Source organism: Pinus tabuliformis, chromosome 7 (assembly GCF_031772625.1).
Source record: "Pinus tabuliformis cultivar Carrire ecotype Pingquan chromosome 7, CPIR1, whole genome shotgun sequence".
Classification (NCBI taxonomy): Eukaryota; Viridiplantae; Streptophyta; class Pinopsida; order Pinales; family Pinaceae; genus Pinus; species Pinus tabuliformis.
Genome location: NC_142293.1, coordinates 547,481,786 through 547,553,874, shown reverse-complemented (window position 1 = coordinate 547,553,874; position 72,089 = coordinate 547,481,786). Strand labels below are relative to the sequence as shown.

At 37.3% G+C, this 72,089-nt stretch overlaps 3 protein-coding genes and 1 pseudogene across 3 annotated transcripts; 1 reads left to right on the top strand and 3 right to left on the bottom strand.

Moving 5' to 3' along the window:
• The first annotated feature begins 26,575 nt into the window (after nt 1-26,575).
• On the top strand, nt 26,576-28,714 carry LOC149248516 (peroxidase 12-like; annotated as a pseudogene).
• A 182-nt stretch (nt 28,715-28,896) lies between these two features.
• LOC149248515 (uncharacterized) lies at nt 28,897-65,401 on the bottom strand. Its single transcript, XM_089450309.1, has 7 exons — nt 65,304-65,401; nt 62,311-62,552; nt 33,142-33,379; nt 32,771-33,011; nt 31,010-31,130; nt 30,385-30,887; nt 28,897-28,971 (listed from the first exon to the last, which is right to left on the bottom strand). The coding sequence occupies exons 1-7, from the start codon at nt 65,399-65,401 to the stop codon at nt 28,897-28,899; spliced, it is 1,518 nt and encodes a 505-aa protein (XP_089306435.1).
• A 980-nt stretch (nt 65,402-66,381) lies between these two features.
• LOC149248514 (uncharacterized) lies at nt 66,382-69,099 on the bottom strand. The gene is made up of 3 exons (XM_089450308.1): nt 68,139-69,099; nt 67,723-67,799; nt 66,382-67,431 (listed from the first exon to the last, which is right to left on the bottom strand). The coding sequence occupies exons 1-3, from the start codon at nt 69,097-69,099 to the stop codon at nt 66,382-66,384; spliced, it is 2,088 nt and encodes a 695-aa protein (XP_089306434.1).
• Nucleotides 69,100-70,381: 1,282 nt separating this feature from the next.
• LOC149248513 (uncharacterized) lies at nt 70,382-71,188 on the bottom strand. Its single transcript, XM_089450306.1, has one exon. It carries the CDS (start codon nt 71,186-71,188, stop codon nt 70,382-70,384), a length of 807 nt encoding a protein of 268 aa, XP_089306432.1.
• Nucleotides 71,189-72,089: the final 901 nt, after the last annotated feature.

The window sequence follows — 72,089 nt, the reverse complement described above, 5'->3', positions numbered from 1 at the left end:
TAATGCATGTTAAAGATGAAATATCCATAATACAGAGGTGTGCACTATTGTAGTTGGGGAAAATGGGTGTCTAAAATTAGGGAATAAAAAAAGAAAACCAATGCGGAGATTAGAAATACAAATGAACCTACAAACTTTGCATTGCATAAACAAAATTCTTGAAGATAAGGTTTGTTCTCCAAGAAGGCACATGATTTTCTCCCAATCAATGTGCCTTTATTCTCGTTGGCTACCTAATCCGTATTAATACTACTATTGTTAACTTTGAGTGCCATGCTCACAATGTCATTAGTGTCCTTGATTTTGTTGCTTCTAAACTCATTGAATCCATTTCTTAAATTATCTTTTGTGTTTATAATATTGATGATAATAATCTCAATTGTATCCTTGATATCGTTCTTGTTAAATCAACAAGATCGCTAATAAAATTATTGTTTGTTTCTCTGAGTTCATTTTTTAGAAATATGGTAGTCTGTGATTACAATATCATTACTATTATTAAATTCAAAGCTTGTATTATCGCCTGATTTATTGTTTCAATGTTTTTTTTTCTTTTTGTTTTTTATCCCGTTGCTTGAAAAATTGATGGGACCATTTCTTAAATCAATGAGATCGGTGCTTATATTATGGTTTTTAATGCTAGGTTCATTGCTAGTAATATTGTAGACTTTGTTGCTTATGAAATCATTTGTATCCCAGCGATTAGAACTTGTGTTATTTCTTCCTTTCATGCTTTCAATGCCTCCCTTGTGGGGCCCACTGACCCAATGGGTTGTTGCGTGTTCTCTCCAACACCTTCTCACTCCGCATTGCATAAAAAAAATCTTGGAGATAAGGTTTATTATTTGAGAAGGTGCATCATTTCTCCCAACCAATGTGTTTTTGCTTGCCTTAGCTACCCAATTCGTTAAAAAAATAATAATCTAATTTCAGTGTTTAAAATGCTAAATCATTCTTGTTATGAAAAACCATAGATACTCATAGTCATAATTACACAAACGTTAACAACATCCTTATGCACTTTTCAAGCCAAACACACAATATCCTTACCATTTAAAAATAGACATATCTATATGTTAACATAGATCTCAATGGGGATGTTCATGGTTTCCACTGGAATCTTCATATCCCAAGCTACTAAGGTTAATAAAGAACTACAAATTTAGATTTAAACTTGAATCACTATTACACATAGTACTAGTATCCATATTTACATTGACTATCGCATGTAACAATAAACGCTTTGTATTACTAATCACACTTCTCCACACCTTCACACTCTGTAGTGATGCTTATAATATCAATTGTATCCCTAAAATGATTGTTTATTAACATATATAAATAAATAAATAAACAGATTTCAAACCTGACTAAAAATGCACACTATATAAGCAATAGTAGCATAATAAAATCTAGCTCTAATATAATTCTTTTCACCATGAAATTATCACTAGCCATAATACATTGATATTGATCAGCAAAATATTACTTATTATATTCTAAATGAGGCCATTGCTAAAATTATTGTTTGTATCTTTGAGTTCGTTGCTATTAATATGATATATTATTTTTGCTGACATTGTCATGTTTCACAGCAACCCATTGGGTCAGTGTGCCTCACAATGGAAGTAATAATACAAGCTTTGATCTCAGGGATATCAAATGGTTTCATAAGAAATTGGCAATTGGCTCAATAATGTTACTAGTAGCGAACCTAGAATTACAAACCATGACATAAGAAATGATCTAATTCATTTAAGAAATGTCCATCAATTTGACAAGTGACTAGATACAAAGATACATGAAACATTGAAACCATAAAGGAAGGGATAACACGAACTTTGAATTCAACAATACCAATGACATTGTAAGAAACAAGCTACCATATTACTAACAACGAACTCAGAGATACAATCAATAATTTTAGCAGCAGTCTCATTTATTTGACCAGCAATGATCTGAAGGATACAATTGATATTATAAGCATCAAACTTAGAGATAAAAACAATAATTTAAGAAATGGATTCAACGTGTTTACTAGCAGCAAACGTAATGATAATAATGATATTATGAACATTGAACTCAAAGTTAAAAACAATGGTATTAATATGAATTGGGTAGCTAATGCAAATAAAGACACATTCATTGGGAGAAATGATGTGCTTGCTTTGTTGGAAACAATAATCCCAACCACTGCAATAAACACCCTCACATCAGCGATTCTTGTCAAAAATATTTTTGTAGGTTGCGTCTCTGTTTCAAAATGGAAGGACTGAAGCCAGAACAGAAGTACCACGGGAACAATTCCACAACACAGCAAATAATTTAAGGCATTTAATCCCAACCACCGTAATAAACACCCTCATATCAGCCATGCTTGTCAAAATTATTTTTGCAGGTTGCGTCTCTATTTGAAAATGGAAGGACTGAAGCCAGAACATAAGTACCACGGGAACAATTCCACAACACAACAAATAATTTAAGTCATTTAATGTATTTTGGTAAATAGATATGGGTAAGCATTCATTCTGCGATTATTGCCCACATTCCACAAACACCTGTGCGATTACTATCCACACTCAACAACAACAATGTATTAATTATTTGTTCTGTCATGTATTAATGTAAAATTGTATGTTGAGATAAATATGTATGTAAAAGTCATTTTGCAAGTAAGAGAGAAAAAGAGAAAGAGTCTCTGAGGAGAAAATCGTGGAGCAAATTTTGGTGGGCGCGTGAAAACAAGTTACTGTGTTTTACTATGTGTCATTTCGCGTGAAGTGTAAATCAATGTAAACCTTTGTTTTTACCTGGTGAATGGGCCACAGTCTCATATGAATGTATTTTCATGAATTAGAAATTAATCCTAATTTTTTATTGTTGCTCCAAGCTTACTCTGTTTTACTCTGAGTTTTCTTTCTATTGCCGTGAGTGAATACTGTGTTTTTTAAGTATCTGTATAGTTGCGCGAAAGCTAGTTGCGCACGCGAAATCGAGCTGGGAAATCAACTTCACTAAACTCTCCCCTCTGACTCTCCATGTAAAAAAATTTCAACATGGTATCAAAGCCGGTTAAACTCTGTTAGTGTAAAAACAAGTGTTTTTACTACGAGTTAAAATTGTTTTGAGTTAACATATTTACCAGCAAGTAGAAAGTATTTTTTCTTATGGTCAGAAATTGCAACATCAAGCACAAGCTTGAATAATCCTCAAATACCTTAGTTTAATGGCAAAAATTATGATTATTGGGTTATTGCAATGAAGGCCCTATTTTCTTCTCAAGACATTTGGGATTTGGTGGAGAATGGTTTTTAAGAACCAGCAGATGCAGCAGCACACAATGCCTTATCTCCAACAGAAAGAGATTTGTGAAGGGAAAACAAGGAGAAGGATTCAAAAGCCCTGTTCTATATTTTCCAAGAAGTTCATGAAATAATTTTACCAAACATTGCAACAACAATGAAGTCCAAGCAAGCATGGGACACCCTCGAGACAACTTACCAAGGTATGGCAAAAGTCAAGACAGCAAAGCCACAAATGTTGAGAAGAGACTTTGAAGCACTTTGTATGAAAGAGTCTGAGAATGTAGACTCTTTTTTAACACATGTAAGTGGGTTGGTTACTCAAACCAGGTCTCATGGTGAGACACTTGAGGAAAGAAGAATAGTTGAAAAAGTTTTGAGAATTTTGTTGGCAAGGTTTGATGCCATTTTTGTGGCCATAGAAGAGGAAAAGTATCTCTCACAGTTCTCAATGGATGAGCTTAATGCATCATTGATTTCTCATGAACATAGACTGAATAGAGCAACAAGCTCCTCATTGGAGCATGCCTTCAAGACACAAGTATCATTTGGTCAAGGTCGAGGCAGAGGAAGATCATATGCTAGAGGAAGAGGAAGAATCCCATAGAGAGGTGGAAGAAGTAGCCCTTCAAGCTCAAATGGAAGAGGCAGAAATCAAAATCCAAGTCAATGCCCAAACCAAAATAAACCACAAGGTCAGAGGTATTATAAATCTCAAGTTGTATGTCATTACTATAAGAAGTATGGTCATTATGCAAATGAATGTAGAAAGAAGCAATATGACATTAGTAACAAACCAAGTGTAAATTTCACAAAAGAAAATCAGGACCATGAGAACATGTTTTTAGCTTGTAATGTAGCACAAGAAAAACAAAGTGATATATGGTATCTAGATTCAGGGTGTAGCAACCACATGTCAGGAAACATACAAATGTTTTTTAATATAGATGAAAGTGTGAAATCTGAAGTGATATTAGGGACTGATAGCAAAGTCTCTGTCCTAGGCAAAGGAAGAGTTAATATCCTAACAAAGAAGGCAAAAAAGAAGTACATCTTAGATGTTTACTTTGTCCCTAGTCTAAAGCATAACCTCATGAGCATTGGACAGCTTGTTGAAAATAGCAACAAGAAATGATAAAAATAGAATCCAGAATATTCCAATTTTAATTTGTCCTTGAATTAAAATTGTGAATTAAAATTCGAATTTAGACTCACTAGTTGCTTGGAATTAATTAATTAATTCATGATGGAGAAATTAGTTGGAGAAATTCAAGCTAGAAGTCTTTCTGAAGTCATGCAACAATTATCCCTTAAATTAAGGAGATTATACCTTAATTAAGGAAATAAGATTGAGTTATATTTGATATTTAATTAGTTAACTCAGTTTGCTGAGTTAAGTCCAGTTAAATTAGTTCCAAACTATTTGAAGAACTAATTGTGAGTTATTAGTTAGTTGATGCATGCATGCACTCAACCAGTGTACTCCAGATAACTAAAGATTCCCTCATTAGAAACTCATGCATGTCTATTCAGAGAAAGACCCAGTTGAGATTAAAGTCAAGGAGAGGTTACTATCAGTTGCATGTGTTTTCCTATAAAGGAAACTCATCCATGTAGTCAAGGTAAGGTTGCTTGAGGATTGCGCAGCTCTGACAGGGTGTAGGATCAGTGTGAGTGATCAGTCTTCCACTTGGTAATAGGAGGATCACCCAGGAGAAACTGTGCAAGGAAAGAGGAGCTTGGAGGGCAAAGGAGAAGGCTTGTGAGAAGCTTTGTTTGCCTGTGAGCATCCAGGAGGATTGTACTGAGAGTCGGCTAGCTGTGAGAGCTAAGGCTTTGTATAATTCTGATGTATTTCCACCTTGTATGATAATAGAGATAGTGGGGTTTTTAGCTGAGGCATTCCCCTGAGTATTTTCTATGTTTCATGTGCATTGATTCTTCTTCATATGGTTATATGTGTTCAGATCTGATTCAACTCAATCTTTAAGCTTCTGCAAGTTTGATAGTAGAAATAGATTATAGTATTTTGCTTTGGTATATTGCGTTATTGAGTTAATCTACAGTCAGATTTTCTACATAGATCTCAGAGGTAGATTTGTAGAGAACTTGCAAGGAATTCTACATGGTATCGGATCTTAGTTTATCGTAGCTGTGAACAGTATACAGAGAAGAGAATTTAAAGTTTGATGTTTGGGGTTGCAGGTGCAACTCGAATTCTTATCATACTTCAAGGTTGGCCAATGATGTTCTATGGCTTGAGACTCGAGTATGCCTTGGAAGGCAGCTCGAATTACATAGCATGGAAAGATCTCATGGAGGCTATATTAGAAGACAACGACTTGAAGGATTTCATTGATCAATAAATCCCTAAGCGTGGTTCAATTAACGCACAAGAGTTGGCTGCGTGGAACAAGTGTGTGGCGAGGGCAAGACGAATCATCCTTGAGGGAGTTTGAGACCATATTGTCTCAAGTCTCCATGGGAAGGATACTCCATATTCAATGTGGAAGATATTGAAGGACCTCTACTAGATCATTAGAGACTAGAGGAAATTGGCGCTCAAGGATAAGCTTCGAAGAATCAAGATGGAGAACGACGATACTATTTCCACATATTTGAACAGGCTCACCGCTTGTAGAGATGAGCTTGGAAGTGTGGGAATAACTACTGCCAATGATGATATGGTGAGCCTCGCTCTCCTTGGCCTTCCAAAGAGCTGGAATAACTACTAGGACTCTGTGAACGGAAGGGAGAAACTGCTAGATTGGGAACTATTGTGGTAGGATCTCATGCGAGAGGAGCTCAGGAGGAGCACACGAGATGGTTCTTCATCCAAGGATGATGATGAAGAAAATATAGCCTTAGTAAGTAAGGCAAGGAAAGGGAAGGGGAAGGCATCCCATTCCAAATCGAATTCTTCTCATGGAGGGAAGAAGGGTGACAAGTCTAAAGTGAGATGTTTTAATTGTCACGAGATGGGTCATTATGCGACTAATTGCCCATTGAAAAAGTCCAAGAAGGGATCCTCGGATCGATTGGAAGGTGAGGCATTAGCCTCTCAGTTCAAAATGGACTTTACCCTCATCACATGCATGGTGTCATCAATGATGGGTTGTGGTTGGTATCTTGATAGTGGAGCCTCATTCCACATGACTGGTGATAAAAGTTTATTCAGTACCTTGGAGGAGAAAGACCTCAAGATGCGCATAGAGATGGGTGACGACGAAAGGTATAATGTTTCAGGAGTGGGTATGGTTGCTGTTCAAAGGGCACATGGAGCTCTTATCACCTTGACAGATGTGAAATATGTGTCTTGACTAAAGAATAACTTGGTATCAGTCGCGATGTTCGAGGACAAAGGCTACAATGTTGTCTTCAGTAAGGGAAAGCTTTTCCTTAGACACATCAACAAGAGATAGGTAAAGCAGATCAGTTCATGAGTTAAGAAGTTGTATTCTCTTGAGGTTCAAGATGCATGCAAAGTCTTGAGGAGCAAGGCAAATGTTAGAGACTTGGTGGTTGAGAGGGAGAGTAAATTACCTCTCAACTTGCAGTCCTAGAAGAAGTCTCAGACAATTGTGGAGGAGCCACAATTGGAGAAGTGAGCAGAGGGATCACATGTAGCCATACCTCCAGGTGTGAGGTGGGGCGATGTGAAGTGATAGTCCCACGAAGGCTGAAATTGGGCAGCGTCCATTGAGAGGTTTTATCTCATGGATTGTACCTTTATACCGGAGCCCAAAATACATAGAAGTGGGAGGAATTAGTGGGATTGATGCAGTCAGAGATCAAAGTGACAGAGGCTAGAGCAGTCAGATACTAAAGAGTACAGAGAATGATTGACAACAGTGCAGAAAGGCTGAGTCAACAGAAGCGCAAAGTTTTCACTTGACACAGGCAATAACAGTCAAAGACTTTGATGACAGATGCATCATACTGATTTAGGTTGGATGTTTTTTTCTGGAGTTGTTGGAGAAATAACACTTGAGAGAAGTGTTGCATGAAGAACATTCCAAAGGTTCAAGATTGGGATCGAGTTGAATTCCTTTCTTGTTGAGAGGGAGTGTTGAAAATAGCAAGAAGAAATGATAAAAATAGAATCCAGAATATTCCAATTTTAATTTGTCCTTGAATTAAAATTCAAATTTAGTCTCACCAGCTGCTTGGAATTCATTAATTAATTCATTATGGATTAATTAGTTGGAGAAATTCAAGTCAGAAGTCTTTCTGAAGTCATGCAACATTTATACTTTAAATTAAGGAGATTATCCTTTAATTAAGGAGATAAGATTGAGTTATATTTGAGTTGTAATTAGTTAATTCTGTTTACTGAATTAAGTATAGTTAAATTAGTTTCAAACTGTTTGAGGAACTAATTGTGAGTTATCAGTGAGTTAATGCATGCATGCACTCAACCAGTGTACTCCATATAACTGAAGATTCCCTCATCATAAACTCAGGCATGTCTATTCAAAGAAAGACCCAGTTGAGATTAAAGTCAAAGATAGGTTACTATCAGTTGCATGTGTTTTCCTATAAAAGTAACTCATCCATGCAGTCAAGGTAAGGTTCCTAGAGGAATGTGAAGTTCTGATAAGGTGTAGGATCAGTGTGAGTGATCAGTCTTCCACTTGCTAACAAGAGGATCACCCAGGAGAAACTGCGCAAGGAAATAGGAGCTTGGAGGGCAGAGGAGAAGGCTTGTGAGAAGCTTTGTTTTCCTGTGAGCATCTAGGAGGATTGTACTGAGAGCTGGCTAGCTGTGAGAGCATAATTCTGATGTATTTCCACCTTGTATGATAATACAGATAGTGGGGTTTTTAGCTGAGGCTTTCCCTTGAGTATCTTTTGTGTTTCATGTGCACTGATTCTTCTTCTTATGGTTATATGTGTTCAGCTCTGATTCAACTCGATCTTTAAGCTTCTGCAAGTTTGATACTAGAAGTAGATTATAGTATTTTGCTTTGGTATATTGCATTATCGAGTTAATCTACAATTAGATTTTTTACATAGATCTCAGAGGTAGATTTGTAGAGAATTTCCAGGAAATTCTACACAACTCAAACAAAAGGGATACAATGTGTTTTTCAAAAATGATGCGTGCACAATTTTGGATAGACCTCCAAGCACACAGTTGATTGCAAAGGTTTAGATGAAAAACAATAGAATTTTTCACCTAAAAATAAGATCACATTTGCAGAGAGAAGGTGCACAACCACAACTCTCTATGAACTCACAAGAGGAAGAAAGAAAATATGCATCTATCATACAAGTAAACTTTCAAGCAGAGGTCAAAGATGAAAATTGGTGATGGCATTTGAGATTTGGACATCTCAACTTTGGAGGTTTGAATTTTCTGCATAGGAAAGGCATGGTGAAGGGACTACCACTCATAGAAAAATCGGATAGCCTATGTGAAGGATGTATCTTGGGCAAGCAACATAGAGAGACATTTCCAGCAGGAAAGTCAGTAAGGGAAAAGGCACCTTTGGAGATTGTCCACTCAGATTTATGTGGACCAATGCAGACACCATCAATTGGTGGAAGCCACTATTTATTGACCTTCATAGATGACTACACAAGGAAGACATGGGTCTATTTCTTAAAACAAAAAATTGAAGTGTTTGAGCACTTTCACCAATACAAAGCTCTTGTTGAGAAGCAAAGTGGACACTACATCAAAGTCCTCAGGACTGACAGAGGTGGAGAATACATCTCAAATGATTTCCTTCGTTTTTGTAGGAAGCATGGAATTCACAAGAAATTTACAACAAGGTATACACCGGAGAAAAATGGTGTGGCGGAAAAGAAGAATAGGACCATTATGGAAATGCCAAGGAGTATGATGAAGGCAAACCATTTGCCAAATTATTATTGGGCTGAAGCTATCGCTTGTGCAACATATATCTTGAATAGATGTCCAACCAAAAGCATCTAGAACATAGTTCCTAAAAAGGCATGGAGTGGAAGAAAGCATAGTGTCCCCCACATGAGAGTTTTTGCATGTGTGGCATATGCACGTCCCAGATGAGTTGAGGAAGAAGTTAGACAGCAAGGGGGAGAAATGTATATTTGTTGGATACAGTGATGAATCCAAGGCATATAAACTCTACAATCCATTAACCAAGAAGGTCATAATCAGCAAAGATGTGCAACTCATAGAAGAGGAAGCAGGGAATGGAAGTTTAGAAAAGAAAGTCAATGTCAAAGCATGTATACCACATGAGGAAAAAGAGGAATTAACAACAACAAGTAATTCCTCAACAGTGACTCCCTCTCCTCCTATTCAAGTGCAACAAAGAAGGTAGCAAGTAACACCATCAACAAATAATATGACAATTTCGCGCAGCCAAGTGCTTCTCCAAGCACACCGCAAAGCGCAACACCAAGTGACATGTCAAGCCCATCTTCAGTAAGCAAAAGAAGACCAAAGTTCAGAAATTTAAATGAAATTTATGAGAAAGATGAATTTGATAGTAGCGTTGGTCTAAATTCCTTATTTGCCTTGTTTTGTCATGTAGATGACCCAATCCATTTTGAGGATGCAGTCAAAGAAGAAAAATGGGCTACGGCAATGGAGGAAGAAATAGAAGCAATAGAAAGGAATGACACATGGGAGTTAGTAAAACTTCCAAAAGGAAAAAATGTCATTTGAGTGAAGTGGGTCTATAAGACCAAAAGAAACATTGAGGGAAAGATTCAAAGACACAAAACAAGGCTAGTTGTCAAAGGATACAAGAAGCAGCATGGAAGGGATTAGGCGGAGACATTCTTGCTAGTTGCGGGGATGGAGAAAATGTGTGGAGTTGTGGCGATTATCGTGCAGCATAAATGGAGAGTGTATCAAATGGACGTAAAATCAACGTTCTTAAATGGGGTGTTGAAAGAAGAAGTATATGTTGTGCAACTGCCTGGTTATGAGGTTGAAGGCCAAGAAGACAAACTGTATCAATTGAGGAAAGCTCTTTATGGGTTGAAGCAAGCATTGTGCACATGGTATAGAAGGATAGATGCCTACTTCTTAGACAATGGTTTCGACAAATGTGATGGTGAGCCTACTTGCTACATTAAAGAGAGCGATGGTAAGATACTTATTTTCGTCTTATATGTAGATGATTTGATTTTTATAGGAAGTGATGATTTCGTCATCGCTGATTTCAAACAAGCCATGAAGAGTGAATTTGAAATGACTGACTTGGGATTGTTAAGATATTTTTTGGGCATAGAAATGAAGCAAATAGAAAATGGCATTTTTATCTCTCAAGCAAAGTATGTGGCAGACATTTTGGAGAGGTTTAAAATGCAGAATAGCAAATTTGCACCAACTCCAACTGTCATGGGGTTGAAGTTTAGCAAAGAAGATTGCAACAGCAATGTCAATCTAACATTATACAAAAGCATGATAGGCATCTTGATGTATTTGACCGCCACTAGGCCGGATATAATGTATGCAATGAGTTTGGTGCCGAGGTTCATGGAGACACCCAAGGGGACACATTGGCAAGCATCGAAAATGATTCTAAGGTATGTCAATGGGACAAAACAATATGGTGTTTTGTACATAACAACAAGTGATTTCAGGCTGGTTGGTTACACTAATAGTGATTGGGCAGGAAGTGTTGAAGACAGAAAGAGCTCGTCAGGATATGTTTTTTATTTGGGTTCAGGAGCCATTTCATGGGCCTCCAAGAAGCAGCCAATAGTGTCATTGCCAATAGAAGAAGCTGAATATGTCGCAGCAACAGTAGAAACGTGTCAGGCAGTTTGGATAAGAAGGATGTTGAGGAATATTCATCATGACCAAGAGGGAATGGAAACTATTTTCTGCGACAACACCTCAGCAATTGCATTGTCAAAAAATTATGTCTTTCACAAGAGAACCAAGCATATTGATGTTAAATATCATTTCATCAGAGAGTTGATTAACAATGATGAAATTGTGTTGCAACACTGCAGGTCATAGGAACAATTCGCTGATATCTTCACAAAACCATTGGAACGTGAAAGTTTTGTTTATCTCAGAAACTATTTGGGAATTGTCAATGGTGACAATTGTGATTAAGGGGGAGTGTTGGAAATAATAATCCTAACCACCACAATAAACACCCTGATAGCAGCCATACTTGTCAGAAGTATTTTTGCAGGTTGCATCTCTATTTGAAGATGGAAGGACTGAAGCCAGAACAGAAATACCACGTGAACCATTCCGCAACAAAACAAAGAATTTAAGGCATTTAATGTATTTTGGTAAATAGATATGGGAAAGTATTCATTCCGCGATTGTTGCCTACACTCCACAAACACCCAAAGGCATTTAATGTACTTTGGTAAATAGATATGGGCAAGTATTCATTCCGTGATTGTTGCCCACACTCCATTTGTTGCTCACACTCCACAAACACCTGCAGAGGCCAACCGCAACACAACAAAGAATTTAAAGAATTTAATGTATTTTGGTAAATAGATATGGGCAAGTATTCATTCTGCAATTATTGCCCACACTTCACAAACACCTGCATGATTATTGTACACACACTCAACAACAACGACGTATTAATTATTTGCTCTTTCATGTATTAATGTAAAATTGTATGTTGAGATAAATATGTATGTAAAAGTCATTTGGGAAGTAAGACAAAAAGAGAGCCAGGAGAAAATGTGGAGAAAATTAAAACAATAATTACTATGTTTATGAATATATTTTCATGAATTAGAAATTAATCCTAAGTTTTTATTGTTATTCCAAGCTTACTCTGTTTTACTCTGAATTTCTTTTTTTTGTTACTGTGAATGAACACTGTGTTTTTTAAACCTCTAAAAAAGAGCTTCCCAAAACTCTCCCCTCTACCTCTCTGCATAAAAAAATTTCAACATGCTTAGATAACAAACCTTGCATGTCGGCATTTAAACAAGTGCAGACATCTAAGTAATGTGGAGTGCCGAGGTGCGTGCGTTTGTATTGCTAATCACACTTCTCCACACTCCACAGTGTTTACCTCTGTACTCCGAATTGGTTTATGTCAGGAACCTTAATATCTATTCTTCGGGATGCAATGTATAACTTTGGTTCTTATACCTGATTCTGCATTATTATTAGTCCCTACCATCTGGCAATGGCCAAGGACTATAGCATTTGAAAAGATGGAATTTAACATTAATTTCACCTGCTTACCATTACAAATGACAAGTGACTATTATGAATAACCAAACTTTTAAAGAAAAATTAGTTTGATAGTCTTATTTAGCCTCTTCCCGAGGCGGGAGGGGCTAAAACATAGGTTATATTCCTTTTTTCCGTCGGCATTTGGAATTTTTGCGTAGCAGAGTAAACTAATGCCACGCATTAGTTTAAAACATTAAGTGTTATACTGAATTAAATTAAACCTATAGCAACTGAATTGAATTGACCCTAAGCTCATAAGCTTCACGGCAAGGTCGGCAAGGTCAGAGACTTGGCATGTCCATCTGCGAAGGCCTCTATCTAGTGCGCCTGTAGCTTGCCACATACCACCGCTTCAATCTAGGTGCCATTCCATAAACTGGAAAAGTTGTCCCTTTCACCAGATTGCATCATAATGGAGTTCCAGTCCTTGAGTCTTTTGAATGATAATGAAGATGAGCTATGATGAGCCAGTTCTTCTGCGTCAGTTCTTCTTCATGATAATGAAGATAAGCTATGATGAGCCAGTCTGCGGCTTGAAACTTGGAACAGTAGAGCAACAAGTAAGAAACAATTTTTCATTCTTTGTTGTCGTTTCATGCAAAATCAATTTCCATTATGAAACAAAAAAACTCACCTTTGTGCAGGTTGTGCAGGCTGGCTAGATTGATGGCTTGAAGAATAACCATGCCGTGCAAAGACAAGCAATAATGCCGTGCAAAGATAAGCAATGAGAGAGAGATGTAACATTCAACTTCCAGTGATGCTCTACAGGAAAAAGTTGAGGCCTCCTGTAGAGCAACTTGCAATGGCGGTTTGTTTTTGGCTAACACTTATCTTTCTGTTTTGTATTCCACGTTGTTGGTAGTTGGCTTTGTTCTTGGTGGGTGCTTATCACAAAAGGAAGCGGTCCCAACCAATCCAGACTTGACGAAAGAAACCGACGAAGGAAGAAGCTTGGCACAGGATTAACAGTCTTTCTGGATTAACAATCTTTCTGGATTCACTAGCCGCAACAAGTTTCCCTCCTGTATTCAATCCATAAAGCAATGAGTGATTGTATCTATTAGAGACAACGATCCATTCAGCAGGAGAAAAGGGGGCGGTTGGGAGCGGAAATGCACTCGACCAAAGGTTAGGTTGCTATTTCTTGTCGATTGACTTAAAAAAAACATTTACTTAAATATTTTTAACACCATAAACCTTAAATATATAATGTCATTTCAATTTATAGATAATTTAAACTCAATACAATTAACACAAAGCTTGATATACATGTTTCTGGAATAAAACTCTTTGCAATCTAAAATCGAATTTGCATTGCAGATTATACAATTTTAAACAAGTGAATACTGTAAGAATCGACCTGACTCGCTATTAATTAGTAAGGAGAAATGCAGGTCAAGAGAAATCGAATTGGAGTTGTTTTTACATATATAAGACTCATTTCAAAGACTCTATTCGTACGGTTCAATGCCGGAGAGAGATAAACGATCTGGCGAGGAAGCTTATAGCTCGAAGATCATACCAAGTCACCGGTTGCTAATACTCTGATGAAGCGCTCCATCGTTTGGTTGTAATCCTGTGGGTTGTTGGAGCAATTGAGCCCACCAGCGTGTCTATTGACCTACATTATGAAAGCATACAAAAACAAAGACCAAGAACGTTTCTTCCAATGGTAAAGGAGGTTTCAGAAGCATATGCCGCTCCCATCTGGTTTTATTTTGACATTGCTGCAGCTGATGACACCTTCGGGGCGCGTACTGAGCCTCCATGGGGGTGGCTAGTGCAGCAGACGACACCTTCATTGCGGGTACTGAGGCTTCAAGGGTGTGGCTTTAGACAAGCGTCTATCAACGTGTTTAGGGTCACCTTCCACACGTCTTCCTTCAGTACAAGCTGAGCGTCAGGAGCAAGCAAGACAACATCTGTCAAAATGCATGTAAGCGAAGTTGTTATTATAAATAATTGAAACTTACATTTATATTATATATTAAATTGTTTATAAAATTTTGTTTTCCCCTTTTTCATATATTTTCATTGTTTGAGCGTTCTAATGCTACTCCTTGCCTCCTTTCTCATAACAGGTTTACGCGCGATTTCTTCCCTTCTAAAAGGCCTCTTCCTCCTTTACTAAATTGGGTGTGGTTTCATCAATTTTCTCCACAAAATCCCTGAGGTTCTCTTAATTTTTTCGAGGGTTGGCTTTTTATAGTGTTATCTACGGTTAATATCAGCGAAGGGCCTTTAGATCCGAAGGTATTATGGGGCAACAATCTCTGATATACAGTTTTGTCGCGAGGGTCACCGTGGTGCTTGCGGAGTACACGGATTTCAAAGGCAATTTTACAAGTATTGCTGCTCAGTGCCTGCAAAAGCTTCCCGCCAGCAACAAGAAGTTCACATACAATTGCGATAATCATACCTTCTTCCGACCTTCTGTTCTTTGGGAAAACTGAAGGAAATTGTCTCTAATGTATCCAAAATTCAAATACAAAGATTTATACTCTACTATCTTCCTTTTTCCTTTTCATCAGAAGAGATGGGTTTCTTAGTCATTAAGGCTTTCTTTGGATTATATTAAAAAAAAGGCAGTGGGAAAATCTCCAGAATTGTGTAACACCTTAGTCATGGATTTCCTGAACTTTGTTGGGTGACACCAAAGTCGAATGAAGGTCCCTGTGCAACCACAGATGGGCGATGGAAGCGTTGGCCAATTAATTCTTGTGTTCTTGATACAAATAATTGGGAACAAATTACTTATTTAATCTCAAGGTTTGTAAAACGTGAGTATGGACTAATAATAGAGGATTTTCTCCTTTTGCTTGCTCCAGGTTAAACTTAGTTCTGTCTGAGGTTATCGTTAAACGTAACATATTACTCCAACTGTATTTTAGGTACCTGGTTTTCTATTGAACTCCTTTCATTCTATTGTAGGGTATGTCCGACCTGGAGATGATATTCACTGGCCTATTACGTTCATAGCCAAAGTATGGAATAGCTTTATCTTTGTTTATATGTTAGTTCTTAGTTGATTCGGTCAACACTCAACTCCATTGATTTATACAGTAGTGTTTACGGTGTATTTTTTATATTCAATATATATATATATATATATATATATATATATATATATATACTACCGGTGTTTAAATTCACATATAAACATTGTATAGGTATCTTCTTTATAGCCATATAAACCAAAACACCAAATTGGTATTTTCTGAGTTTTCTATCTCTTGAGTTCTGTAAGTAAAAATGTTTTAAATTCCTGCCAATAATGCAAATATACTTCTTTTAGCTACTTCTCAAACTTAAATCTCTCTTTCTAATATAGCTTCTCAGTCTTTTTCTCATACAAGTTACATAGTCATGGTTTTCAATGTATATGATTTTTTCTTCTATCTTTGCATGGTTACTTAGGAATATATTTCTTTTCTTTTCTACACAATCAAGGTATATTACAATAAAGTCCTGGACTGAGTCAACCAGACTTTGCTGGAGGTCCCAAGGATTCAATAGATGGCTGCACATACATTGAGCTCAGGATACCACGAGAAGCATTTGGTTCCCACATTGAATTACATACAACAAATTTTGCTTTATGCATATGTGTCTTTGAATTGCAAGTTGCATAATGACCGAATAAGAAACATATTCAGAGCATGTGATTTATTATCATTTTCTGTACTATAGAATTCACTGCCAACTGCATGATGAAACCCCTAAGAGCATGGGGTCAACTCTTTTTCAGATCTGGTTTTTAGAATTCTTTCATGATTTACATGCCAAGTCTTTTATATGGTCTGTATGTTTATGCTTTCCTTTTTACTGAGTCTGTATTGCGACAGAGAGCTTGCTCCTACGCTTGTGACACTTTCAAATCCAAGGGCTGCGTTGCAAAATCCTCGTTGTCTCATTGCAAAGTTCTCTCATCTAATTAATCCATGGTTGATCCATGTATTCCAGTTTATTGGGTTCCACTTCAGTTTCAACTCTTTGCTCCAAGACTTTTCTATTGCGACAGAGAGCTTGCTCCTACGCTTGTGACACTTTCAAATCCAAGGGCTGCATTGCAAAATCCTCGTTGTCTCGTTGCAAAGTTCTCTCATCTAATTAATCCATGGTTGATCCATGTATTCTAGTTTATTGGGTTCCACTTCAGTTTCAACTCTTTGCTCCAAGTTTCAACTTGTGTTACATAATCAGTGCGAATTTCCTCTTGTATTCAACGTTTTCTTGATTCCTTGGTGACTTCTGCAATCAAGGTCAGTCATCGGACAAGCATGAGAAGGGAAGGGACTTAAATATGCTCAGGAAGCAACTGTGGCTAAACTTAATGCAGGGACTTGCTGCCTCGCAGCTCCCCTTGTTCATTTAGTATTTATAACATCGAAATTGAACATAGAAGGAATTTAGTATAAAAAACATTTAATCTTTTTTCCAATAGGTAAGCTTTGCCATTGCAGCGAAAGATCATGCTCATGTGTGCTTGTTGTGGCTTCTGTGAAAGCTAACGTAACATATTGGTTTGATCTTAACATTGTTTTATTCATCTGAAATTCTTCTAATAGAAAGTGCACTTTTACATTCGATATTTCTCGTTGCATCTCTCTTATGATATTTTATTTTACTTCCTACTATGAAATTGGATGGGCAATAGATTCATTCTTGATCCTGGTTATCTTTTTAGTTATTAAATACATTTAGAGAATGTAGTGGCACTCAATGCATCAAATTTATATTAATGGTAGATTTATTAGATGATAGTTATTGAGCAAAGAAGCTTATTCTACAACCTAGTATGAAAATGATGTGTAAATATGCTTGTGCTCAAAGTGGAATTGACAAATTTATATATATATATATATATATATATATATATATATATATATATATATATATGTTTGGTTAGTTGTTTATATAATCTAATATAATTTTTTCTAAAGTAATTAGAAATAAAAAAAAATGGCGTGAGTAAGATGTTTAAACATTATACCTTTGAAAAATATTTCAATATTAGATTTAAATAAACTTTTTAAAGATGTATATTAACTAATGTATGTACATAACAATTTCATATATATCTATATAGAAAAAAATGTTAAAATAAATTTTTTATGGTGTATATAATAAAATATTCATGTATACTTAAAAATGTATTAATGCACATCTTATGTAAAATATTCTATATTTGTATCATATATTGTTTAAAAAAATATGTATATATCATATGAAGTTATTGAAAACAAATAAGTTTTTATGGTTAAAAGGTTTGAAATGGTATTATTAATTTATACATTGTTAACAATTCCATATATATCTATCTTTAGAAAATTTGTATATAATAAATATTCATGTATACTTAAAAATGAATTGATACACATCTTATGTAATATATATATAGTTTAAAAAAGATGATGTATAAATTATTTGAAGTTATTCACAATAAATAAGTTTTTATGCTTAAAATTTTTGAAATTGTTTTTTTTAAGGTATATGTGTTTTTTCCTGAAATCTAACAATTTTTTTTCACTTTAAGAAAAATTTGCATCTAAAAAAATTTGATCCCTTTGCTCATATTAAATCCGTCCTTAGATCAAGTTAGATTCGTCATTAAAATAAATCTATACTAGTATGTATGAGATAAAACACTTCGAAAAGATTTATATAAGTGCTGGTCTGTCCATGCCCTTTGAACATTTTTTTTGGTAAGTAACTGACCAAGGTTATGACATATTTTGATATTTTTCTGCAAGGGTGGATTTTTGTATTTTTTAATTTAACAGAGATCAATTACGATTATTTTCTTTTGTCACGGTTAACAACGAAATCGACAAATACGTAACAACGAGCAGAGTTCTGAATCTTTCTTTTCAACGTGGATTATTTCCTTGGGCACCGATACACAATTTATATACATTTTTTCACTGCTTCACAATTCAAATACACTTTTTATACAGTTGTAAGTAGAATCGACACATCTATGACAAACAAAAAAACCTCTGAGATGACTTTACGCACAACTATTGTTTGCAACGAGAATTGAGCATGGTAAGTCGAATACTATAAAATATGTTGAAATTTATACACATTCTTGGTATCAAGAACACTAGCGCAACGAGAAGAATGTGATCACCAAATGTATGTGAAGCTTTAACATGAATCTGAGTTAAACTAAGGAAGAATGTTTTGATGCGGAGAAAGCTTTATTCATAATGAAAGCTATTATAAGCTTTGCATAATTAAACAATAGAAAGTTTTTCGTAGTATAAAGATTTTTGTTTTTTTAGTAAGTTTAGCACAATGAAATATTGATTATACAAATATTTATTATTGTATAGAAAAAAATAATTAATGTTAAAATGTCGAAATATTTCTTAAAGATATACAGTGAGCCTAGAGTGAAAGCAATATTAATTTTTATTTCCTATCAAAGTTCCAAATCTCCTTTGGACAACCAACACTCTTTGGTTCTGTTGACCGCCATTAGTGGTGGAAGTAAATAGAAATGCAACGCCAGCAACTGGTAATGCCAGTACGTAGTTAGAGTTAATAGGTGGATTGGAAACAAATGGTATTATAGATTTTTAGGGTAAATTCTCTAACCATTGGAAAGTGTGCATATTTTAGGGTTTAGTTTTAGTGATAAACTGTAAAGGAAATTTTCATTATATTGAATGCAAAAAGTGGTTCTTGTCAAAACGATTGCAAAAAGGGAAAGTTAATGTGAACCCATATAAAGAGGCAATGGCTATGCTGCTATGACTCATGTTTTTTTTTTTTTAATGCAGTAGAAGGTTTGTTGTCACGAGAACTATTTATTTTATGTTATTGTTTAAGGCCATGGAAGTTGTGTTGTCAACCAACTTATAAGTTTTGTGATGAGAACTATTCATTTCGTCTTATTGTTTAAAGCAATGGAAGTTGGTTGGGGATTTTTAATGGGAAAATCCCAAAAACAAAGAAATTAAACTCCACAGAGGCAATGCTCTGTTTCACCTCCACAAGATCTTTTAGACAGCAGAAACAAAAAAAATTATTTGCACCAGACAGAGTTTTCACACACCACACATTTCTATTCATTAATAAAAGCAACTGCTATTACAATCTTCTTCCTCTCTCTCAGAGGGATTCACCGAGAACATTTAACAAAAAAAATACTCTGTCTTCTCCTGAGATTTTACACTGCTGTGTGTAAAAATCTCTTTTACATTCACTGCTGTAAAAACAGACTTCAACTACAGAAAAATTACTTTTACTGCTGTGTGGAAATTATACAGATTTTCTTCACGCTGCTGCGTGGGTTACAATACATCGCACTGCTGTGCCTCACTCTTCAATTTCATTACATCGCACTGCTGTGCATTACCATACCTCTTCTACATTACTATACACACAAAAAAAACATTACATATATATTCATGGCAATAAAACAAAAAGACTTACATACGTCTCCACTTGCCATGCTTCCGTAAAAATAAAATGAACAACAAAATTAAATGTTTTTATCAGGCTTTACTTGTGCCCATACTCCCGCTGAAACAAAATTAAAAACTTCATCAAAACTTACCAACCCACAGTAAATAGCATTTACTGTTTTACTGACATTTACTGGCGGTAAGTGAAAAACTTTTACTTCACGTATAATTCATTTAATGCTGGCCCATACTTCACCCTTTGACTTTAATTAGATCGCATCGCAAAATCCATTTAATCGGAACACAAAGTTGGGGCACACACATATGTTGCGATCTGCGATATGCGATCGGATCGCATCGCAAATAAACTCATGTTAAAGACCCCGACCCTATGATATTGCCGATAGCGATGTGCCGATGCGATATCGGCGATCGCTCATCGGAAACAAAAAGGCTTCTTTATAATTCCTTCACTTTGACTTTGCCGATGCGATATCGGCGATCGCTCATCGGCGATATTTCATATCGCTGCCACTGCCTGCCTCCTATGCTTCAACCTGCCGATATGCCGACTTGCCGATGCGATATCGGCGATCGCAGTTGAAATTATATTTTCAACACTCCCCTTTAATTTCAACTGTCGGGCATTCAATCATACCCAAACACTTCCTCAAAAATTCAAAGCTCTTCTGATCCAATGGCTTTGTTAAGATGTCTGCTACCTGTTCTTGAGTCCTGCAATGTTCCAAGACAATTTCTCCATTGTTCACCAATTCTCTGATGTAGTGAAACCTTGTATCAATGTGTTTCGTTCTCTTATGAAACACTGAATTCTTTGACAATGCAATAGCTGAGCTATTGTCACAAAAGATGACTGTCGCTTTTGCCTGCTCTTGGCCTAAGCTTCTCAACATTCTTCTCATCCACACTGCTTGACATGCTGCTGCTGTAGCTGCCACATATTCAGCCTCTGCTGTAGACAATGCTACAATGGACTGCTTCTTAGAAGCCCATGAAATGGCTCCTGAACCCATATGAAAAACATAACCGAAAGTGCTCTTCCGATCATCTTCACTTCCAGCCCAATCGCTATCAGTGTAACCAATTAAATCTGAACTTTCTGAGACACTATATAATATGCCAAACATTTTGGTACCTTTGACATACCTCAAAATTCTCTTTGCTGCCTGCCAATGTGCCTCCTTTGGCCTCTCCATGAATCTGGAAATCAAACTAACAGCATACATTAAATCAGGCCTAGTTGCTGTTAAATACATAAGGCTGCCAACAATACTTTTATACAAGCTAGGATCAAAATCCTTGCTGCTGTCCTCTCTGCTGAGCTTTAATCCCATTACTGTGGGAGTGATGGCTGCCTTGCATTCTTCCATGTTAAATCTGCCCAAAACTTGATTTACATATCTTGCTTGAGATATAAAAATTCCTTTTTCATTTTGATCTACTTCTATGCCTAAGAAGTACCTCAAGAAACCCATGTCAGTCATTTCAAATTCATCCTTCATGACTGATTTAAAATTTTTAATGAGCTGATCATCATTACCTGTGAAAATCACATCATCAACATACAAAACAACAATTAAAATTTTACCATCTTTTTCTTTGATGTAGACTGTGGGTTCTCCTTCACATTTGTCAAATTCATTATCCAATAGATATGAATCTATCCTGCTGTACCATGCTCTTGGCGCTTGCTTCAGCCCGTAAAGAGCTTTCTTCAATTTGCACACTTTGTGCTCTTCTCCTTTCTTCTCATATCCGAGAGGCTGTTCCACATAGACCTCTTCCTTTAACACTCCATTTAGGAATGCTGACTTCACGTCCATTTGGTAGACTTTCCATTTGTTTTGTGCTGCTATGGACAGCACTGCTCTCACGGTTTCCATTCTTGCAACCGGGGCGAAAGTCTCCTCATAATCTCTTCCATACTGCTGCTTGTAGCCTTTAACAACCAGCCTTGCTTTATGCCTTTCAATCTTGCCTTCAGCATTGCTCTTGGTCTTGTAGACCCATTTCACACCAATGACTTCTTTGCCTTTTGGTAACTCAACCAAATCCCATGTTTTGTTTCTCTCTATGGCATTCATCTCTTCATCCATAGCTTCTATCCATTTCCTATCTTTAATAGCTTCTTCAAAATGAATAGGATCATCAACATGACAATACAAGGCAAATAAGGAATTCATTCCTTCTTCATAAATTTCACTTAGATTTCTAAACTTCTTACCTCGTTCACTTGGTGTGCAAGTGCTTGAAGATGCACTTGAATTTCCTCTTTGTGGTGTGCTTGGAGAAGCACTCTCATTTATCCTCAATGGTGTCCCTTGCTGTCCTTGTGTTGGCGCTGCTGTTTGGGGATGTATTTCAGCCACCTCCTCTTCATCTTCATCATGAGACAAACAGTTCTTGACATTCACTCTTTTCTCTATGCTTCCATCCCAAGCTTCCTCTTCAATGAATTGAACATCCCTGCTTACAAAGAACTTCTTGGTAGATGGAATGTACAGCCTGTAGGCTTTGGATTCATCACTGTATCCAATGAAGATGCATTTCTCCCCTTTGCTGTCCAACTTCCTCCTTAGCTGATCTGGTATGTGTGCATAGGCCACACACCCAAAAACTCTCATGTGGGTGACTCCTTGCTTTCTCCCACTCCATGCTTCTTCCGGCACTTTGTTCATCACTGCTTTTGTAGGACACCTGTTCAATATATAAACTGCACTATGTACAGCTTCAGCCCAATACTCATTTGGCAAATGCTTTGCCTTCAACATGCTCCTCGCCATATCCATGATGGTCCTGTTCTTCCTTTCAGCAACTCCATTTTGCTGTGGGGTGTACCGAGTTGTAAACTGTTTATGAATTCCATTTTCTCTACAAAATCTTAGGAATTCCTTGGAGATATACTCACCTCCTCTATCAGTTCTCAAAACTTTTATATGCAGCCCGCTTTGGTTCTCCACAAGTGCTTTGAAATTTTGGAATTTCTCCAACACTTCACATTTGTTTTTAAGGAAATATATCCAAGTTTTTCTTGTACAATCATCAATGAATGTTAGGAAATATAGACTGCCAGCTAATGATGGAGCTTGCATTGGTCCACACAAATCTGAGTGGATAATCTCTAAGGGTGTCTTTGCCCTTATGCTTTTCCCTGATGGAAAACTTTCTCTGTGTTGTTTTCCCAAAATGCAGCCTTCACATAGGCTGTCCGGTTTCTCTATCAATGGTAATCCCTTTACCATTCATTTTCTGCTCAATAAGTTTAGGCCTCCAAAATTTAGATGCCCGAATCTCAAGTGCCATAACCAATTTTCATCCTTTGGCACGCTTTGGAAGGCCTCTTGGGTGACTGCTGCAATTTCACCTTTGTTTTTCAAATCTGCCCGGATCCTGAGAGGGAACATCCTGTTCCTTGTCATCTTCACTTCAGCAATGCATCTTTTGCTGGGTGGTATGTCCATGATGGTGCACACATCATTTTCAAAGTAAACATTGTAACCCTTTTGGATAAGCTGTCCAACACTCAATAGGTTACATCTCATTCCGGGGACATAGTAGACATCTGCTATGGTTTTCCTTTCTCCTTGTTTTGAAAATATTTTTACCTCCCCTTTTCCCATAACAGACACTTTACTATCAATTCCTAATGTGACCTCTGATTTCAAGTTTTGATTTAAGGCTGAGAAGAGGGCTATGTTTCCTGTCATATGGTTGCTGCAACCTAAGTCTAAAAACCAAATTTCTTCACTGTTTGTTTCAGCCATGTTACAGGCTAACAACACATTACTTTGACTGCTGTTTTCTCTAGTAACATTTGCATTTTGTCTAGTGTTCATATCATGCTGTTTCTTTCTACAATCACTTGCATAATGTCCATACTTTTTGCAATAATAGCATTGAACATTAGATTTATCATACCTTTGTCCTTGAGCATGATGTTGATCTCTTTGTTGGCTGCTGCCTTGACTTTGGTTCTGATTTGGATTGCTGCCTCTTCCTTGTGCATTTGATGGGCTGTTCCTTCCTCCTCTGTTCTGGCTTCTGCCTCTTCCTCTTCGGTTTCCTCTTCCTTGACCTCTTCCTCTTCCAAAGGACATCTGGGTCTTGAAGGCTTGCCCAAGAGATGAGTTTTCATTCCTACTCAACCTCTGCTCATGTGTTATCAGTGATGCATGTAGCTCATCAACTGAATAGCTTGAGAGATCCTTTGTCTCTTCAATGGTGGTGACTATGGCATCAAATCTTGAGGGTAAGACCCTCAATATTTTCTCCACAATTCTTCTGTCTTCAATGGTTTCTCCATGAGTTCTCATTTGTGTGATTACACCAATCACTTGAGTGAAGAATGAGTCAATGTTATCTGACTCCTTCATGTTCAAGTTCTCAAAATCCTTTCTCAGCAATTGTAGTTTTGCTGTCTTCACTCTCTCCATGCCTTGATAGGCTGTCTTAAGGGTTTGCCATGCTTCATTGGCTGTCTTAGCTGCTGCTAACCTTGGAAACATACTCTGGTCTACTGCTAGATACAACAACACACGGGCTTTTGAGTCCTTCTTCCTATTGTTCTTAAGCAGATCCTTCTCTCCCTGAGTTAATGCATTGAACTCAGTTTCATCTGCTGGTTCTTCAAAGCCATCTTCAACTATTTCCCATAAGTGTTGGGAAGCAAGCAGGGCTGTCATAATTATTGACCAATAATCATAGTTCTTCCCATTAAACTGTGGGAGCTGGGTGTTAAACAAACCCATACCAGTGCTTGTGCTGGCCATTCCTTGTATTCTGATTTATGTCACTAAATCCTTGACTGTGTGTTTAAACAGCTGACTGTTTCTTCAGCAACACAAAAAAAACTTGAGAAATACCTGGATCTTTTGTTGACTGAGTCTTCTGTCTGCCTGAGAAGTTTTGCTGCAGCAACAACCTTCTCCCTTCAGCTTCTTGAACACCTTCAAGAGCCTAAGCCTGCTCTGATACCACTGTTGGGGATTTTTAATGGGAAAATCCCAAAAACAAAGAAATTAAACTCCACAGAGGCAATGCTCTGTTTCACCTCCACAAGATCTTTTAGACAGCAGAAACAAAAAAAATTATTTGCACCAGACAGAGTTTTCACACACCACACATTTCTATTCATTAATAAAAGCAACTGCTATTACAATCTTCTTCCTCTCTCTCAGAGGGATTCACCGAGAACATTTAACAAAAAAAATACTCTGTCTTCTCCTGAGATTTTACACTGCTGTGTGTAAAAATCTCTTTTACATTCACTGCTGTAAAAACAGACTTCAACTACAGAAAAATTACTTTTACTGCTGTGTGGAAATTATACAGATTTTCTTCACGCTGCTGCGTGGGTTACAATACATCGCACTGCTGTGCCTCACTCTTCAATTTCATTACATCGCACTGCTGTGCATTACCATACCTCTTCTACATTACAATACACACAAAAAAACATTACATATATATTCATGGCAATAAAACAAAAAGACTTACATACGTCTCCACTTGCCATGCTTCCGTAAAAATAAAATGAACAACAAAATTAAATGTTTTTATCAGGCTTTACTTGTGCCCATACTCCCGCTGAAACAAAATTAAAAACTTCATCAAAACTTACCAACCCACAGTAAATAGCATTTACTGTTTTACTGACATTTACTGGCGGTAAGTGAAAAACTTTTACTTCACGTATTAATGCTGGCCCATACTTCACCCTTTGACTTTAATTAGATCGCATCGCCAAATCCATTTAATCGGAACACAAAATTGGGGCACACACATATGTTGCGATCTGCGATATGCGATCGGATCGCATCGCAAATAAACTCATGTTAAAGACCCCGACCCTATGATATTGCCGATAGCGATGTGCCGATGCGATATCGGCGATCGCTCATCGGAAACAAAAGGGCTTCTTTATAATTCCTTCACTTTGACTTTGCCGATGCGATATCGGCGATCGCTCATCGGCGATATTTCATATCGCTGCCACTGCCTGCCTCCTATGCTTCAACCTGCCGATATGCCGACTTGCCGATGCGATATCGGCGATCGCAGTTGAAATTATATTTTCAACAAAGCTGTGTTGTCAACGAAGTTAAAAGTTTTGTCATCGGAAGAATTTATTTTAGGTTAAGGCAATGGAAGATATAGAAGTTGTGTTGTCAACGAAGTTATGTCTATGAGTACTTATTTATTTTATGTTATGGTTGAAGGCAATGGAAGGTGTGTTGTCAACGAAGTTTTGCCCAGGTTATTGTTCTGGAGGGTTATCTGTATATTATTAGGTAATCGAATTAATATGTATCTTTAAAGAAATAAAATATACAAATCCGAACTACCGTTTGTTCACATGGAAAAGATAGATACTTTCGTAATCTGCTGATAGGAGCTCCTACATCCCCCGGTACTAAAATTCACACCAACCCTAATTCTTAATATTTTCTTACCTGCCCTTCGAATTGGATCCTTTTATCGGAGCAGGTGGTCAGAGGGAAGCGAGAGAATGACCAGCGCAGGCTGGTCTTTAAAAGTAAGCATAGCGTGTTCGGAAGAGAGTAACACTTTTCTCGGCGGATCTGCATGTCTTTGCTGTTTTTGGGAATAGGAGGTCTTTGACTGAAGTGAGAGCAGGAGATGAAATGGAAGCCCAATGCGTCATTGCCATGTTTCTCCTTGTCATCGTATCATCTGCGGGTGCTGATGCGAAAGATCTGCCAACACCAGTGGACGGGCTTTCCTGGACATTCTACAATGACAGCTGTCCCGGGTTGGAGTCAATTGTGAAATCTACTCTTCAGCCGCTGTTGAAACAAAATATCACTCAGGCGCCAGGGTTGTTGTGACTCCTTTTCCACGACTGCTTCGTGCAGGTAATGTGGACATGTTCATACCTCTATATGATATTTGCTTTAACATTTTTAACGAGAGGATTTGGTTTCTCTACTTGTAAAAAGACTTCATCCGTCGTTCTATTTCCTATAACATCATATTCTTCTTAACATTATTGAACCTTCTGTCAGGGATGTGACGCATCGGTCTTGCTAAACGGAACGTCTAGTGACCCGAGCGAGCAGCAAGCTACTCCAAACCTAACTCTCAGAGCCGCGGCTCTCGAGATCGTGAACAAAATCAAAGAAGCAGTAGAAGCCGAATGCAGCGGAGTAGTTTCTTGCGCTGATATCTTGGCTTTAGCGGCGTCCTACGCAGTGTATATGGTGCGTATTTGAACTCATAACTTGAATCTCTGTAAAGGTTCTTAGACATTGTTAAAGAATAATCTCTTCTGTTGAGGTAGTAAGATGGTTTTGTCAGTAGGATTAATTTTTAAAAAGATATTGTTAAACATGGTCAGTTAGGATATTTTAGAAAATTTGCAAGTTTTAAATAGAAAGGATTAATATCAGAGAGGTTTTAAATAGAAAGGATTAATTTTACAGAGCTTTATATTATTCTTGAGAAAGAATGATATGAGAAAGACGGGCAATGTACCAAAATTTTATGAAGCGTTATCCCTCATTCCTGGTGTGCCGCTCAGTAAATCCTTTCAGATTCGTGTATGGATCCGTAATCAGATTTTGGAAGATTGGTTGCATTAAGTTAATGATTGGTTAGATGAGAATAGATTGGTTGCATTAAGTTAATGATTGGTTACATGAGAATAGATTGGTTGCATTAAGTTAATGATTGGTTAGATGAGAATAGATTGGTTGCATTAAGTTAATCCTTGCTACTCTAGTCAGCTACGGTAGGTGGTGTTGTGGTATGGTCGGCTGTCTTCCTCTACTGTAGGTGGTGTGGTGGTATGGTCGGTTGTTATAACATGTTTTTCTGTATCTGCGTATGTAATAACATGTTTTTGTGTATTTGCGTATGTAAGAGGATTATTACTTCGATTCCTCCAAATAAAAGGTAGATGTTGTTCGTGAAAAAAACCTACGCTACTGTCATAATTAAACCCTTGAATCTATGAATGTAATTAGTTTTCTCCATCCCACCATTGATGGCTTTCACGATTAAAACGGTAAGTAGATGTGATCTAACCATGGTTGTGTTTCTGTTGCCACAAATAGGCTGGAGGACCGGAGTTTCTAGTACCATTGGGCCGTAGAGACAGCCTAACCTTTGCTAATCAAACGGTGACTTTGGCCAGTATACCAAGTCCGGCTTCAAATGTGACTGTATTGATGACCATCTTCACTGAAAACGGTTTCGATAATTTCACGGAACTTGTAGCGCTGTCAGGTCGGTTTTCAATGCTAAGACCCATGATTTATAATAAATTGTAAATTCAATCCATTCCTTGACTCTATTCTGGTGATCATGCTATATGAATTTATAAATATTCAGGTGCGCACACCTTCGGTCTTGGTCACTGCTCGGCCTTCGTGGACAGGCTTTATCCAACGCAGGATCCCACCCTCAACGCTACATTCGCAAAGGAGCTAGACGAGATATGTCCCACAAACTCGACCGTCAACACGACCAACCTAGACATACTCACTCCAAATGTATTCGACGAAAAGTATTACGTTGATCTGCAGAACGGAGAAGGTCTCTTTACGTCTGATGAGGATCTCTACAACGATAGCCGCACGCAACAGATTGTTAACAGTTTTGCGGTGAACGAGACCTACTTCTTTGAACAATTTGCACTGAGTATGCTTAAGATGGTTCAGCTGGATGTCCTCACAGCAGACGAGGGGGAAATTCGAAAAAACTGCGCAGTTCCCAATACCAATACCTCCACCTCGTATTCCATCGTAGATCCAGCAATGACGTTGTCGTCATCAGCCTCTACTTGATGCTCTGTTGTGGTGTGGTGAGTAGCGATCGAATGCTCCGTCGACGTCCATGTAATGATTTATAAAGGTATAATAAAGGCTGTCATCCTGACCAAATTGACGTTGTTAGATGATTGGTCAGTGTCTCGCATATGTCTCCATTTATTTTGGTCGAATTAAGAGGCGAAATTTTGTGACAGTCCTCAACTGTTTGAAACTCTAGCTTTCGATCCCATTAAACAACCAGGGGTATTAAGATTTTTCATACTGTTTTTCACCTGCAACTCATCGACTTAATTAGAAATATTAAAAGATTCGCCTCCAAGGGCTTATACATTTCATCATTTTACAAAAATATTAACATCCTGTAATGACCTTGGACAATGCTTTCCCACAAAGTTTTATCGTTTGCTCGATATCTAACTTCCTTCACGTTTATCAGAATTCCAGCATATATATTTCAAAATTTGCAATTGAAAAGAAAATAGACGATAACAAAAATTTCAACTTTTCGCTATAAGAATATTATGATAAGTTTTAATGTATATTTACATATTAATTAATTACGTTGACTTAAATTAATAACGAAAAACAACATTAATAAAAACTACCACTATTAATGTAATTGCTATAAAATGTAAAAGTTAATTATTATATATAACATATTATATACTAAATTAATATATTAATATTAAATTAATATGTTAAATATGGTTAATTATATTTATTAATGTAAATATTATTTATTATTTAAATAATTCATTATTAAATTTATTTATTTATTATTAAGAATTAGTTGATTAATTAATTTATTATTAGTTAATTTATTATTAATAATAAATAATGATTGACCATGATTGATTTTTATATTGAGACAATATCTCATTTACGATTATGGTTGATTTTCATATTGAGAAAATCTTTGTAAAAATGTGATGTTGGACCATAGTTGACCATTAGTATAAAGCACAAATTAATATTAAATCCAAAGATTAATATTATAAACCTTTTGAGTGATTTTATACCCTAGCAATATGAACCCTTAGATTAATAAACCTAAGGGATTGGTATTATAAATCCAAGGGATTAATATTAAAATCCCAAGGGAATAATATTAAAGCCAAAGGACAAATATTATAAACCCAAGTTATTAAAACCTAAAATAAATATTATAAACCTTAAAATAAATATGGTTGATCATGTTTTAGCATGGTTAATTTTCATATATAAATAATTTTTGTCACAATGTAACATTTGACAATAGTTGATTTTCATATTGAAACAATATTTCTCACAATGTGATATTGGACCATAATTGTGCGTAATCAAATGAAAAAAAACTAGACACTAACCTAAATTTCAAATTTTCAATATAAAAATTACTATAATCTTAAAATAAATTATGATGTGCATTTACATATTAATTAACTAACAATTGTCCCAAAAGGTACAAAGAGAGGCCGATAGGATTATTAAATTAGAATTGTTGAATTTCTCTAGAAGAGATGTTGGTTCAAGCCTAACGGATGAGCAATTTGAGCTCGCTAAAGGCCTTCTAATTGTTTTTTATTATTGTAAAATTATATTGATAATTCATTGGTTTTACTTTCAAAAGCTTGAAGGAATTTGAAGAGCAGGTATAGAATTGCTTTGTGGGATTTGATCCCAAGTGCTGAGTTGATTGCTTTAACTTGCTTGGAATAGCAACCTTGAGTGCTTTGATAATTGTACGTCTGTTGGGTGCTGGTGATTGTATCGTCTCCCCCTGCATTTTGATTATTATTCAGAGAGCTGAAGAACATTCCACTAGAGTCAACAATGGATACATTTTTATTAAGTGCATTTGAAACATTTATTACAGCCATAGGAGAATTGAAATCTAAATATAAAGTGAAGAAGTCATCAACTTCAGAGGATAATTCTATTCCTGTGGCTGCCTCTACAATAACCTTACTATTGGTTGCTATCGTTTGGTTCACAATCTGTTGCTCTCCAAGTGCTTGAAAAGTCATTAAATTATCATACGTGAACTCTTGCGAAGTATTAGTAATGAGCTTGCCATGAGAGGATTCTACCCAGCCAGAGGAAGAGATCCTCCTATTGCCAAATGCACTATCAACACGAGGCATTGGCATCAGCTTATTCAAAGGATGTTCAAAGCTCTGCAATCCACCTGATGTAGAGAAGTAACAACCTGCGAAGGCAAATGCAACAACCGATATTACATTAGAGGCTCTATAGCCAACATTCAGCTACACTTTCATGTGCCAGATAGCTAAAAAACAGATAAGCTCTAATTTAGCAGTCCTATATTACCTCGGGGAAATGGAGCAAAAGATTTTCCACATCCTTCTTTCAGGACATTTGGCTCATCAGATAGTACAAGGTAATCATCAGCTGCAGTGCCCCAGAAGAAAGGCACTGAATCATCAGCATCCTAGCAAAACAAATAGTTATTGATCAAAAGTCAAGAAACCCACAATTTCAAGGAATGCTTAATATTTTATATGGGAACAAAATATGTTCAAATAAATACTCAGGGCACCATTCTGTTATTGGAAAATTGGAAGTGCAGCTTATGATAGATCATATGAGCAGAATTTTCAAGGTAATAGGTGCCAGTAGCCCATCTGATTATAAATAACTAATCTTCCCCCTTCCCTCTCCCAAAACAAATAATTAGAGAAACGCTATGGGAAAAGGCTAACTCTACTACATGAATCAGCAATGATCAGTGAGGGGTAGTTTGTTGTAAAATAAATCGGATAAGCCCAATGTCATTACAGTCATTATTGGTCAACCCAATATTCTAATAATGGCTGTAAGGATAACCACCAAGTATATATTTCTTTAGATTACAACATTTCTTTAGAAAAGGCCAACACTGCTGCATGAATCAGCAATGATCAGTGGGGTAGTTTTAGTTATGATGACAAATGCAGATGACCTTTTACCATGGATAGAATTTTTCATAGGATCTTACAATGGATAGCTTTTGTCATCTGGACTCTGGGATCAGATAGAAAGTCATGAATTTGGCAATTTGTCCCGTAAATTGTCCACAAGTGACTATATATATATATATATATATATATATATATATATATATATATATATATATATATATATATATATATATATATATATATACTTTCTCTAATTTAAAAACAGAGTACATAACTTCAACTACCACTTCATTTCAGAAATATCCACATTGTAAAAGTCAACGCCTTCAAAGCACTAGATCCAGAATGCAGGTTAATGGACGCTACAAAATGTTGTTGCCACACTGTTTCCAGTGAGGATGGAACCTGAAGACCACGAATTCACTGGAAGCCTCGTAAATTCTCCACCTTACCCTTAGGCCACAAGCTAATTGGAGAGTCATAATACAAGCTAATTGGAGAGTCATAATACTTTATCTTGGGGTTGGTAATTTGAATTTCTTAAAAGATTCTTATCAAAGGGGGGGTTTCATAAGCTTCCCATGTGCTCTGTGAAATTCTTCTCATCGCACACCATGTACTAATGTTAAGGTATTCCAGAAAATATAGCAGATGGAAGGGAGTCTGCAGTGTGAGCGTGTCCAGGATAGTAAAATGGTAAATCTATGGACTAAATCAAACAAACAGAGTCTTATATTTTTTCAAAACGAGCCCTATCCTCTGTCAACTGTAGGATCAAGAAATCATCATATGCCATCTACGAATGTGAAGATACTCCAAAAACACAGACCAGATTGGAGGGAGTCTGCAGTGTGAGCGTGTCCAGGCTAGAAAATGGTAAATCTATGGACTAAATAAAACAAGCAGGAGGGTCTTATAATTTTTCAAAACGCCCCTTATCCCCTCTCAACCGCAGGGTCAAGAAAATCGATTCCCTAGAAACGACTACGAAAGGCGAAATATTGGAATCCCTCATTTATTATCTGAGCAAGGTATGTAGCATGAAGCATTGAAGGAAATGTGCGATGAAGCAGGGTTGACATGGGAACAATAGAAGTGTTTATGTCAAATAGTTCAATGGAAAAATACAAAATAAAGCACAAAAAGGGAAGGGATGAGAAAGAAAGCGTACAACTGCTGTAAAGAGAGCCTCGGAAGTGGAGTCATAAAGAATGAAGGCAAACTTCCCCAATAGATCTCTAACGACCTCATCTGCACGGTAAGGACCCCTATCTCTGAGAGTCCGATAAGCTTCTATGATAATCGCCACTTCATCTGCAGATTTGTTGAGATCATATTGTTGTCTCAACACCACTACATTATCCAAGATACCCTCGAATATGCAAAATATGTCATCCATAACTCCGAAAGCTCTGCAAAATTCAAGAACCCCAAACTAAAAAAAACAGAACTACAACAAAAGAGATCCAAGAACCTCTGACTATAAAAACAAATCTAATCTAAAAATATTCAAGAACAACAAATTGAGAACAGAAAGCATGCCTGGGTGTGAGTAGAGGCTGGCCCGAGTGACTGTAGGCCATGGCACCGACATCGACCAAGTTAATGCAGACGGTTCCAGAATGAGCGGAAACGAATAATTGAAGGAGACCATGACGAATATCTTGAAAATGCGCACAGATGTCAGTGGAAAGAAGAAGGGTGGCGCTTGTTCTCCGAAATTGCTGAGAATAAACAGAAATTGCACGACACATATGAACAATTTCCCGCTGAATGCCCGCTGAATGTGGACGCCAGGTTTCAATGTTCGAAACAAAAGGACGACGAAAGTCTCTTTCAAAGGAAGGCCTATCGGCCTAATTACGCTCAAAGAAATTAATAAGGAAGATCGACATTCATTAAAAAAAATTCAGGTTTCAACAATATGAGTTATGACAATATTGTGTGTCAACCTAATTCCCGTTGTTCCCCTTGCATTCACATGTTGATTAATTCGAATTTTTTTCGTAACAAAGTTTTAGAGACCATTTCTTTCACCCGTTTGAATTTCTCTCTGAACTTTGATCGAAACACTCCATTTTGTTTCATTTCCTCCCGTTTTGCTCATGAGTCTCAGTTGCAATACGTTTACTCAGGGATATAAATAAGTTGATATTTTGTATGAATATGATAAAATAAGTCCAATCATTAAACCTGCGAGGTTTAGTGGGCCTCACTTCACTTTGCCACACCTCCTCCATCAATGGCCTTTGCTACCAGCTATTCCTGCTCCTTTGAGCCAATATCCGACATATCTTTCTCACTTCAGCACACTTCTAGTTTCCTACATTTCCTGGGATCCATTCCTCTCAATAGGAACGCCTCAAAAGGTTAACAAGTAACTCTCAGTTTTGTTAAAATTATGCTCAGTTTATCCTTGACAATCATTATTCTTGACAATACAGGAAACCTATGACTGTTGGATGCCTATTCCATTTAATAACCCAATCCCAATGAAGATGTCCCAAAAACAATTGACTCTCAGCATTTTTTATAACATCGTCCTATTTATCGATATGACCGTTCACCTGTGAATTCATAACAATTTCACATGGATGATAAGAAACGCACATTTTGCATTAATATAACTATAATGTTTACTTTGATTTTTGATGGAATAATTATCTTTTTTCAAAAACTTTTCTTAATTCCTCATTTCTCTTTTCCTTTTTGATATGTTTTGTTTCTATTTTATTTAATGAAAACATAACCTTTTTAAATAATATAATTATTTTTTAATATTTTCTATTTTATTTAAAAATATTTTATCTTTAATACTATTTTATTTTGTTGGAAGGTTAAGCTTTAACAAATTTTTACTCTTTTTATTATTGGATTTTGTGATTAATAATATTTTTATGTTAAACTAAATCACAATGTTGTAAAATATATATATAATTTCTATCGTGAATAATTAATTTTATAATATGTTCAATGATTTTGTTTTATAATATGTTCAATGATTTTGTTGCAATTTAATAACTTGTATACATTGTATTGGTAAAATATGTATTTAATTTTGAAATTCTTTATTTAATTGAAATGTATTATATTGATAGAAAGATATTATAATTGACCTGTATTTAATTGTTTATGATATATTGAATATTTTTTTTCATAATATTTAAAATTTCAATATGTTTTATTGGGGAAAATAAGAGTTTTTAATTGTTTTTTAATGATGGTAAAGTTTAGTTTTTATAATAAAGTGGTATGTACATATATTAAGGAAATATGTCATATTTGACATTATATTTGCCTTGACCCCTACTTTACTATTGACATGATTTGTTTAATATGTGACCCATTTCATTTTCATATTCATATATTTTACCTAATAGACCATATTTTACTTTATATCTATCTCTACACCTACTATCATGACCCCTACCCTTCTATTGACATTTTTTGTCTAATATGTGACCCACACCATTTTCATATTCATATATTTTACCTACTAGACAATATTTTACTTTATATCTATCTCTACACCTACTCTCATGTTGACATGTATTACCGAGTTTGCCCAATATCTCCCATAGACATGTTTTATCCAATATTTTCTACCATTCTCACTCTCATGTATGGTGGGACTAGGAAAAATGTTAGGTAAAATATATTGTTTTTTACATTTAACATATGAGCCTAGGGTGGGTGGAGATATTAGGTTAATTATGCATTATTTTACTTTATATCATCACTTAGGCACAACCTTATAAAAGGGTGAAGTATTTTAAAAGAAATATGGCAAAAAGGACCAAAGAAGAAACTATTTTACAGTTTATAATCATAAAATCAGACAAAAGCCACCATATCCAATCCTACTCTTAAATGTCACATTCCCACCCATTATGAACTAGAGATAATATTGGTCTAGGTGTTTAATTCATGCCCTGCTTTGCATATGAACATAAATTTTACCTAAAACCCCCAACTATACTAGGCGGAATACATTCAAGAGATGATGGCTCAAAAATGATTTGAATGCCTCAAAAAATGGCTGACATCAAGTCACAAGGTGTCTCCTACAAAATTACAGTCTGCTAGTGGCTACAGATGGGATGCATCTGAGAGAGATGATAATGATTTCCTTGTTAAAATAGATGAGTGTGATTTCACATTCAATAATGAGATGCAAGTAGAAATGGAAAAAAAAAGGTTTTCATTGGCATCCTAGTTGTCACCAAAGCCCCTACTATGCCAAAAGATATCACTAGAATCGACCTTATTCTTCCTTATTATCCTAAGCCAAATCTTCAATCTAAGAATAAGAATATTATGTTTCATATCATAAAGGATTCACTTGTTAGGTGTTTGTATAAAATATGATATGGAAATTGTTTCACAAAATTCTTGCATGTGAATTTTTGTATGGTTAGCAAGAAATTGACAAACTGTGTGCATGTTGAGTGTTGGATGAAAAACATTTCGAACAACTTGTTTTTATAGATCGTTATACCAAGAAATGATTCAAGCTATGATAATGTCTCTCTCAAGGAAATACATTCATTTCAGTGGATCTAAATAACTATGTGGTGGATTTAAGGAAGAAATTGGAACATAGTTTGGATATTCTTACTTCCCAACAATGCCTTGTTCATGAAGGTAAACATTTAGATAATAGCTCTCAGCTAATTAATTATCATGTTTGCAATGGATCATCTCTTATCTTAAAACTATAAGTGTGTAGAGGAATGGTGGTATTCAATATGTCTTTTAACAATACATTAAAAAATCAATCTACCTACCTACTTGATTGATTGTGTTTTAGGGATATAGTAGAAACAAATCTACCTCCCCATTACGTATATAGTGATCAGATTTTAGAGAATGTCTATTATAGAGAATTTTAATGAAACTAGGTTTAGATATTGACATTGATTAGAATGATCTAAATGAACAACCAAATTCTAACTTTACTTATAATGATGCTTCTAACATTTATTATAATGAGGTAAGCCAAGAATTGGATGTGTCAATTTTGGTATCCACACTTTATTGGTATAAAGTAGAAGTACCATATACAAAGCTTTTCTCTTTGAGGGAGCTTGTAGAAGTGGAATTCCCTCTTGTTCAAATGAAAAGTCGTCATCAATGGATACTGCTAATTCAATTAATGACCTAGTTCCTACTAGGAATTGAAATCTCTTGCCTCTTGAGTCACAACTATTTACTATGACACCTTCCTCACTAAGGTGTCAATAAGTTAAAATAAGAATGGAAAAAGATGAAAATTTTGACTTTTTATTTTATTGAAAAAATTGTAATGTGTCTCTTTCTATAATTTTAATCCTAGAAGTGTGATTTATGCTTGTGTTTGTAGTCGTACTTGTAAAATTGTAAGAGTAATGTGCACATGTTCTTGTTTTTATTTGTCACATGGTTTAAGAACTTATAGGACATTGTGATTTTAATTATATAGTGGAACAAAACTTGCAATTTTTTAGTCAAATTGAAAAATAATCTTTTGCAAATTTCTTTGAAATCCAATACAAGTCACTCTATGTTTAAGAGAGTCAGTGTCATATATCTATTGATTTTAACAATTATGTTGGCCTCTTCCCAAAATAAGTTTTGATGTTAAAGGGAAGCATTGTCTAAAATGGAGATGGATTATCCTTCAGGGTAGAATTGGGATGACAAACAATCAAGAGGGAATTTTAAAGCTAAGTTATTTTTATGTAATGGTAAAATTAATGACCACAAGTATCACACAACATGCAAGAATCATTGGTATATAACGTTTAGTGGAAATTGTAGACAATATGAGGAAATCATCCACAATAGGAGAAGATGATTTGGTTTGTGAATTACCATAATTAAATAGGTCATGTAATTTTCAATTAAGTGGATAGTAATTGGTTAAATGGTTTGTGAGATTGTATAAACCACAAGGAGGTATACCTATAGGTTCGGTGGTTAGGGTTTCCATATCTTGTCTAGAGACTATGGTGGCATGAACCATTTCATCCTTGCACCACCACTCCATCCATTCCTAATCATGGTGAAAATTGGTTGCATTTTTTAGATTTTCTAAATGAAAGAAGTGTAAAATTAATGGGATACACATGTTAAACCAACTGATGGGTGGTAATGAGGGAATAAGATGCCTTCATGGATTACCACATAGGTAGACGAAAAGTGAGATTGGGAAGATTTAATTTTCCATCATGGGAGCATGTAGTTTTCCTAGGGAATATGTGAGAAGGGTTTTTTAGAAAAGTGACAACTATATATGAGACTTTCATGACATATTGGTGTTCAAGTTATAATAATAGTGGACTCAATAGGAAATTGTAGGGATGATTCATCAAATGAGGAAAGTTTAAATGCTACAATTTGTTGGAACATTGTTAGTATACAAACATTAGATGGATCTATGGATTTCATTATTCTTGAGAGACCACAGTAAGTGCTAGGAATGTTGTACCCTCAAATATTTTAGGAAAAATTAGCGAATGTGGAGATAACCTAGTTCCTATACATTGAAGGAAATACAAGGCTATAAATATTGAGTTTGGATTTTACCTCACAACTAGTTGGTAGATAGTAATAAGCTTCACTCCATAGGTGAAGCTCATGGTATGGTAGAAACAATAATCAAATGTGTAGTGCCTCGCTCTAGTTGACTACCCTTGATATGAAATTGGCATTGATTTAGCCTTAATTCTCACACATTATTGTTTGAGGACCCGAGGTTGAGGATCTGAGCACTTGACTCTACTATTAGTTGATGTGATGGTTGTGTTGTCATCTAGTTCATATTATGATGAAAATAGTTGTGATGGGTGTGTTTGTTTCCTACTTGATGTTATGATGATGATAATGATGATGGATGTGTTTGTTCCCTAATTGATGTTATGATGATGATAGTTGTGATGTATGTGTTTATTTCCTAGTCGATGTTATGATGATGATAAATATGACGAGTATGTATTTTTTCTATTGATATTATGACGATGATAGTTGTGATGGATGCGTTCATTATGTTGGATACTTACATTAGTTCTAATTCATGGTGAACAACGATGTGGATGATTATGTCATGTTAATGATTTAATATATGTTATTATGTCAATGACTAACACTGTGAAATTTATTACTAATGATTATCAAGTATGGTAGGAGACAACTAGATGCACTCACATGTCATGAGTAGAGGACATATGGTTTGATGAGATTGATTTTCTTTTTTTTTAATTTTAAAGTTCATTATGAATTTTGTTATAAATTCTATTGAAATATTAATGGTTGCAGACACATGTTAGTTGCTTGGACGAATGACAGATATGGGTGATGGTGTTGTAAAGATAGATGGAACTTCATGGGAGGGGTGGGACATCATCCCTAATTTCACCTACTATCACTCCCATTGTGACTTGGGTTGGAAGGGTTGGGATACCTTCACTTTAAAGATCACGATGTCAGGGGGGAAGGCCCCAGATTAGGCCACTCGTGAGGATTTTACTAGGGGGAGTGCATCGAGGAAGATTCTTTAATCCCCATTATCATTAGTCTCACTATAGAGGGAAACACGAGAGATGATAATGGTCTCTATCGTTGCACCTATATCTTCTCCTCCTAGCCACTAGATGCTTGAAGCAAAAAAAACATGTCGCCCTTAGAACTTCAAGGGAAGTTCTTGAATGGCACCACCGAATTAGCATCCTTGGCATCAAGAAACAATTGTTAAGTGTGGCACCCTTGGAACTTCAAATGGAATTTCTTGAAGGGCACGATCGACTTGGCACCCTTAGCATAAAAAGAAAACTAGTAAATATAACTAAGGTATGAAAATCCTATTAATTCACATAAGGTGGTAAATGAGGTATTAGAACCATTGCAATTAAATCAAGAATAAAACGTCAGGTAAAGGGAGGATAGGAATAAATAAAAAAAATTATATATCTTGAGAACTCTACCCTTCCCATGTTTGAAAATATTAGGTAGATAATGTACATAAGTATTTTAAAGGTGGGGGAAGAGGGACATAGAGTTAATTAGAAATATTAATCCTAAAGCAGTTAAACTTCATTAAGCAAAGAGGGTAGTGAATAAAAATAAAGATTAATGAATTAAATTAGAGAATACTAGAGAACCTCCATGTGACAAGAGCCAACATAATAATATCCATCTAAGAGGCAAATTGAGTTAAATTAGGAGGTAGTTGGGGGACTAAATCTGAGACTTCTCAGTTGACTATAATAATAAACAAAAAATGAGGAGTAGAAAAGGGGGATGAAGAGAAAACTAGTAGAAGAAATAGAGTTTCTTGTTAGAGTGAGGAAATATATTATTTTTGAATTAAAATTTAAGTAAACTATTTTGGACAACCTTTGTGAGAGGGTGACACATAGATGGGTGAATAGTCAAACATTTGAATTAATATAAAAATATTTAGTTACGGATGAAGTCCCAAGTGTCACCTATGAAACCTCTCATAAAAGAATGAGCAAGCCATGGGAGAAGGGGCATTTTGCTTAACTTATTGTTGGATGGATGAGATTATATTATTGTGTGTGACTATCAACTATAGTGAGTTTGGTGACGTAGAGGTCTTTAGAGAGGGGACTCTTGAGCCAAGAAGTTCTCACCTCTATCAGCTAGCATATTTCCTCTACTATATAACCCCATTGTAGCTCGGGGCTCTGCAGGGAAGAAGAGTACCCAAGGAGTAGGCTGGGTGGTCAACCGGTGGGCCACTAACATTCGGTTGGAGCACATAAATATTTACACTTGGACGTGCACAATAGGAAACGAGTGCAAGAATTAGCAAGGACAAGATTGAATCTCCTCTCCGAGGTGAACAATACATGTTGTATCCATGACGTTCTATTACATGATTTTGGTGTATATATGGCTTGTAAAATGTAAATAAAATAGATGATATGTAATTTGTGGATGTTTGATGTAAATGCCTTAATACCTCTCCAATATTTGAGGATATTTAAGATGTTTCATGATCTTGGTATGGTTGTTTCTAGCTAATGATTAGTTAAATACTTATTTTGCTAAGGTTGTGATCTAAGCTTAATTTTATTATTTATAGCTCAAAAAAAAGTGCCTTAGGGAAGGCCCCTACAAAATGGATATATTACATATGTCTAACAATCTCATAAATGGATGTTTTAGCATAACTGAATATCTGCAACCTAAAGCCCAATTGAAACTTCCTTTCCAATCAACTCGTGGCAAAAATTCTAATACAACCTTTCAAGTTGGGTATATTAGCCATCATACACCTAGAGCGTGATTACAGATGGTACAATCTTGGTAGATCCTAGCTTCTCTAGGACACTAGTAGAAATAATGCAAGTGGATATATGCTCGTTGATGATGTAACGATGAATTACAATGTTCTTAATATTGACATGAGGTTCAAATCAAATTAAGGAGGAGGAAGATAAGGCTTGTCTTTATTGATATCAAAATTAATCATTCTATCGTCTAAAGTATCAACTACACTAAATGAAAAAAGAAAAGATTTCACTATGTAGGACAAGTATAACCATGCAGTTGTTTATCCACAAACCACCTAAATAGGTTCTGCTAATTCCTACCTAAAATCTCATGTGAGATGCATACATTTGAAGATTGAGATAATTGTAAGGCATTGAGGCCTATCATACAAAACTCATGGAATAAAGAGTACTAATACCAACATATGAATTACTATATATTTTAGGTCTAAGAGAATAAGGGTATGGATTAAGGCTATGGAGACATAAATTTCCTATTTATTTATAAAAATAAGTGCACTTATAATTTACTAATATTTTTTAGTGGATTATAAAATATTATAATAATAATTTTACATAGATTATCATAAACATTTTGTATTTTATATCAAAATAAATAAAAAGTTTCATTTTTCATTAATTTAGTAATATCTATATAGAATAATTATAGATTTTTTAACATTTCTCTTCATTTAATTTTAAAATAATATTTAAAAAAAGATTCTTTTTTCTTTTTGATATGATCATATTTCATTTTAATATCAACATAGGTTTTTCATTAATCAGTATACTTGGTAGACTAGTTATTTATTTTCAATTATTTTTTTTTTCACTATATATTTGTATGCTATGAATTATAAAATATTTATTTAGTAAATTTCCTCACTATTATTTTCAAAAAATATTAATTTGATAATTATTTATATATTTATTTTCACAAATAAAATTATTGATAAAACATCAATTTAGTGCTGAAAAAATATTAATTTGATAATTATTTATATATTTATTTTCACAAATAAAATTATTGATAAAACATCAATTTAGTGCTGAAAAGTTTTATTCTATTTAAATGCATAATTTTGGTGGAAAGACTGACATGAAGCTAGCTTTTTTATGATATATTAAATAGATGTTTCTTTATAATATTGAAAAGTTAAATATATATATATATATATATTTTATTTTGGAAAAAACAGAGTTTTCTCTCATATATAGAGTTTTAATTGTATTATAATAAATTATAAGTAGAATCCTAGAATCCCACCCTCAACGCTACATTAGGAAAGGAACTTGACGCGAGATGTCCAACCAACTCCATTGTAAACACCACAAACCTAGAGATACTCCAAATCTATTCGATGAAAAATATTACATTGATCTGCAGAACGAAGAAGGTCTTTTCACATCTGATGAGGATCTCTACAGTGACAACTGCAGGCAACAGATTGTTAATAGTTTTTTCTCTTAACTAGACCTACTTCTTTGAACAATATGCACTCAGTATGCTTAGGATGGTTCAGCTAGATGTCCTCATAGGAAATGAGGGGGAAATTCGAAGAAACTACGCAGTTCCCAATCCTAAGAACTCCACCTTGTATTCCATCATAGATAGATGATCCAGCAATGACGCTATCATAGCGAACCTGTCCACAATTTTTTTTTTTTCTTTTTACCACCAAATATATACATATAAACAAGGAAAGCACTTCGTGCAAAGGAAATGTAGTACAACGGTGTAGAATAAAGTTTACCATGGTAATTATGGTTCCGATAATTTCCCTAATACACTTCTATCATTATATACAAACCACTGGTTCACATTGTTGTTATCATTATGCAATGAAAACCTTAATATATCGATCATCGTGATATAGTTGATTATACTCTAGCTCGTTTAATATATTAATTATTAATTATTATGCCAGTGTAGAGGCCTCTCTAAGTTTCACCAGCTCTGTCCACTTGGCATCATAGACTTGGGATTTCTGTTCCATAAATGGTTTACATCTGGTCATCTCATGAGACAGCTAAGAGTTAACCGTAAAGGGGTCGAAAAACTAACTTGGCCCAACCCCTCTCACTCCGACGTCATTTGCTTTGTTTGGTTTTTGGTGTCCTGCCTCCGGTGAAGTGCTTTAACACCTTAGGGTTTGAATCCCTCCAAACCCTAGTGTCCTTCAGCAATTCTAGAGTGCAAACGAGCTAAACCCGGTCGTCTCTCACATCCGAAACTAAGTGGTAAGGGTCATTCACCTCTTTTTTCCGTTACAGCATTGTCGTAGCCCCAATCTTATTACTTAATACATTCCTGGATGTTTATCCAGGATTCTACAGTCGCGCGCAAAAGCTGGGCTTGGGTTCGCTTCAAGGGTTCTCTTATTGCTCTCGCTCATCCAACAAGGCTCGTCCCTTCTTGCAGCCGATAATCCTTTGCTTCTTGAACGGTTCATCTCTGCTATGCCTTGCGCCTGCTGAGTTCTCTCAAAGGGTTCTCTTTTATGTTTTCTAATGGCTTCTTGATACCCCAGCGCATGGAGAATTTCCAGATGAACCCTATTTATCTACAGGTAAGCTTTCGTTTGCGTAGCCGTCGGATTTTCTTTTGAGGTTATCATTAATCGAGTTCTTGGTAACCTTGTATCTATTCCTTGTTAGATCCTTCCCCCTTGGGCACATACCCACAAGTTTCAGACTTCTGCAAAGATTAATGAGGGTTTCATTTTCCCTTGAATTACAGGTGTGTAATTTTGCGTTTGCCCTTCAAGGGTTCTCCACAGGGTGCCCGAATTTTGGGTTTTCTTTTGTTTATTATGGGACTATTAGCTTTTTAGTAGAACCCTTGACACAGTCGAGTGGTCATTCAATGTAATTATTACTCGATTAATATTTTGGATGGCTCGGTGCTGTTAGTTTCAATTCATTACAGCTTCTACTTGAACTTCTTCTGTAGTAAATGGACCTCTTTCGTTCAGATACAAGGAATGGTCTAAACCGTGTTATTTTCCGGCTGTCCAGACTATTTAGTTTATGGTTATGGTCACTCTTTCCTCACTGTGTCATCTTTGCTATCAATGTGATCTAGTAATGAATGTTGTTTCATTTCTTCTTGTGCTTCATAGGATATGTTGTTGTTAGTATTCAATATTAATGGTGGAAGGACAGATACTCTCAGCACGTAATATAAGGTTTGTAGAGTGGTCATAATCTTATGCTAAATTATTCGAATGTTTTTATGAGAATAACTGTCCATGCAAACAACATTAGTTAATATAAGTTGTTTCTATATTTCATCTCATGTTATTACACCTGAGACTATGTCTGAGTCCTTGAGGGACTATTCTAGACTGGCTAGTTGGTTGGCTTAGAACTAACCCTCTCAGAGTTCTTTACCTCATTTTCCTAATTTAAATTATGTCTTGGTCCCCAGGCTTACTTAGTATTCGTAGGTGGATGAAATGGTCCATGTTCTCTGCTAGTCTCATCCATGCCATCTCCTCAGATCTTAATGAGTTTCAACATTTAGATTGTTTTGTCTTACCTGATCTTGTATTAAAGAAAAGGGAAGAATCTATATATATATCCTGTACTCTAACACAGACTTCCTTTATCAGATAAAACTAAATATACAGAGAGAAAGACCATGCTTTCACACTCACAATAATACTTAGAAGTACGCCATTCTTTTCACACTGTTCATACCACAATAAATATGCAGAAATATAACTTATTATAGAATAATGACTTCTTGTTTCTAATTACCTTTTCCCTTGAACAAAATTCAAACCACAGAGAAGAGCAATACTCCACCGAGCCATGAGGCCAGTATTCATTGTGCCTTTCCCCCAAGCTAGCTATCACTAGGAAGTTTTGAACCAACCTTTTACGACATCTCTAAGATATCTTGTCCTTACTAGAATTAGCCATAGATTCCGAGCCTCAGCTCCCAAAATGGACTCCACTAGCCATCTAGTTGTTGAGTCATTTTTACTTCTGTACTTATCCTCTCTCTCTTGCCTAATGTTCTTCATACCCTCTTGGAATTTCTTGAAGCCTTTTTATTTTCAGAAGGGATCTGAGTAGATAAATACTCATAACTACTTAAATACCTGGGGTATGCTTACTCTAGCATTTCTCTTCAACCATAGTTAACAAAAAAAACATAACCATGTTATGTTATAAATAAAATCAACACATATTTCATTTATGAATGTTATCCTTGACTTTTAACTATCCTTGGGGGAAGCAACTATTTAACTACAATAATTCAGAATTACAAGGGGTCATCACATCTTTCCCCTCTCAATTAAAACACTGTCTTCAATGTTCATTCTCCTCGAAACAGGTTTGGGTAAGCTTCTTGCATGACTTTTTCATCCTCCCAGGTAGCCTCTTTCGAGCTAAAGTGCTTCCATTGCACTTTAACCTAGGGGATAACTCGTCTTCGCAATACAATTTCTCTCTGATTGAGAATACACAGGGGTTCGACCATGAACTCTGAGTTTGGTTCGACCTGCATTCAATATATTCACATCAAGTTGATAATGGTAAGACTACCAAAAATATTAAATAGGAACTTAAACTTATTTAATTACTCTACCTAAACGTCTTGCCAATGAATTATATGGCTAGGATCATGCATATATTTTTTTAATAAGGAGACATGAAATATGTTATGAACACAAATATGTCAAGGTAAAGCTAGATGATACACTACCGGATTGATTTGTGCAATGATTTGGAAATGTCCACAAAACCGTGTGATGCAAGAGCATTCAGCTCAACAATGTCATTGTACTTTAGTAGACATAGGGGGTCTTGTGTTTTAGAGAAGTTGGTTTCCTAATTATTGAATAAATGTAAGTATTTAGGCCTTTGAGTGATTTTCAATGAGAATAGGAATTAAATATATATTGTGAGTCATATTTGTAAATGTTCTCGAATGTAGGAGAACATGAGAGGATTAGGATTAGTTAGGAATTAGTTTGAAGAAACTATTTAGCAACTGAGGAACAATTCCTCGACTGTAAAGAAACTGTTAATGATGTATTTGAAAGAAAATAGGAACTTAGACATTTGGGGGGTGTAAGCCTATGGGTATATTAGGAAACAGAGGCCACTATAAAGAAGAATCAGGCCCAAGAGACAGAGATTTCATTCTGTAATCGTTGTTTATGTTTATAGATCTAGAGATTGATTCAAATCTGTATAAATATGTATTTTGCGTGTTGGACGATGAATTATATGTTATCAAACATTTGCGTAATACAAATATGTGCAGGCAGAGCCGAGAAAAATCCACAAAGGAGGAGAAGAGACAGAGGAGCGTAATGGATCGTTGAATCCATTAGAAGGATCAAAGTGAAGGCACAGGAGGAAGTGCGCAGTGAAACAACCAAGGGATCAAAACCTGAAGGAAATCCCAAGAACCACAAAAAATGTTGAAGAAACAGCGAAAACCAAGTAAAGAGGTAGACGAAAGAATGACGTATCGTTGAGCAGCAACTGTTGGTTCTAACATATCAATGAACCAGATCCAATCATAGATGAGACAGAGGAATATTTCATCGACAGAAACCTTTCAACTGTTGTCAGATGACTGAAGGGAATAAGCGATGGAGATCGTGCAATTAATCATCAACCGTCGGATCGTGAGCTTGATCAACTATTGAGGTGTAATCTTATATCGCAATAGTTAGGAGCAGAGCGATAGAACGATAGTGAAAGCTAATAGTGACATTGTGATATCACCGATGAGCGGTGAGGCCAATCAGATATCGGGCAAATTAGAGATGCATTGGATCAGAGGCATCAGAGGAGGAGCAACGCAGTGGAAGCGTGGCAGACCCGACGAAAAATATAAGTGCGGACGTATAAATTTTGAGATCTGTGTATATGGTTCGAAGCGAAACTTTTGTGTATTCCCCTTGTATTCTATAAAGTGCATGGGCTGAGTCTTTTAAGGCTTAAGTGTTGTTTAACTTCTTTTGATAGTCGTATATTGGAGTCGAAGGGGAATTAAGATTATATATGTGGTATGACCATAGTAACTTGCAATGAGCGATTGCGATAAAGGTGAAGCCTCGAAAAACATGCAGAGGTCATATAAAGGGATAAAGGTATGTTTTGTGATCAATTCCTTTTGTAAATGGTTATAAAGGATTAAGTGCGCATATGTGAGGGTTTATATATAAATCAACATTATCAAATGGAGGAAGGTTTCATGTGTTAAAATATATGTAACCCACGTTTAAAGAGGGAAGGTTATATATGTGCAGAATAAGGATTATCAAAGGTTTATGAGAGGTGATCGAGTCCCGAAGAAAGAGTTAACGAGGGTTTAGACTTTGGTTATTCTATTAATATGTTTTCGCATTAATTCTAATAAAAAGGGCCTTAGCTATTACCATTAATAAAGTTTTGACCTGGTAGGTCACATTAATTCCCGGGGAAATGGTTTATGCATAGGTTTATATGCATATTGTGGGTAAAGCAAGGGTAACCTTGCATCATTTGGTATCAGAGCAAGTTAAAGCTCTTTGAGAAAACTTAGAACAGAGTTATGTTTTAAGATGTTTATGCAGGCAAGGGAGATCAGATTTTAATCTGAAAAACAATAAGCACACAGAAGGTGATGTGTAGTAGAACTTGTAGATGCAAGAAGATAGTGAACAATCCATTCAAAGTGCAGGAGAATGGTGGAACAAGATCATGCAAAGATCTTGAAGGTGAGAGGACATGTTTTGTTTTAAATTGATTTGAAGATTGGAGAATGTGTGTTTTTACACTAATACATAGGTAACAACATAAGAAGGTGAGAAGGTTGCAACAATCTAGAGCGAGGAGTGCTCAATTGGTTCAAGAGGAAAGAACCAGAGAAATGCTAACAGACTGAGCTCAAAGGAGAGAAGCTTAGTGGGGCATATGTAGCAAGGAGGAAGGTATTGTTGCAGCTCACAAAGGCAATTCCACAAAGGATGTGGGTAGAATTGCTAAAAGATGAAGAAAGCTGGTAAGAGTTTCTGAGTGAAAGAAGAGGTGGTCAGAACCTAGTATTTTATGGTGATTGAAGTACAAGAGGACAATTGTGTTCGTAGAAGAGGCAAATGAGTTGAAGCCTAGAAGGAGCAGAGAGAAGTGCTCAAAGAGGTTCTAGAGATAGAGAACCAATGCTTGCCAAAAGTCCAAGTTCAGAGGAAAGCTTGGTGAGGTGAGTGGCAACAACGAGGACTTGTTGTTGCAGAGGCTTAATGCAACTCATAGTGAGTGTGAGGAAATCATAGAGATAAAGAGGATGATGACTAGTGATAATCATAATAGAAGTTCTGAGGAAGATCACAACAGAAGAAAAGTGAGGAAAGAAGATGCCAAGGCAAATGGCATATGGGAGTAGTTGACTAATGAATAATATGAGAGGGAGAAGGCTGAGAAAATAGTCCATCTTGAAGCACTAATGGAACTGTTACAGAGGAAAGAGGAAGACCACAGTAGAACAAAGATGAAGAAAGAGGTTGCCAAGGCAAATGACAAGAGGATGAGTCAATAGGAGATTGACAAGGAAATTATAGAGATAAAAGAACAACTCAATGTATTGAGGATGACACTTGAGGAAAACAAAAGACAAGGTTGGGCCTTGAGGAAATAGGTAGTGAAGTGGTCTAAGCTACATAGAAGAATAGAACAGAAGCAAGTAAAGTGGTAGGTGGAAGAACTCAGAGAGGCTGAGTTGGAAAAGGAAGAATCTATTTGTGAACTGGAACAGGGTAAGGTTCTGGGTAAAGATGAAGACTTGAAGACTGAAACTTCAAGTGAGATCAAAGAGTCACGTGATTTTAAATCTAATAATTTGTGTATGGTTGCAGGTGGAACACACGAAGAAGGAAAATTTTCTAATATTGTCATAAAGAAGGAAGAAGATATGCAGAATCTAAATTCTGTTATAAAAGAAGAAGTAGAGAAGGATATCAAGCAATCAAGTAAAGGACTTGATGGGATTGAGGAGAAGACCATTGAAGTGTTTTTATTTCATGTAAAGGACTTGGAACAACAAGAGGATTTGATGACTGAATCATCAAATGAGATCATGAGATCTCGTGGGTTTAAACTTGACAAATTGTGTGTGAATGTAGGTATTGCAGAAGACAAACCATCCTATGGAATTGTCTTGAATGAAGCTGAAAGTTGCCAAGCAAAGTATGATGATGACTGTCTTTCGAATGAAGAAATAGTGTCACCAGTAAGTTATGCTTGTGACAAAGAAGAAGATAGTGAGGATTGTATAAAACTTTTGGGAGAAATTCCAAGCGAGATGGAAAATTTGTGGCATGAGTTAAGTCTTTTGGAAGAAAGGCTAGAAGAGAAAAAGGTAAAAGTTTAGATTGTAAAATCAGAACTGAATGAGAATGAAGAAGTTCACTACAGTGAACAAAGACAGGAAGACATCATTGGAGAAGATGATGTGGAGGAGAGACTAGCTGACAGTCTCATGAATTCTTTTGAGAATTCAAAACAACATACTGATGTGCTGATAGAGGAGGAGAAAACAGAGCAGCATACTGATGTGTTGCCAAAGGAAGAAGAGGCACTGAGGCCATATGTTTTCTATTTTAATAAATATTTTTTTGAGTACAGGTATAGCTACAGATGCTGGAAGAAATTTGACACAGATGAGTAGCCAAATGAAAATGAAAGAAGAAGATTCTATGGAAGAATTTAATCCATGGAATAGAGATGTTGAATTGCTGGAGAGAATATTGGAAAGTGAGGATTTAGTACAGATAGAGATAATCTTGATAGAGGGTAAGAATGAAAGGGAGGCAACCAGAATAACAGAACAAGTAAGAATGAGAGGAAGAGTAAGAATACGTGATAGCATTTGACAACTTCAAGAAGAAGAACAACATATTGAAGAGTTGGTGGACAGCAGCAATAACCTGAAACAAAGAGAGAGAAGAAAAAGTAAGTGGTAAAGTATGGACCAACCCAAAGATGTGTTGAAAAAGAAATTGAAGAATTGTGGCCGCTGATGATGAAGCAGTCCATAGGGAGAAAGGTGATGACACCAGGAAGCATGATCAATCAGAGTATCAACCTGATTGACAAGGAGAGGAAGATGAAATAGAAGACATCAGACATACAACATCAACAAAGGTGCGGAGCTTTCAGATAGTTAAAAACTAAAGTTTGGGACCCTGGAGGTTTTTATCAATTTATGAACACACACGATCAGGAGATCATGAATATTTTCTACCATGGGAGTCTAATGCAGGAGAATTCAGCCCAACAATGTCATTGTATTTCAGTAGACATAGGGGGTCTTATGTTTTAGGGAAGTTGGTTTCCTAATTATTGAATAAATGTAACTATTTAGGCCTTTGAGTGATTTTCAATGAGAATAGGAATTAAATAGATATTGTGAGACATATTTGTAAATGTTTTTGAATGTAGGAGAACATGAGAGGATTAGGATTAGTTAGGAATTAGTTTGAAGAAACTGTTTAGCAACTGAAAAGTAACTGAGGAACAGTTCCCCAGCTATAAATAAACTGCTAATGATGTATTGAAAAGAAAATAGGAAGTTAGACATTTGGGGGGTGTAAGCCTACGGGTAGACTAGGAAATAGAGGCCACTGTAAAGAAGAATCAGGTCAGAGAGACAGAGATTTCATTCTGTAATTTTTGTTTATGTTCATAGATCCAAAGATTGATTTGAATCTGTATAAATGTGTATTTCATGTGTTGGATGATGAATTATGTGTTATCAAATATTTGCGTAATACAAATATGTGCAGGCAGAGTCAAGAAAAATCCACAAAGGAGGAGAAGAGGCAAAGGAGTGTAATGGATCGTTGAATCCATTAGAAGGATCAAAGTGAAAGCACAAGAGGAAGTGTGCAGTGACACAACCAAGGGATTAGAACCCGAAGAAAACCATAAGAACCACAAAAAACATTGAAGAAATGACGAAAGCCAAGTGAAGAGGTAGACAAAAGAATGAAGTATCGTTGAGCAACAACCATTGGATCTAACAAATCAATGGACCAGATCCAATCGCAGAGGAGACGGAGGAATATCACACTGGTGGAAACCCTTCAAGTGTTGTCGGATGGCCAAAGGGAATAAGCAATGGCAGTCATGCGATTAATTGTCAACCATCGGATTGTGAGCCTGATTGACGGTTGAGGTGTAATTGCATATTGCAAAAGTTAGGAGTAGATTGATGGAGCGATAGCGAAAGCCGATAGCGAAAGCCGATAGCGACATCGCGATATCGCTGATGAGTGGTGAGGCCGATCGAAGATCGAGCAGATCGGAGATGTGATAGAACGTAGGCATTGGAGATTGGGAATCAGAGGAGAAGTAGTGCAGCTAAAGCATGACGGACATGACAATAAATATAAGTGCGGACATATAAATTTTGAGATCCGCTTATATGGTTCGAAGTAGAACTTTATTGTATTTCCTTTGTATTCTATAAAGTGCATGGGCCGGGTCTTTTAAGGCTTAAGTGTTGTTTAACCGCTTCCAATAGTCGCATATCAGAGTGAAAGGGGCATTAAGAGTATATATGTGGTATGACCATAGTAACTTGCAATTAGCAATTGCGATAAAGGTGAAACCTTGAAAAATGTGCAAAGGTCGTATAAAGGGTTAAAGGTATGTTTTGTATTTAATTCCTTTTGTAAATGGTTATAAAGGGTTAAGCACGCATATGTGATGGTTTATATATAAATCAAAGTTATCAAAGGGAGGAATGTTTCATGTGTTAAAATATATGTAACCCATGTTTAAAGAGGGAAGGTTATATATGTGCGGAATAAGGATTATCAAAGGTTTATGAGAGGTGATCGAGTCCCGAAGAAAGAGTTAATGAGGGTTTAGACTTTGGTTTGTCTATTAATGTGTTTTCGCATGAATTCTAATAAAAAGGGCCTTAACCATTACCATTAATAAAGTTTTGACCTGGTAGGTCATATTAATTCCTGGGCAAATGGTTTATGCATAGGTCTATATGCATATTGTGGGTAAAGAAGGGGTAACCATGCATCACCGCAGGGAAAATTTAGTACATCCACTCCATCTTATATTACTTTTGGGTTTTAGCCTTAAATAAACATGAACCCCAACCTGGAACTCCAGAACAAATCTTTTTCGGTCATTATAAGTCTTCTGTCAGTCTTGTACGACCTTAAAATTAGACCGTACTCTCTTCATTTTAGTTTCCATATCTTTTAGCATGTCTGGTCCCAACATAAATTTATCCTCCGGGCTATTGCCGTTAACTGGAATTTGACACTTTCTTCCATACAATACCTTAAATAGACTCATTTTCAATGATGCATGATAAGCATTATTGTACAAAAATTCCACAAAATGTATGTATTCCTCCCACTTTGAAGGCCATTCCAAGTGATCTCTTACCAATAGGCAACCTGAAAATTTCTCTCATAAAAATGTTAGCTATTTGCACCAATTTTTAGGTTGACTGAACTGGAATAAAATGAGCAGCCTTGCTCAGTTTATCCACCACTACCATTATAGATTCATTATGTCTTTTTGATTTTGGCAGTCCAGTGATAAAATATAGAGTTACCATTTCCCATTTCCACTCAGGAATGGGTAAAGGATGAAGTAATCTAGTTGGATTCTGGTGCTCAGCTTTCACCTGCTGACATTCTAAGCATTGTGCTAGGTATCGGGTTGTTTTCGATTTCATGCATGGCCAAAAATAATCTCTTCTTATTGTTGTAATTAGCTTTTGATAACCTGGGTGTGCAACATATGGTTTTCTGTGATATTCATAAAAAACAAATCTTTCTACAGTTTGTTGATTTGGTATATAAATGTGGTCTTTATGCAGCAACAAGCCCTCAATGTTGACACCATATCCCATCCTCTTTTAGAGTTGTTGTCCAACTTTTCTTGCTGCCATAAAAAATGATATTCAAGGTCCTTCAGGGCAGCCTCTTCAATTTGTCTTGTGAAATCAAATTTAATTCTACTAGAAGAAATTTCGTAGATGCAATTTAATTTTCGACTTAAGGCATAAACAACTTGATTTTATTTACCTTTTAAATACTTAATTTCAAAATCAAATTCTCTTAGGAACACGGTCCACTGTGCCTGTCGAGCATTCAAGTTTGGTTGATGGAAAAAGTTTGTAAGACTACTATGATCTGTCATAAGAATAAACTTTTTCCCCAATAGATAGTGTCACCACATTTTCAGCACATGAACTATTGTGGTGAGTTCTAGATCATAAGCTGAATAACATTGTTCATGTCCTTCAATTTTCGTGACTCATATGCCACCACACGACCTTCTTGCATGAGAACGCCTCCAATTCCAGTTTGGCAAGCATCGGTACACACCAGGAATTCCTTGCAAGGGTCAGCTATTCAGAGGATTGGTGCGATAGTTAACAAGTGTCTTAACTGGTCAAAACTTTGTTGGAACTCCTCAGTCCAATTAAAATATTTTCCCTTCCTCTGCAATGAGGTCAAGGGGTGGGCCACCTTCGAAAATCCTTTTATAAACCAGTGATAGTATCCATCCAGTCCCAGAAAGGATCATATGTCTGTGACATTTTTGGGGGTGGGCCATTCCATGATGGATTTAATTTTCTTTGGGTCCAACGTTATGCCTTCTTGAGTGATAATATGTCCTAGGTACTATATCTCTTCTTTGAAAAAGTCACATTTACTGAATTTTGCATACAGTTGGTGTTCCCTTAGAACCTGTAACACAATCCGCAGATGTTGATGATACTCTTCTAGATTTTTCAAATAAATCAATATATCATCAATGAATATTAATACAAATTTATCCAGGTATGGATGGAATATTCCATTCATGAGACACATGAATGTTGCAGGGGCATTGGTCAGTCCAAAAAGTAGGACCACAAATTCATAGTGCCCAATGCTAAAAGCAGTCTTGCCTATATCTTTTTCTTTTATTTGAATGTGATGATACCTTGATCTTAAATCAATCTTTGGAAATATATTATCACCTTTGATTTGATCAAATAGGTCGTCAATTCTCAGTAATGGATATTTATTTTTAATGGTTAATTTATTTAATTGACGGTAATCAATGCATAGTCTCAATGTGCCATCTTTTTGTTTTACAAATAACACTAGTGCTCCCCTGGGTGATACACTAGGCCATTTGTAATTGTTATCCAACAGTTCTTGGAGTTGTATTTTAAATTATGTAAGTTCAGACACACTCATCCTATAAGGAGCCTTCGAAACTGGGGCTACTCCATGCATTAATTCTATGGTAAAATCAATATATCTTTTAGGTGGCAACCTCAGTATTTCCTCAAGAAACACATCCACGAACTCTTGAATTATCGGTGGATTATTCTACTCAGGGGCTGATTTATCATTTTTAGCATAGCCCACTTGTACTGCATAGATACGACAACCTTTTCTCAAACATAGGTAAAACTGATAAATCAAACAAATTTACCTGATGGTAATATCAAATAAATTTATAATGTATTGTATGTGCTTGACATAACAAAGAACTTGATTTCTATATCAATGATTACAGATCAAGATTTGAAAATTGAATTTTTAGAATCTAGCTATTACATTAAGGATCTGCTCGATGAAATGAAGACAATTGCTACAGGAATCCAAACAGGAGGACTGTACAAGTTGGATGTGAGACCTGCACCAGTTTGAGCATTGACAGCAGCGAGCCTAACTACAAAAGAGATTTTGCACCAGAGATTCGGTGACATCAATTACAATGATTTGCTATTACTACAAAGGAAAGAAATGATAAGAGATCTTCCTATTACTACATAATGATTGTGATGCTTGTACTTTAGGAAAAATGCATAGAGAAGAATTACATGCTAGAGTAGAAAAGAAACAGAGGGATATATTGGAGTTAGTGCACACTGACCTTTTTTGTCCCATGCAAACAAAATCATTAGGAGGTGTAGTTTATTTCCTACTATTTATTGATGATTGTACAAAGTTTTCTTGTGTGTATTTCTTAAGTAAGAAGAGTCATACATTCGAATACTTTAAGCAGTTTAAAAATATGATTGAAAGATAAACAGGGAAACAGATAAAAATTCTCCATTCTGATCAAGGGGGAGAATATAGGAAAGATGAGTTGATAATATATTGTAAAGATCATGGAATTTTGCAGCAGTTTACAGTACCCGATACTCCACAAAAAAATGGAGTAACAGAATGGAAGAACATAACTCTGCTGGAATGTGCAAGAAGTATTTTGAAAGGTAAGAATCTTTCAAATGGTTTTTGGGCTGAAGTAGTGAGTACTGCGGTTTATTTAAAAAATAGGAGTCCTACAAGAAGTCTTGAGTTTAAAACTCCTTTTGAAGCTTTGTATGGACATAAGCCTGCAGTAAAGCACTTAAGAATATTTGGATGTAAAGCATTTTCCCACATACCCAAGGAAGATAAAAAGAAATTAGACTCAAAAGCTATCAGATGCACTTTTATAGGGTATTGTTCGTCATATAAAGCATACAAATTATTTAATCCCTCTACTCACAAGATCTTTGTTGGTAGAGATGTTAAATTTCATGAGCAAGATAGTGAAGAAGTTGATGAGCACTATAACAGATGGGGCATTCCATACTTTGAGGAAGAAGAAGTAGAGAACAATCAGGGTTAGCAGCAAACAAAAGCAGAGGATGAACAACAGCAACAACAACAACAGTAGCAACAACAGCAACAGCAACAGCAACAACGATAGTAGCAACAGAAGGAAGAAATAAGGTTTGAAACCACCACCCCACCACTTAGGAGATTAGGTAGGAAAGCTCAAATTCCTGCAAGATATAGGGAAAATGCATTTATAACTAGTATGATGAATGTTCTTAAATCATCTAGTTATAAAGAAGAAAATGAAAATAATGAATGGAAAATAGCCATGGAATAGGAATATGATTCAATAATCATAAACAACACTTGGGAATTGGTAGAACTCCCTAGAGGAAAACAGGTCATAGGTTGCAAATGGTTATATAAATCGAAAATCAACTCAGATGGAACTATAGAGAAACCGAAAGCGAGGTTGGCTGCAAAGGGGTATACACAAAAAGAAGGGATGGATTATGAAGAAACCTTCACCCCTGTAGCTAAATTGAACACCATCAAAATGTTAATTGCTTTAGCTACTAAGAAACATTGGATGATGCACCAACTAGATGTAAAGTCTGCATTTTTGAATGTAGAACTGAAAGAAGAGGTTTATTTAGAGCAACCAAAAGGGTTTGTCTAGAAGGGGAAAGAACATTTAGTCTGCAGGTTGAAGAAAGCACTCTATGGACTAAAACAAGCTCCCGAGTTGTGGTATGAGAAAATTGATTCATTTTTTCTACAAGTTGGCTATAATAGAAGTAAGAATGACCCTAATCTTTACACCATGAAAGATGAACAAGGGTGTGTAGTGCTGATTTCATTATATGTAGATGATTTGATAATTACAGGTGATGCTATATATCTAATTGATGAAATCAAGTAGCAGATGTCATAGATGTTTGAGATGAAGCATCTCGGTGAACTCAGATATTGTTTAGGTCTAAAGATCTGGAGAGATTCAGGTCAAACATTTCTATCTCAACCAAAGTATGTCAAAGGCTTGTTAGAGAAGTTTAGAATGGAGCAGTGCAAGTCTGCACTGGTACCATTGCAACAGAATATCGAATTGCAGTGTTCAAAAGTGGCGGATGCAACACTTTACAGATATCTGGTTGGGAGTTTAATCTACCTAACCACCACTAGACCTGATTTGGCTTATGCAGTTAGCATGTTAAGCCAATTTATGTCTAAGCCACTTGAAAGCCATTGGAATGCAATGAAGAATGTTTTGAGGTATCTACAAGGTACTGTAGATTATGGAATTATTTACACTGACTCTTCTGATGTTAGACTAGCAATATTTGTAGATTCAAATTGGGCAGGAAATGTAGATGATTGCAGATCTACAATAGGTTATGCATTATGTCTTAGATCCGGGGTGATCACTTGGAGTATCAAGAAGCATAACACAGTCTCCTTGTCCTCAGCAGCAACAGAGTATCAAGCCATGTGTGCAGCAACATGCGAGGGGGTTTGGTTGCAGAGACTTCTCCAGGATGTTGGGGAAGAACAAATAGTCGCAACAACAATCAGATGCGACAATAAAATTTCAATCAAGCTAGCCAGTAATCCGTTGTTTCACAAAAACACTAAACATATTGATACTCAATTCCCATTAGGGAGAAAGTGCAATCTAAAGAAATTCATCTGGAATATTGTAATACATGTGATAATGTTGGGGACATTTTCACTAAGCCCCTTGGAAAAGTAAAATTTCAAATGTTTAGGGAGATGTTAGGCATATATGTGAACCCATTCTCCATTATGGGGGAGTGTTGAAGATAATGAAGAATATCCTAGAATAGGTAGATTTGGTTCATGTAGCCTCACGATAGGAATTAGTTTCTATTTCTTAGGATGTTGTTCTAACTTCCCTAAAACCACGTATTCTATTTAATGTGTAATGTTGATGAACAATGTAGAGCGTTCTGCAGAGCCAAACTCTCCTGGTTCAGAATCTCTTTCGCAGAGCTGACTAGTGGGTTTTATTTTAATACAAACATTGCCATTTTTATTAGTGTTGTTAGTTTCAATTCATTACGGCTTCTACTAGAACCACTTCTGTAGTAAATGGACCTCTTTTGTTCAGATACAAGGAATGGTTCTGAACCGTGTTATTTTCGTGCAGTCCATACTATTTAGTTTATGGTTATGGTCGCTCTTTCCTTACTGTGTCATGCTTGCTATTACTATGATCTAGTAATGAATGTTGTTTCATTTCTTCTTGTGAATCATAGGATATGTTGTTGTTAGTATTCAATATTAATGGTGGAAGGACGAAAACTCTCAACAAGTAATATAAGATTTGTAGAGTGGTCACAATCTAATGCTAATTTATTCGAACGTTTTTATGAGAATAATTGTTCATGCAAACAACATTAGTTAATATAAGTTGTTGCTATATTTCATCTTATGTTATTACACCTGAGACTATGTCAGAGTCCTTGATGGACTGTTCTAGGCTGGTTAGTTGGTTGGCCTAGAACTAACCCTCTCAGGGATTTTTACCTCATTTTCCTAATTTAAGTTATGTTTCAATCCCCAGGCTTACTTAGTATTCATAGGTGGATGAAATGGTCCATGTTCTCTACTAGTCTCATCCATGCCATCTCCTTAGATCTTACCGAGTTTCAACATTTAGATTGTTTTGTCTTACCTGATCTTGTATTAAAGAAAAGGGAAGAATCTATATATATATCTTGTACTCTAACACAGACTTCCTTTATCAGATAAAACTAAATATATAGAGAGAAAGACCATACTTTCACACTCACAATAATACTTAGAAGTACGACATTCTTTTCACACTATTCATACCACAATAAATATGCAGAAATAGAACTTATTATAGAATAATAACTTCTTGCTTCTAATTACCTTTTCCCCTGAATAAAATTCAAACCACGGGGAAGAGCAATAATCCACCCAACCTTGAGGCAAGTATTCACTGTGCATTCCCCCTGAGCTAGCTATCCCTAGGAAGATTTGAACCAACCTTTTACGACTTCTCTAAGTTATCTCGTCCTTACTAGAATTAGCCATAGATTCCAAGCCTCAGCTCCCAAAATGGACTCCACTAGCCATCTAGCTATTGAGTCAATGTTTCCACTTCTGTACTTATCCTCTCTCTCTTGCCTCAGGTTCTTCATACCCTCTTGGAATTTCTTAAGGCCTTTTTATTTTCAGAAGGGATCTGAGTAGATAAATACTCATAACTACTTAAATACCTAGGGTATGCTTACTCTAGCATTTCTCTTCAACTATAGTTAACAAAAGAAACATAATCATGTTATGTTATAAATAAAATCACCACATATTTCATTTATGAATGTTATCCTTGACTTTTAACTATCCTTGGCAGAAGCAACTATTTAACTACAGTAATTTAGAATTACTAGGGGTCATCACATCTTTCCCCTCTCGATTAAAACATTGTCCTCGGTGTTCATACTCCTCGGAATAGGTTTGGGTAAGCTTCTTACATGACTTGTTCATCCTCCTAGGTAACCTCTTCTAGGCTAAAGTGCTTCCATTGCACTTTAACCTAGGCGATAACTCATCTTCGCAATACGGTTTCTCTTTGATCGAGAATACACAGGGGTTCTACCATGAACTCCGAGTCTGGTTTGACCTACATTCAATATATTCACATCAAGTTGATTATAGTGCCCTACTGCGTTGAAGAAATATGGTCCTCCATCCAATACCCTGTTTCGGTCCTCCAGACAATTGAAAATGGCAGTAAAGAAGCCCTTAGGCCCTAACTGCAGTGTTATGTGCCCTTTTGGCTTCCATTTGGCTACGATCCAACCGTACAAAGCTTTCTTTGTTGGCCAAAGGCCTATGAACTTTCCTATCAAAGTATGATCCCTCATAAATTGGATCTGAGTGTTGATGCACTGACTGAGTGAACTCCCCAGCACCTACCCAGATGCAACAGTGAGTTCCAACGATGAACAGAGATCGAAAATGCCACGGTTGTGTTCTGAATTTTCCCTTGTGGATGAGTTCACATTTCCTAACAGCAGCTAGCTCAAAATGGTTCGGTCCCGAACTCTGGACAATCTGAATCAATGAAATGCGCAAAGGAATAGAGGCCCAGACAACTCCAAAATTAAGGAATGTTGTAGTCTGATTCAACATCATTTACTAATAGAGATCCCCTACTCCTGAGAGAGCCTAGGTTGGTTGCCAAGTCCGCTTGTGAGTTTAACTTCCTCAGAACATGATAGAAGGAGATTTTGTGGAACTTGGGCAACAGTAGTCTGATTTTCTTGAGGATGGGGGCTAACTGCACTTGAGAAGGGATCTTTTGAGAGTTCATAGCCTGTATAATTAGTCTGGAGTCTCCAAAGACTGAGATGGAGAGGAGATTCCTCTTGATAGCTAGATTTAGACCCTGCCACAGAGCAAGAGCCTCTGCTCTGTTGTTTGTTTCATGCCCCAAACCCCAAGAAAAGCACAGCTTAGTTGAGCCACCTGGGCTTAAGATAACTCCCCCGCCACCCGCCTTTCCTGGGTTACCTTTAGAGGCCCCATCGAAGAATAGGCAGTGATCATCCAAAGCAGATCTCCATTTGATGAATTCCTGTTCTTCCAGACAAATTTCCCAATGAGAAGGGGCTTTAGCAGGAGGAATGGATCTATTCTGATGATTTGGAACAAGCTCTTTTAACCATTGATCTTCCTCACTGTCCAGAATCATGCCATTTCTTATGGTGGGTTTGGTTTCTAAGGCCTCCCCCAATAGAGCTTTGATCTTAGTGATAATTCTGACCGGGTTACAACTCTCCTCCCTAAATATTATGTTGTTCCTCTCCAACCACAGTTTCCAGCATGTGAATTTGGGGATCCACATCCAGCCAGTCTTGAGAAGGCTTTTTTTGGAGAGACAGAACGGGGATAACTTGGCCCAGTTTCTTAGCAGGTCCTAAATATTTCCTGGAAGCTCTATTTTGTCAGGTCCTAACATCAGGACACCCTTCCAAACTTCTTGAGCAAAGGGGCACAATAAGAACATGTGGTTAGCTGTTTCTTCATTCGATGCACAAAGAGGGCACCTGGAGGGACCTTCCATTCCACGCTTCCTTAGGTTATCTCTAGTGAGGATACTTTTATGCGCGAGAGTCCAACAAAAGAAGTCAATTTTGGGGAGAGCAGGAAAAGACCAAATAAATTTCATTTGAGTTGGCTCTGGGGGGATGCTAGGGACAACCATCATACTTTTGTAAGCTTTTGCTGCTGAGTAAGAGCCTGAAAGAGAACCCCACCCTCTTTTGTCCTTAGAAGAGGCCTTTAAGGGAGATTTTCCTTGGAGCAAATCCAACAATAAATTAGCTTCACCATCCAGCCAATGAGGGACCTCCCTCAAATTCCAACCATCCCATAGACTTTCTGCATCATTTCTCCAATTGGAGATTTCCCAAAGGGTTTCCAGATTGCTGGCCTGAAGCCAAGCTCTGATATTTTCCAGTTCTGCCATCTGATTCAAGGGCTGATCTCCAAGAATCGAATATTCCCAAATTTTTATTTTTTTCCCATTACCTGTGATCCAATAAAGCTTATGACTAAAAAGTTTCAAAGCTGTGAGACAGTGTTTGAAAACTGGTGATCCTTTGGAAATTCTAGGAGGCTGGCCCAACACCTCAAACACTGCCCATGAAAATATTTTCTCCACAGAACTCCCTTGCTCCAACTAGGATTCCTAGAAACAATGTTCCAAAGGAGATTGGAGCCCAGAGCAAGATTTTGGGTTGCCAGATCCCGCATTTGGAGACCTCCTTCCAAGAATGGCTTCTTAATAGTGTCCCAATTAACTAAATGGAGCCTTCTTTCATTATTTTTCCTTCCCTCCAATAGAAATCTTCTCAGGAGACCATCCACTTTACTAATAAAGGTTTTAGGGGCTAGTAAAATGGAGTTCTGATAAACTGGGAGGCTTATGAGAAGATATTTCATAAGGATTACCTTCCGAGCATTATTCAACCATGAGGCTCCCCAAGCTTGTATTCTGAGTTTTAGCTTGTCTAGCAGGGGCATCCAGTGAGCTACCTTAGGATTTGATTTGAAGATTGGGATCCCAAGATACTTAAATGACTCCCAGGTCAGGGTTCTTTCCATTTATAATAGCCTTTCTATGTCTCTCAAATCTTTGATCGAGCAATTCCAGCCATAGATCGTGCTTTTTAGATAGTTAATCTTGCTGTCTGAAACCTCCCTATAAATGTCTAGCTCCTTCTTGAAGGTTCTAGCAGAATTTATGCTAGCTCCTCCAAGCAATAATGTATCATCAGCAAACTGGGCATGATTTATGTCTTTAACATTGTGAGCCATTCTCAGGCCTGGCAGAGTTTGGATATGTTGACAGTAGTCTAGCTAGAAGCTGAGCACCGAAGCTTGAATGGCGTAAAGAAGTGGGGACAAAGGGCAACCTTGTCTTAGCCCCCTCGAGGCCTAGAAAAATTCCATTGAACGATCATTAACCAGAGGCGCTATCCAAGGGGAGGCAATGCAGGCTTTCACCCAAGTTATGAGAACTTTTGAGAAGCCAAATTTCTCCATCACAGAAAATAGGAAATCATGTCTCACAATGTCAAAGGCATTTGTCATATCTAGCTTAATAACCATGCATTTCTCTTTTCGATGATAGCTTGAACGAATTGCTTCTTGCACCAGCACAATATTGTCAAGAATCTTTCTCCCTTTTATGAATCCTCCTTGGTTTTTAGGGATGATGACCGACATAATTTTCTTAATATGGTTGGCTATTATTTTTGTAATCAGCTTATAACTTGTATTACACAAAGAGATGGGCCTGAATCTGCTGAAATCGGTGGCACCTTTGTCTTTCGGAATCAAGGCAAGGAAGGCCAAGTTGGTACTGCCTCCAATCTTGGTGCAGGTCTGAGATTTACGGATCATTCTCAGAAGGTCTTTTTTAATTGTAGGCCAGCAAGTCAGGTAGAACCTTGTAGTGAACCCATCAGGGCCCGGGGCTTTATCTGGATCCATGCAATCCAAAGCTTCTTTAATCTCATTCATACTGATCGGAGCAATCAGCATAATATTCTCAGAATCTTAAACATAGTGAGAAATAAGATCAATCGGATAGGCTTGAGAATTGATAGGAGGGTCTTCCGGGGTAGAGTAAAGATCTTTGAAGAAGGAGTTGGCTGCTCGCTTTATGCCTTCAGAATCTTTAACCACAGTGTTTTTATAGTGAATTTGATTTACTGATTTGAAGTGCTTGCGTGATTTAGCTTGCTTATGGAAGTAGCTTGAATTTTTGTCTCTGGCCTGTAACCAAAGATTTCTGGACTTCTGTCTCCAGAACTCTTCTTCATCCCTACTTTCTCTATGGAGATCTTCTTCGAGCTCTACTTCTTTTTGAAGAAGGATTTGAGTTACATCGGAATTCTCCATTGTTAATTGATGGCTTGCTAAACTGTCATGCATCTCCTTTCTTTCGGCGGTGGGCGTTTTCAACCTTTTAGCCCACTCCTTGAGCTCCATTTTAAGTCTCCTCATTTTTTCTTCCCACACAAAGAAAGGGGATCCTTCATGAACTTGCCAGTTCTAGGCCTCGGAGACCACCTTCGGGAATCCTTCTTGATGAATCCATAGAGAACTGAATCTAAAGGGAATGGGGCCAAGATTTCCATCCAAGGAGAGCTCAAGTAGAATGGGTTTATAGTTAGAGGTGTAGTTTGGCAGAATTTTAGAGGTGGCCATTAGACCACAAGTCAAGAAGGAGGATTGGACTAGAAATCTGTCCAGATGAACAGCAATGTGGCCGGGGCCTATCTTTTTGTTTGACCAGGTGAATTTCCCAGATGTGGGCTTCATATCCTCCAATTCCCAATCTAAAATGAGGTCTTCAACCCATTCTATAGCTGGGTCCCTAACCAGCGAGCCCCCCTTTTTCTCTTCTACAGCTAGCGTAACATTCAGATCACCTACAATAATAATATTTTCTGGGTTGTGCAAGAAAAGATAGGACTGGAGCGAGTCCCAACAAATTTTTTTCTCAGATGGTAAGACCAGAGCATAAAGATTGAATATGCTTACTTGGTGGCCAGATTCTTTATGGAGGAGCTTAGTTAGTAGCCAATGGGGGCAACATTCTTCGTGAATAAGATCATATTTGGAGTTGTCCCAAAAGGAGGCAATCCCTCCAGAGGCGCCTCTAGCGCTGACTACTCTCCCTTGGCCTTTATGCCAGAATGCTTTGCTTGCTTGGAGGAGTAGAAGGTCCTCCAGTTTTGTCTCCTGGATGAGAAGGATTTCAGGCAAGTACATCCTTACAATGTCTTTTAGAGCTTCTTCTTTCAACCTGCTGCCTAACCCTCTGCAATTCCAGGAGACGTATTTCATTATTCACTGGCTTGGAAGGTTGTGGCTCCTTTTGGAGCCTGACCATGCTTGCACCTAGATCTGGTATTCATCATTACTTTGAGAGTTTTCTGAGAGCCTTGGAGATCATCTAGATAAGTTTGTTCCTCTCTTTCTTTCTTCTTGGACTTTCGACCCTTGGCCGACTTGATAGGAGTGACTTGCGAGCTGTCTGAATCTAAGACTCCATCTTCTGAATATCCCTCAGAATCGGCGCCTAGACTGATGCGCTCCTCGTTTTCTTCTTTTTCCCCTTGTTCATCCTCTGATGGAGGAAGATTTGACTTTGCCTCTGCTTCTTTCACTTTCTTCGACGGGTCTTCTGGTTCCTCTTGGGTTCCAATGGCATCTATCTTTACCCCAATGGAAGAACCCTCTTTTCGAACTTCTTTGGCTTTTGGTTTAGGCCGGGGCTTCACCAATGGCCTTGAATTTCTCTTCTCAGTTGGTTTTGTGATTGCCTTGCCCTTTTTTATTTCTTTCCATCCTTCTTCGTCCACTTTGTCCCCAGTTGGAGCTTTTGGACAATTTCGTTGGAAGTTTCCATGTTCGTGACAGGTTCTGCATTTGAAAGGCAGTTGCTCATAATCCAATTTTTGATAGTGATGCCATTCTCTGACTGTAAGTTTTACTGCTTCAGGCAGTCTAGCTTCCAGATCGACTTCCACACAGATTCTTACGTAGGTATATTGGCCCTTGTTAGGTGCTTTGTCAATGAAACGGCCTAGGCCATTTCAAATCTTCTGCGAGGTGTGATAGCTCCAGCAATGGAACAGAAGATTGGGAAGCTGAACCCAAACTGGGACCTCTTTAGGGGTATTGATTGAGGGATCGAAATCGAGGGTCCACTTACTAAGATACAGAACCTGATTTCCCATAAAATACGGACCGTTTCTGAAAACCAATTCTTGATCTTCTTTGGAGGTGAACTAGAAAATGAAATACCCTCTTCTGACAACATAGCAGATCACATTGTTTTCCAGCTGGGGCCTCCAGTTGCGTTGGATCCAGTCATCTGTTGTTTTTTTAGAGGGCCAGTGTCCCATAAATTTTCCTACCAACCCTCTGTCAGCCAGGGCTAGGGCGATTTTTATTGGTTGGTCTTCTGGCAGGGTGATCTCAGGAATTTCCTCCAGTTTTTTGATGAATTTCGGGACTTCTGGAATCAAATGTTTCTTCCCTTTCTGTGAGAGAAATCTTATGAATGCTTCTTCTGAAGAGATTGGTGGGGTGGGAGAAGGCTCCCCACCCCTAGGCGCACTCATGGCGGTGGCTATGCTCCTCTGTGATCGCAAAACCCAGACGCGGACGCTGTGCCAGTAGCAGCACTGGCCGGAGGAGGGAGGCAGAGCCTAATTGCGGGGATGTTGGGAAGGATTGAGAGCCCAGCAACAGGGGCTACCAGGCAGGGGGCCTGCGGGGGCCGAGGAAGCAGGGGCGTGGGAGCTCCAGTTTAGAACGCGCACGCAAATCACCCTGAAACTCAGCGCTGCCCTCCATTTTCTTTTTTTTTTACAGAAACGGATAGTGAATCTATTAAATACTTGGCCTTAATGCCAAAAACTGGTTTACATAAGGTGAGTCTGATTCCACAAGAACCGCACAACCATGCAAGGTCATGATGTTTATGCTTAGCTCAAATCTCTTTTTTCCTGCTACTATGTAGTCTATTTCTGAGATTTTCCCAACTTTATGGATACATACAAACTGGTTTAACAAAATGCAGTAAAACATGACAGCTATCTAAATTAAGGAATTGGTTCCCATGATTCTTGTCCTCCTCTGAGCAAGGCTCCAGCCATAAGGAGGGTAGCTTTGTTGGCTTCGATGTCCGCCTCCTTATTGTTAGCTCTCAACACATGATAAAAATTCAACTTCTGGAAGGAGTCTCTAAGATCTGTTACTCTGAAAATTAGCCTTGCAAGCCTTAGATCCGTTGGCTTAGAATGAGTCACCATAGTATTAATTATTACTTGGGAGTCCCCTATTACATTTGCCTCCCTGATGTTCAACATTTTCATAATCTTGAGACCTTGGAAAAGAGCCAAAGCCTCAGCTTGAATGCTAGAAGCTATGCCCAGACCCTAGGCGAAACTGTGTATCCTTATGCCATCGGGATTCATAATGACGCCTCCAGCTCCAGCTCTTCCAGGGTTGGCCTTTGCAGCTCCGTCAAAAAAGAGGGAGAATCTCTGCTGATTTGTGGCCCAGTCTTTGAATTCATTTTCCTAAAGTCTTATTCGCCAATCTTTGAGGAGGGAGATACTGTTTGCACTTTTTTGGAACTGGAGTTCAAGATAGGAGCCCCAATTTATATCTTGCTGACTGAGATTTAAATCATCTTTAATATCTCTCAGATTCTCTTTAAGCTGGCTTTTAATCTTGACTGCCACAAGCTTGGCCTCTTGTTCATAGCTTCTAAAAATCCTTTTATTTCTCTCAAGCCAAACCTGCCAACAAATTATTTTTGGGAGAGCAGTCTAAGCAGCTCTGATGATTTTGTTTTTTGGGGGAGTCCCGGGATACCTTTGCAGCCATTTAGTAAAAATATCAGGGATGGAGGAAGGCAACACGATGCTGAAACTCAAAGTTCCCAACAATTCTGTCCAAATCTGCAAAGTAAAGGTGCATTCGAGCATCAGATGAACTACGCTTTCCTGGTTTACCTTACAAAGACTGCACCTTGAAGGACCGTGAAAACCATGTTTCTGGAGGTTATCATCTGTCAAAATTTTGGAGTGACAAAGCAGCCAACTAAAGAAGTCGATTTTAGGCAAGGTGGGATAATGCCATATCCCTTTCCAAGGCTCAGGGTTTGTGGCCACATGGGGATGCTCACATAGCTTGGCGTAACCTTGAGCAACAGAGTATCCGCCAGTCTGCGTACCCCATCCTCTTGTATCCCTTTTTCGAGCCAGCAAAGGAGACAGGCCGTGGAGCTTGGAAATCAGGATCTCATGCTCCATAGAAAGTTCTAGGGGTGTTTGAAGATTCCAGCCAGCCCAACGAGAGTTCTGCCAAGCTGAAATGTCCCATAGAGTTCGCAAACCAGCCTCATTCATCCATCTGCGCAGCGTTTGGAGTGAACGGCAGTCTCCCAGAGGCTCGTTATTCAAAATTTTATCTGTCCAGAGGTTGATCCTTTTTCCATTACCAGGAACCCAGAAGGCATGATCTTTGATGAGAGAGCAAGCTTTGCTGCAAAACTTTAGGAAGGGAGTATTTGAATGCTTCTTAGGATGATCTAGGCAGCAAGAACGCTGGCCTTTGAAGTATTTTTTCCAGAGAGCTAATTGCGCCCAGCCAGGTTTAGGGGCGATAATTCTCCAGATTAATTTAGCTCCCATTGCTACATTATGGTAGCCAAGATTCTTGAAATTCAAGCCTCCTTCCAATAGCAGTTTGGAGATACATTCCCAGTTGACTAGCAGAATCTTTTTCTCGTTCTGTTTACCTCCCTTCCAAAAGAATTTTCGAATGGTCTCCTCCATTTTTTTGAGAATGCTAGATGGAGCGAGAAGGACAGAAAACTGGAACAGGGGAAGACTGGAAAGAACAGATTTGATGAGGACCGACTTACCAGCAATGTTGAGCCAGGAATATCCCTAGGCAAGTAGTTTGTTCTTGAATTTCTCCAATTGGGGGAGCCAATCTCTGCTGTAAGATTTTTTGAGAAAAACCGGGAGGCCCAAATACTTGAAGGAAGTCCAATTTGAGGATGCTACAAAACCAAAGATTCTGGATATGGAGTTGAGCAAGCTGGAAGTGGTGTTCCAGCAATAGATATGGCATTTTCCTTTGTTTAGACTACTTCCTGATACCAAACAAAACTCATCCAAAGCTTTTTTAAATCTGGAGGCAATAATCCCAGAAGCTGCTCCCAATAGCAGCGTGTCATCTGCAAAAAGAGCGTGATTAATGGTTTTCACACCCCTCGCAATACAGAGTCCAACAATATCCTGATCTGCTCTTTTTTTGTCTAGATAAAAACTGAGAACAGAGGCTTGAAGAACAAATAAAAGAGGTGAGAGAGGGCACCCCTGCCTGAGCCCTCTCGTGGCTTTGAAAAAGTCAGCAGCTCTGCCATTAATTAATGGGGCAATCCAAGGCTCTGAGATGCAAGCTCGAATCCAATTGATAAAATTCTCACCAAATCCAAGTTTATGTAAGACTTTCAGCAGAAAACAATGTCTAACTCTATCAAAAGCATTAGCTAGATCAAGTTTGACAACCATACCTTTTTCGTTGTGACTCAAGCTTGAATGGATTGCCTCCTGGACCAAAATAAAGTTGTCCACAATCTGTCTACCTTGAATGAAGCCTCCTTGGCTATCTAGAATGATTTTGGGGAGGATGGGCTTCAGTTTGTTAGTGATGACTTTGGTGATCAATTTGTAACCTATATTACAAAGCGAAATCGGATGAAACCTATTGAAGGAGTTGGCTCCCTTCTCTTTGGGGATGAGAGCAAGAAAAGTAGAGTTCGTGCTTCCTCCGATTTTCTTGCAAACTTGGGATTTTAGAACCATTTTGTAAAGATCCTTTTCCACAATGGACCAGCAAATTTGGAGGAATCTGGCTGAGAATCCATCTAGCCCCGGGGCTTTGTCTGGGTTCATGGCAAATAAGGCAGCCTTGACTTCATTCTTGGTGACTTTAGCTTCAAGGAGGTGGTTCATATCAGCAGAAATCAGGGAAGGGATCCCGTCCAACATCTCTGAGTTTTGTTCCAGAATTACCTCTTCGCTATACAGACTTTCAAAATGAAGAGAAGCTGCTTTTTTGATGTTTGCATTATCCTTGTGAATGATGATACCATCTTTGATTTCAGAGATGGAAGTGGTACATTTCCTGGCCTGGGCTTGTTTGTGAAAGAAGGAAGAATTCATGTCCCCCGCTTTGAGCCAAAGACTGCGAGACTTAAGTCTCCAGTATTCTTCCTCAGCTAGACATGCCTTGTGATAATTTTGCTGAAACAAAGCTTCTTTATCTAGGATCTCTTTTGTTATGTCAGTTGTTTTGGCTTGGAGTTGATGGACTTCCAGCATATGCTGGATTTTTTTCCTTTCGTTGGCTGGATTTGGGAGAGTTTTGGCCCATATTTTCAAAGCCCTTTTCACTCTTCTGAGCTTTTCTTCCCAAACGAAGAAGGGAGAGCCTTTGACCGGTTGCACCCAAGTGTCCTTAACTACTTGCATGAAGTTCGATTCCTTAGCCCAGAGCGGGCTAAATTTGAAAGGTATAGGTCCAAGGTCAAGTTGAGACACGAGTTCCAGCTTGATGGGTTTATGATCCGAAGTGCTGCATGGGAGAATATGCACTCTAGCCTCTAATCCAAGTAGGAGAAAAGAGCTTTGAATTAAGAATCTATCCAATCTAGCAGCAATGTGGCCAGGACCAATTCTTTTATTAGTCCAAGTGTACTTACCAGAAATTGGCTTGATGTCCAGCAGATCCCAGTCCTGAATAAGATCCTCTGCCCATTCCCTTGCCGGATCTCGAACAATGCTGCCTCCTCTCTTGTCTGCTGATAAGAGAGTGAGATTGAGATCTCCTGCTATGATGATATTCTCAAGATTAACTAGTTCTGCTTGGGTTCTTATGGAGTCCCAACAGTCCTTTTTTTCCACAACGTTCACGGGGCGTACGCATTGAAGAGGCTGATTATTTCTTTTGAAGCTATGTGCTGCAATTTTAAGAGCAGCCAATGAGAATTGAGAGTTTTAGAGATGAATGTGAACTTGGTAGCATTCCAAAGAGAGCCCAACCCTCCGAAAGCCCCTCGAGCTGAGATTTCTTTCGCCTCACATTTGTTCCAGAGTTTCTTACTTGCCTAAAGGAAGACAGAGTCTTCCAGTTTGGTCTCCTGGATGAGAAGTATGTCAGGAGTTTCTGTTCTTATTAAACTTCTGATGGCTTCTTCTTTGATTCTACTCCCCATACCTCTACAGTTCCAGGAGACTATCTTCATCATTTGAATTTTTGATTGGCTCCTTTGGAGCCTTGGGGCTGGTTTCTCGTCATCTTTGCTTTTGATGCTAGTACCTTCTCAAGGGTTGGCTGGCTGCCTTGAAGCTTATCCTTGAAAGTTTCCTACTCTCTTTTTTCCCAATCTAATTTGCGGCCTCTTGCGGATCTCCTTATCGTTGCTTGAGATTCTCCTATTTCCCCCTCTTCCTCTGAGCACTCTTATTCATGCTCGTCTTCCTCTTCTTCAATAGTGATTCCTTTGGAGCTCCCAGCCATTGCCATTGCTGGAACACCACTTTCAGCCATTACCTCTATTGCTGGAACACCATTTCCAGCTTGCTCAACTCCATTTCCAAAACCTTTGGGGGTGCCTTTAGAGGGTGATTTTTGATTTTCTGGTTCCTGAGTTTCCTCTACTTGCAAGCTTAGAGAGGCGAATTTGTTTTCTTGAACCATTCTGGGCGGGGGTTGCTGAGGGGGGGCCTGAGTACCTTTTCCGATTGGACCGACCTACTTTTGAGTTTTCCTGGTGCGCTTGACCTGGTTCCAACCTTCTTCTTTCCCCTTATCTGGTTCCTCATTGGTTGGGCATCCTCTGGCGAAGTGGCCGTAGACATGACATTTTCGGCATTTGAAAGGCAACTGCTCATAATCCAGCTTCTGCAAATGGATCCAGTTTCCTACCTTGATTTTGATGGCTTCCGGGAGACCCACCTCTAGGTCTACTTCTACGCAGATACGAGCACAATCATATTGATCTTTACTGTTTTCCCTATCTATGAATTTCCCAAGGGCGTTTTCGATGTGTTTCAGTGAATCCCAGTTCCAACAATGGACTGGGAGATTAGGGAGTCTGACCCAAACAGGGACAACTGAGGGGACATCCACTGCAGGGTCGAAATCCGGCATCCATCTGTTGAGGTACAAACCCTGGGGGCCCATGAAATAGGGGCCATTCTGAAATATCAGATCCTTATCTTCCTTTGAGGAGAATTCGAAGAGGAAAAACCCTCTTCCTAAGAAGTATGAAGTGATGTTGCCCTTGATCAGAGGAGCCCAATTCCTGTTTACCCAGGACTCCGTGGTCTTAGGAGAAGGCCAAAGACCTGTGAACTGGCCCACGAGAGCCCGCTCAGCTAAGGAGAGGGCAACTTGAATCGGGGTCTCTGGCGGCAGGGAGATTTCAGGAATGTCATCCAGCCTCTTGACAAACTTGGTAGCTTCGCTCTTCTTCTTCTGTGGCAAGCCGGCCAAGAGCCGAGAGAAAGCTTCGACAGCTGAAGGCGGGCCTGCCTGGGGCGAGGTCGGGGCCTCCATGAGGGCGGGCCCAGCTTAAACGTCCTACCCAGCAGAGGCTGAGCGCTCGGAATCCACAGAAAGACAAAGGGGAACGCAGAGGAAGAGGGCAGAGGGCCCAAAGCCTCGGGCTGCAGAGCAGCAAGGGCGCAGGCGCCGAAACGCAGCTAGGGTTCCATGGACTCCAGCCAGCAATACTCCTCTATCGAAAATCACGCTGCCCTCCATTTTCATTCGAAGTGAAATATCGTATTAAACATAGGTTTGATCTAAAGTGGTCATTGTATTAAATATAAAGTTTTGTCTTAAAATATTTTTGTCTCAAAATGCTTTTGTCTTAAATAGAAAGTTTTGTCTTAAAATAATTTTGTCTTAAATTGTTTTTGTCTTAAAATAATTTTGTCTCAAACCATTTTTGTCTTAAATATAAAGTTTTGTCTCAAAATATTTTCGTCTTAAATTATTTTTGTCTTAAATATAAAGTTTTGTCTTAAAATATTTTTGTCTCAAACTACTTTTGTCTTAAAATATTTTTGTCTTAAACTATTTTGTCTTAAATATAAAGTTTTGTCTTAAAATATTTTTGTCTCAACCTATTTTTGGCTTAAGGTCTACATTTAAGACAAATCAATTGATATTAATTTTTAATGTAAAATAACTAAAATAAAAGATAAGTTTTTGAGACAAAAGATTTCTTTTGTCTTAAAAAAATGTTTCAAAAATGCCCTTGGTGTAGTAGTGACGTAGTTAGAGTAAATAGGTGGATTGGAAACAAATGGTATTAATAGATTTTTAGGATAAATTCTCTAACTATTGGAAAGTGTGCATATTTTAGGGTTTAGTTTTAGTGATAAACTGTAAAGGAAATTTTCACTATATTGAATGAAAAAAGTGGTGCTTGTGAAAACGATTGCAAAAATGG

What these genes read in the sequence shown, in the direction of transcription:
- LOC149248514 (XM_089450308.1), bottom strand. Translation starts at nt 69,099, where the DNA reads ATGCAAGTAGTTAAGGACACTTGGGTGCAACCGGTCAAAGGCTCTCCC. An exon ending in CTTGAGTCACAACGAAAAAG is followed by an intron (nt 67,800 to 68,138) that starts GTATGGTTGTCA and finishes CTCTTTTTGCAG; the next exon opens with ATGACACGCTGCTATTGGGA. An exon ending in CTTTGGATGAGTTTTGTTTG is followed by an intron (nt 67,432 to 67,722) that starts GTATCAGGAAGT and finishes CCCCTGTTCCAG; the next exon opens with TTTTCTGTCCTTCTCGCTCC.
- LOC149248513 (XM_089450306.1), bottom strand. Translation starts at nt 71,188, where the DNA reads ATGGAGGCCCCGACCTCGCCCCAGGCAGGCCCGCCTTCAGCTGTCGAA.
- LOC149248515 (XM_089450309.1), bottom strand. Translation starts at nt 65,401, where the DNA reads ATGGAGGGCAGCGCTGAGTTTCAGGGTGATTTGCGTGCGCGTTCTAAA. An exon ending in CCCCGCAGGCCCCCTGCCTG is followed by an intron (nt 62,553 to 65,303) that starts GTAGCCCCTGTT and finishes TGCTCCGATCAG; the next exon opens with TATGAATGAGATTAAAGAAG. An exon ending in ATTCAGGCCCATCTCTTTGT is followed by an intron (nt 33,380 to 62,310) that starts GTAATACAAGTT and finishes GTCCACATTCAG; the next exon opens with CGGGCATTCAGCGGGAAATT.